At 34.9% G+C, this 72,089-nt stretch overlaps 1 protein-coding gene across 1 annotated transcript; it reads left to right on the forward strand.

The window, feature by feature from the left end:
- Positions 1-40,261: 40,261 nt before the first annotated feature.
- On the forward strand, positions 40,262-40,954 carry LOC120143915 (ethylene-responsive transcription factor 4-like). The gene has a single exon (XM_039158114.1). It carries the CDS (start codon positions 40,311-40,313, stop codon positions 40,839-40,841), a length of 531 nt encoding a protein of 176 aa, XP_039014045.1. The 5' UTR covers positions 40,262-40,310; the 3' UTR covers positions 40,842-40,954.
- The last annotated feature ends 31,135 nt before the right edge of the window (positions 40,955-72,089 follow it).

The following is a 72,089-nucleotide window of genomic DNA, read 5'->3' on the forward strand; positions in this document are numbered from 1 at the left end:
TTGTTCAAACAGTTCCACCACAGCTACATCAATGCACCCTAAAGACTTTGGGAAGATAACCAAACCATAAAGGCCCAACGCGAAAAGATCTATAGCTTGATATGGATCCACTCAATTCCTTCCCGACTACCCTTGTGTCGAATTCGGTCAATTACCCATTTTTCATCTACCCCTACAATCTTTGCCAGTCCGTTCTTGATAGGTTGACTTTTGATGTGCTTGATGTAGACTCGATCCATTCTGATTCCCTTGCAATACAATAATGTGGTATACTCTTCGATCGTGGGTACCATGTCCTCCTGGTTAAAGGTGAAACAACTGTAACCCGGATTCTAGAATTATACCAAGGTTCTGATTAAGGGCTCATCTGTCTTAACATAAAGTAAGAATATGATATCACCATACTGCTGGCTGAACTTTCATTTTCGGTCACTCTTCCAACTGTCTCAAATACTCCGTAGCTCTTGGACATCATTTTGCTTTAGGCTGACCAAGGCATAGCTAACCAGTTCTGACACATAGCTTCCTTAAAGACTGTCTCTCTTTTCTTTTTGAGTCTTTTTGGACCATAGTCGTACCTCAGCATTTTTCACCTATTGCATTACAACCCCTTTGTCCATTAATGCATATTATTTATGTGTAACAAACACCTTTTTATGGATCAATGACTTCTTTTTATGATGCAAATGACAAAAAGACAAACATGAAAGAAATAATAGTTAATAAGATAAAAATAATAATGATGAAAGTAAAAATAAAAAAAAACAAACTGCATGATTAAGGTAAAAACATCCTAGATTTTGAAATGAAGTTTTTGGGAGACTCTAATTCCCTATAGTCTATTGGTTTAGGTTCTAAAGAAAGGTACCCGAGTTCTTCTTGCCAGTGCCCCCTTGGGCTTGCCAGACCCTTAGTCTTAAGCCCATTACAAGCTCATGTGGACTAAGTTAAACTCGAAAGGATACATTCCCTTATGCCCGCACGGAGAATAAATTATCACGAAGGCGTCACTTTCACCCCCACTTAAAAAAGGTTCGGAGCTCGAGTATAGATCCTTAGATGAAAAAGCTTAATAAGCTGAAATCATTGAAAGAAAACGTCAGTAAAACTATTTATTTGAAAAGATAATCAAATGTAAGTAATAAGGATCAAAAAATTAACTTAAAATTTAAACTTACACTTTTCACTTATGAAGACAACTGAAAATTAACCTTAGCCTGACTCACTTACCGGTCCCAAACGGAGTTGCCAAGCTGTCGCAACCGTCTTTTGGGTGGGCCCGAAATTGGGCTTCGACTTAAAGGAGTGTGTTAGAGTCGCCATCGATCTTTTATTTTTTTTAAACGGGTTGATTGGATACCTCGATTTCTTACATGATCTGCATCTTACCAAAGATATGTCAGATTCAGGAGTCGGTTACAGTCAAAGAAGGATTAGCACCATTGAACTGCCATTTCGGTACTTATTAATTTCCTAGTTGTCTTGCTTAAGAAAATTGAAATTTAAATTGAAAGATAAAAGGTCGATCCAAATTATTTACCTTCGATTGATTAAAATACCCCTAAAAGGTCACCAAAATGTTAGATTGCAAAATAAAAATAATTAATTGAGCAAAGGAAAAGAAAATGATCAAATTATGATGCCTTTAAAAAATATATATATGGATGATGAGGAATTAAAAGAAATAAAACAAAACCAAATGCCTATTAAAATTACACATCAAATAAAAATGTCTACTAAATTAAAGGTAAAAAATACTAATTGCGAAATTAAATATAAACAAAGTCACAAAAAATGAAAAAAAAGAAAATAAATATTAAAAAATAGGAATATAATAAAACAAATATATATAGTCAAAAAAGAAATTAATTAAATGGAAAAGAGGAAGAAAAAAAATGAAATAAATAAAATAAATAAAAAGAAACCAAAAAAGTAGCTAAAATGTTAAAAAAATAAAAAAAAAGAAAAAATAAAATAAAATAAATAAAACAATACAAAAAAGAAGAAATATAAATAAAAATAATTTAAAAAATAATAAACGAAGAAAAAGAAATAAAATGATAAGGAAAAAATAAGATTAAAAACAATTAAAAGGAAGAAAAATAAATTAAATTAAAAAGAATTAAAATTAAATTAAATTAAATTAAAAAACCATTTAATTAAAACGCAAATTAAATAAACATGACTAAATTGAAAGGAAAAACAAAGTAGGTGGTAAAATTAAAAAGCAAATCGGGGTAAAAGTTTAATTTAGGGGACAAAATGGGATTTAAAAATAAGTGAGGGACTGCGATTGCAATTATCCCTTTTCCCAAGCAAAACACGCAGATCCTAGGGGGAGTTGGATCGGGTCACGGGTCAACCTGCGGGTAAACGGGTCACTATAAATACCAACAATTAACAACATATTTCCATTCTTTCATTTTTCAAACCGATCAAACCTCCTCCCCCATTCTATTTTCTCTCAAGTGTTCTTCAAGTTGAAGAACACGGTCGCCTGGGTTCTTAGAGAACCTAGAATCCGGCCGCTGTTTATCGGCGACGAAATAAAAAAAAACTTTGGTTTTTCGAAAGCCTTTTCCACCCCCGTTTTAAAAATCGAGTTGGATTTTGTAAAATAGCCTTGGGAAGGGCTAGATCTGAGAAAAAAGATCTCAACTGCCCTCCCCCGATCATCGGTCTTTCCCCTTCCGAGGGTTTTTTCGAGTTAAAAAGGAAAACAAAGTCAATCAAACAGCATGCACGAGCCAAGACCGAAATAGGTAGGAAAAAGAATACCTTTCTATTGATTTCTTTTTCAAGTTACAAGCGTTGTTTTTTGCTTCGGTTTCTTGCGTATTTTTCTCGTATTTTCTATATATTTATTGTGATTTTTACATGTATTTATAGTCCTAGGTATTCTATTTTTAGTTCGGTTTTTCTAGAGTTTCACTTGGACTGAAATACTTGTTTTCTTGTTTGTTGGTGAGTCTCATGATATCATGTCACCGAGTTCGTTGTTGTACCGAAAAAATGGATGGTTGATTGCGGCTAGAACGAGGGGTCTTCGAACTCTTCTCAACCGACAGATGATGCAGCATCGAAGGAAAAGAAGTGCAAGTTTAGGATTTCAAAATCCTAACTAATTCGGGTTTGAAGACTGGGCCAATTCGGGTCGGGTTTCGGATCTAGGTCTACAAGGATTATGGGTTACTGGGTTTATTGGTATTGGGTCACCATTTGTAATGGGCCTCGGTATTATGTTTGGGCCTGAAAATAAAATGAAACCACATTGATAAATATCATGTATATATAAAAAAATATATAATATCGCACAATACTATATATTATAAATACGAACACAATGTATATAATATAATAATGTATGCACACCATATGAGTCATAACTATGCCATGTGTATTCACCATATAGTATATCATATAAAATAAGTCAAATAATAAATATGAATATATTATATAATGAAATACAAGGTCGGACGAAAATGTGTGGCTACATAAGGTTTAACCATTCATATTATAATAACATATTACAAATCCAGTTGTATTATAATAACATATTACAAATCCAGTTGTAAGGGTGACGTACTAGGTTACGCCTTGTTTTTTCTTTTTTTGATCTGATTAAGTTATAAGGTTTAAACCGTTTATATTATAATAACATATAAGAAATCTAGTTGCAACGGCAACGTAATAGGTTGTACCTTGATTTCCTTAACCGGTTAATTTATAAGGCTTTAATCATTTGTATTATAATAACATATTACAAATCCCGTTGCAAGGATGACGTAATAGGTTGTGTATAGTTTTTTAAACCGGTTAAGTTAAAAGACTTTAACCGTTTAAATTAGAGTAACTTATTACAAATTCGGTTGTGAGGGTAACGTAATAGGTTGTGTCTGTAACTAATAAGTTTGCTTCAAATACATGAAAAAAAGAAGATCCAGCAGATATGTCCGACGCATGTCGGAGTCTAAGATGGGATTAGATCAGTGGGATGTGCAATTTGAGAAATGTAATTGGACATTACCGTGATCGAGGCATTGTATTAATATCCATTTTGGTTTTGCCTGTGGAGAGAGGCCCATATATGGTAAGAAAACATAGTGTGACAGCTGAAAAATTTTAGGTTATCTAATTAGATTACGTCGAGTTTGGGGTCATTCTGGCTTCTTGTAGGTACACTGTATTGACATCTAAATGTTAACTGGCGGTTGTTTCCACTTCATTATATTCTTGCACTGAATATGCTGGGTTACACAACAAAGGACATTTCTAGGGTGAGATGGTAAGCCCATTGACCCAAATAATTATCCTATCGGTAAAACAAAATCTGCTTCATAAATATTTTCCTTCTCATTCTAAACAAAATCATAACCACCACCTTCATCTCCAGTTAGCAGAATTTCTACATGTTAGCCAACCACCTGAACTCGTTTCTACGTTTTAAAAATCTCTCAAATTTGAATACACCAGATGTTTGTCATAAAATACTCTTATCTTTATAATTTATAAAATATTAATTTGTCTCTCTCATGTTTGGATAACACATATTAACTTAAAGTTTAATATAAAAATAATTGCTCAATTTATATTATTTTTCTAATTTAATTGCCTATATTATTTTCGGTCAATCTAGGTGTCTAATATTACAACCGTTATCATTTTAAGTTTCTCTATCATAATTGTTGTTAAAAATTTTCATTAGATGACACATGTTGCATTCAAATAATTTTTAAATTTTTTATTTTAAAAAATTTAAAAATAATGTTATAATTTTTTTAAAAAACTTAACTTTTATAAAATTACAAAAAAAACTCAAATCCTTGAAACCCCTAAATCAACACCAAAATCTCAAACCCTAACATTACAACCATGATCGTCGTTGTTGCCCTTGTCATTTCACTGTTAGTTTTCGCTTTTCTAACCATTAATCGTGTCATTTGCAAAAGTCGTGATTTTTCAAAAAAAAATTAAAAATAAGGTCGTGTGGGTGCCATTGGTTTATAAGTTTTGGGTTGTCGAGGTTTTGTCTTCCGGTGGAAGTTCGGTCGATGAAAATGATGACAAATGATGGCTGGTGACGTGAGTATAGGATTAGAATTAGGATTTTCAAAATTTTGGGAGTTATTTTAAGATTTGAGAAAATTTAGTGTTATTTTTATTAAAAAATATATAGCTTTATGTTTAAAAAAAATTAAAATAACCCGAACAAGATAAGTGTCAATTAATGGAATTTTTCAACACCATTACAGTCAAGACACTTAAAATGATTACATTTGTAACGTCATGTACCTGGATTAAAAGAAAAAAAATTAAACACCTAAATGAAAAATGTATAATTTGAGCACTTATTTTTGTATGAAGTTTTAATTTAAACCTATTAAATGGCATCAATGAAGCATATGCACCGTACCGTCATGTCATGTTGAGCTGTTATTGCTCATCTCAAGTCCAAATCTTTGGTTTTCCGATTGGAATTTCTGTGATTCTCATTAGCAGACAGTGCGATGCTTGTGTATTAGGGCTAGACGTGAGAGTAATTGTAACACTTATTTTATTTTCTATTTCGGTTAGAAACATTTGCTGAAAGGTTCGAGGCTAGGAAACAATGAGTATGAATCTTATGTTTACTCGGACTTGGAGGAGACTGTCAGATATAGGCATATATCCGAGACAAGTATACTCGATTTGTTCGAAGTTCTTCCATATATTTGGAGGATTATTCCTATATAATCCTATCCAAATATGAACTGAACTTAGGTATCCGCCATGGATTATACTTCCAATCTATACCTATAAATCTCACTTGTCACTTACCAGGGAAAAAGATGGTTTCTGTTTTTTTGGCCTTTTGCATTCTTGTTTCTTTCCCTGCTTTATTGTCATCTTTTGTTACCTAAATAGACTAATGATCGGTACAATAAAAATTGCTCGAGTTGCTTACTTGGGCGAAGTTCAGATTGAATAGCTTTTGTTTTGGGGGTACAAAGGAAGCTGCAGATGCTTAGATCGAATCCCAAATCTGTCAGATACCACCTCGTAAAGGTTGTTGCATGAACCTGTGGATTAAGCTCGTGATCGGATTAGATCTGTTTTGTAACATGTTCTAAGATGATTCATGATGTTAAATGGAGTGCCTAATAGCTTTTCTTGTCCCCCCAACAAGGTTTTGGATGCATTGGATATGTTGAGTGTCGTAACCGGTTTTTGCCCGAGTACGGATTTTCTACTTGGCGAGAAAAATAAATGATTTTGATTTAAAAAATAGTTTAGGAGTCGTCATTGACTTTTTTGGGTTAGTTAGGTCAAATACCTAAAACAATCTTTTAAAATAGTTTTCAAGAAAACATAATTTAAAAGATAAACTGATCTGCGTATAACCAAAAAATTTTAATAAAGAAGGGATTCGTGGTCGATTACGTTTAGGTATGATTAGAACCCGTATAACGCCCAAAATTGGTACTCATTAATTATAAATTGTCTCTATTATTAGAAATTTAAAAATTCGAAGATATATTTAATTTATAATCCTGTTATTTCGAATTTATTACTATAATTTTAAGAAAATCTATTAATTTATATATATATTAATAAGATATTTATTTATTTAGAAATATCATAAAAGGGCTTCTAGGTGTTTTAAGACAGTCATTTTCTTAATATTAAAAAATAAATATTAATAAAACATTTATCTAAAAATAATTAAAAATAGATTAATAAAAGTAAAATATTTATTTATTTAAAAATATCAGAAAATAGACATCCAGTTACTTTAAGACTGTCATTTCTTAATGTTTAAAAATAAATAAATATTATTAATTTACAAAATTAATCAAATAATATATATTAATATGATTAAAATTAAAGAAATATGAAATGAAGAAAAAATATAATAATATGAATAAAATCACATATATGTATATATTTGTTTTTATAAATACAATATGTAATTAAATATATTTATATAACTAAAATAATAATTAAATAATAATTAAATTACTAATTTAAACATATTGTAATTTAAAAGATAATAAATTGCAATTAAATAATGACTGAAATAAATGAAATTAAAATAACAGGAATAAAATGTTAAATATTAAAAATTAAGAGCCTGATTTCGAATTATCACAAAAATCTAAGTATTAACAGTGATTTAACCAATATTAATTTATTTGGGTTTAAAATAAAAGTTAATTAAATTAAAGGGACTAAATAGATATTTACCCTAAAGTATGTAATTATACTGGAAAGGACTAAAACATAATTAAATAAAATTATAAGACCGAATTGAAATGATTATAAAGTGACTTTAGTGACCAACTCGTAAAGTTACAAAATTGTAGGTATGGTAGAAAGGGTTTACTCCTGCACGTAAATTACACAAACACCCCTCCCCAGAACGACGTCGTTCAGGGAGGGGTATTTAAATTGCAAAGTCGGCCATAAATCCTCTCACCTCTCTCATTTTTTTCATTTCTTCTCTCTCTCTCTAAATGAGAGAATCAGAGTTCTCTGTCTTCTCTCTAGATTTCCCTCGTCGGAGGGAAATCGATCGCCGATCGGCAGTCATATGCCGCCGTCGACACCGCTGCCGGCCACCACCACCTGTGGCCGGAAAATATCAACTTATCTTAAAATGAAGATCGTAACGCCCTAAGGTTGATTCCAATATCTTTTTCCCTTAAATATCCTTAAAATTGCCTAGATCTACAAAAATACCTTCCGGTATTTCGAATCTTTGTTTGGCTTGTGGATGTTCGTACTTTCTCCGGTGAGTTTCTTCTTTTCTTTTTCTTTTCGTTTGTTGTTTTGTTGCTGTGGGTTCCCTATTGTTCTCTGTTTTTTTTGTGTTTACTGTCGTCGTGGTTGTGGCTGTCGTTCTCCTTTCTCTCTGTTGCTGCCTTTTTTTTTATTTCGTAGGTATGGTGGCTTTTATAGCCACCACCGAGGTTCTGCTCGGACCGGTCACAAGGTTGATTGCCTAGGTGAGTCACCATAGCTATGGTGGTGACTCACCATAGAGCTCGACGTGGGCTGTCATCTGGTGTTCTGGAGTCTTCGGCGGCGAGGTGGCGTAGCAAAAGCAGCGTCGGCAGCGATTGGTTGGTCCATCTGGCAATGGAGGCGTCGACAGAGACGGCTGTTGGGAGCTCCTGGATAAGGTGACGGCTAGGAGCTAGGGTTTAGAAACCTTAGCTGAAACGATTTAGAAACCCTAATTGAAACCCTAAATATTTAAGGTTTCTATATGGTCTGGGCCAGTTCTAGTTGGGCTTGGGATTTGTAAGACGTGCTTCAGGGATCTGGGCCTTGTAATATTTATTTAATAATACTAATAATAATGTATAATAATAATAATAATAATAATAATAATAATAATAATAATAATAAAAGCAAACTGAAAAAAGTAGTGTCTACAACTGCCCCTATTTGCTCATTCTTGTGTTAACAAGATTATAGCAAAGACGAAAAAGACAATAATTTTTCATTTGGATTTTTTTTAGTATGATGGAAATGTTGAAAACATCATGCACTGAAGTCTTCTGAATGGCCCTGAGGTCTTATTATCTTGCACTGTAGGTCTTACAGATGACCTTGAGGCTTTAAGATTAAAAAGCTCCCGAAGGCTTTTTGAAAACATCATGCACTGTAGGTCTTACAGATGACCCTAAGGCTTTAAGATCAAAAAGCTCCCAAAGGCTTTTTGAAAACATCATGAACTGTATGTCTTATAGATGACCCTGAGGCTTTAAAATCAAAAAAGCTCCCTAAGGCTTTTTGAAAACATCATGCACTGTAGGACTTATGATGTTGGAAATAGTTTACTAAGTAAAAAACTATGGAAATCGTTTTCTTACTTTTCAACAATTTCATTTTTAGAAAATATTAAATGAGAAACTTTGGAAAGCATTTTTCTCATTGAAATAACTTGTTGATTGGGTAACATGCCCCAAAATAATACTTCTTTTGTAAATTGCTTCCATCTATTCTTCAGATGTTTGTGTGATTCCCGTATTTGAGGTTTTGAATTCTACCTTCTTCTTGTAAGGTATTGTTTATCATGAATCTTCTTTTTCATATGAAAATCTGCAAAACCTTATGTTTGAATCCGATTAAATGTAGCAATGTAATGCATTTTCTGTTATGCAAATGATGTTCTTATGAATGCATGAATGTTTATGCAATCTTCATTTGACTTCAAAGCGGTGAACTTGGTCTTCCTTCACTTGATCATTTATTGCCAGGGTTACCTTCGGATATCAGTGTAGCAATTTATGTTATATTTCTGAAGAAATATTTGATCAACTTGTATCTTTGTGTCTTCTTTGTCTCGTGAAAGTACAAGAAGAAATGTTTCATTTATGGAACTCTTGCCGTAATCAGAATTACAATCTTGATGCCCCATTTTTGTCTTTGTTAACATCGGCTTTCTTTGCTTGGACTTGTGTAGAAATCCAATAAAGCTTTCATCTTTGAAAAGAGAATCTATCATCTTTGAAGAGGGTAGATGTGGATATGACTGACTTAGCAAATTAATTAAGATATCAGCGTCTGTTCTGATTTGACTCTTGAAACACATCATAAGGAGGAGTTATCCTAATTCATTTCATGTCTCCACATCTAATTGGATATTGAACAAGACAACTTGGACCATATCATGTCGAGATGCTTAACAACAACCTGTCATTCAACCTTAGTTGGATCTACTAGTTTCTTGTTGTTAAAATTTTTGTTTCCCTTATATGGAAAGAAATCTTCATCATATCTCATTTCTAACTTGGGTGTCGAAGAAGACAGACTTCATCTTGGATCCATAAATGAAAATACCATATGGTTGCAACATTGGTTCAGCACCAGAATAACTGGTTCATAAATCATTTGGCAACACATTCATCCTTTCCTGTGGCTTCTACCCAGATTTCTGGTTAGGGAAGCTCTTTCATAGTGTTTAGAACTTTTGTATGATGTCAAAAGACCACTTGAGAACCAAAACTTAGTGGGAATACAAATGGGATGCTGGTGTGTTTCATTACCAAAAAGTTGGTCAAATTCACAAAATGTGCTAATGACGAATTGAATAAGAGATACTAACTGATCTTGATATCATCTCGGGCAAGGGCCAGTGTGATACTGATCACGTTTTCTTCCATAACAAATGTTGTAGGAATTAGAATCACGTTAGCTATAGGAACCATGTACAGAAAAAGGTGCATGGGATTCTTGTTGATGTAGATGAAACACACATGATGAACCAAATAGATGAAAACTCAGTTCATCTTGGCTTGCAATGATAACCCCCGTAACAACGGGAAAGAACAATATGCGTAAGCTGAGTCTCTTTATTCAATATCATCCAGTAAACCAAACCTTATGTGAAAAACAACTTCATAACCCCAACAGTATGGTTGAAACTAACTGCCAGGAATCTCAAAGAAATATTTCCAATCATCATTGGCACACAAAAGACCAAATTTAAAGCCGAGATCTTGAGGAACTAAACCCTGGATCGAATGGTCTGCATAGGGACCATCGTTATCCATGCAATTGTGATGTAGCTTAACAAAGAACACACTATCATGTCACATATGTTTAAGATGATTAGGTATTTGAAACCTTACTTGCTGAGTAGATATTTGTTCAACAACAAGACCTTGATGCTGCCTGATGAACGAAGCAATTATGTATAGTCAGCTCGACTGTCACTGCTTCATTTTCATTCTTCATACTTTTCTGCCTCATCAGAAGTATTTGCTCAAATCAATGATATTTAACACAGAATATTTGGTATTTGAAACCCTACTTGCTGAGTAGATATTTGTTCAACAACAAGACCTTGATACTGCTTGATGAACGAAGCAATTATGTATAGTCAGCTCGATTGTCACTGCTTCATTTTCATTCTTCATACTTTTCTGCCTCATCGGAAGTATTTGCTCAAATCCATGATATTTAACACATGATGATGTGGGCCTTCAGCATGCCCCTATATTTGTTGATATGAACATTCAAAATACATCAACATTCCTGATTCTGATTGAAATGGGCTTTCAGTATATCCCAACATTTGCTGATACAAACGTTCAAAATGCGTCAACATTCTTCTTTCTGATTGAAATGGGGTTTCAGCATGCTACAACATTTGCTTCTTGTTGATGTGAGCTTTCAAAATACCCAATTATTCATATTGACGTGGGCCTTCAGAATACCCCACATAGATCATTTCTGTATGAAATGAGCTTTCGAGATGCCCCAATATTCTATTTCTGGTTCACTCTCAACGTCTGTTTGACTTGAATATCATGATCCCCACGAGGTCCAGTTTTGACAATGCACTGTTGTGGGTATTTGTGGCTTTATTCGTGCCCTAAATCTATTTATCTTGAATACTTTTATTCTGATGTCACTAAACAACAGTTCTTAAGTAACTTGAGGAATTCTCTTCATGTTGTCACAAATTTAAGAAGTAATCAATCATTCAGACAGAAATGTCTGAAATATGTGTCTCTTCTGAATGAGGTGACCATTTTCTGGATCTGGAGGGATCTAGTCGGACAGAGTAGTATAAATCGCTTGGTAATTCATTACAGACTGACACATTGAACCTTGTTTTCAGTTAAGGCTATTTCTGGAATATACTTTTCTCTGATTATGAAGTGATCTTTCATGATGATTTCACAGATATTGATAGTTCTTCTGATACTGAGGAAATCCTGAATTCTGATTCTGATTAGGAGAATAAATTGTTATACTTAACGAAAATGGGGTACTCAGAGGATGAGGCTTCAATAGTCATAGAGAGATGTGGTCCAGATTTATCAATTGCAGAGTTGACAGATTTATATGTGTTGTTCAAATGGCTAAGGCTGCAGATGCACTTCTTCAGGTAGAAGATAGGAAGCCATTATGAAATGACCCCAATTACAAGAAAATACGAGACTCGGGCTATGATTTTTGGAAAAGGAAGAAGCAGAGGAAGCTTGAAAATAAGCTTCTTAATGAAGACGATCATGTAGTTCATCATCCAAATCTAATGATTGGTTTTAGGGTTCTTACCGAATCAGATTAGATAACTCAAAGAACACTTCCAGAAGATGCTATTGGGCCTCCTTATTTCTACTACGAGAATGTGGCACTTGCTCCAATTGGTCTTAGACCAAAATGTCACGGTACTTATACAATGTAGAGACAAAATTTTTATATTCGAAGTATTTTTGTACTGCTTCACGGAAAAGGGGCTATATTCATAATCTGCCAATTGAGAACAGATTTCCTCTTATTCCGCTTCCTCCACGCACTGTACATGATGCTTTTCCATTGACGAAAACAAATGGTGGCTTTCCTTCGAATGTCTAGAAGTATGTTCTTGATGAGTGCCGAAAATGGAATCTGGTATGGGTTGGAAGGAATAAAGTTGTTCCACTTGAACCTGATGAGGTAGAAATGCTTCTAGGTTTCCCTAAAAACCATACACAAAGAGGAGGATCTGCTAGAGACATGTTCCCCGGTGGTATCAATGTTCTGTCTCTTTTCTCTGGGATCAGTGGTACAAAGATTTCCTTCTACTATCTTGGCATATCTTTGAAAGCAAATGTGCAAGAACTGAATGGTGATCAGTTGGAGCAATCGATGAGTAGATTTGGCGAATTCGACCTTGTTGTCGGTGGCATCCAGTGTAACAACCTTACCGGAAGAAATAAACATCATCAGGATGAATTAGAAGATTTTTGTTGGTGTATTTCCTTGCAATAACTACTACAGTGAGTGTCTCTTCTGCTGCTTCAAGATAGACATCTCCATATCCCACTTTTCCAAGACTTGACCTAGTATCAAGATATAACCAAAGTGCAAGTGGATAAGTGAAAGACTTATGACTCTGTGATTAGAGAATCTACTAGAGACATGGATTGATGGCTGGGGAAAATAATTTGTCTGGTGATGATTATCGCCCTCAGCATGAGATAAGTGATAATCTTTCTTGATGGATTGCTAATGATGTCACAGGAGAGCGTCACAAGTTCAATTCTCCGGATTTTCTGGACTCTCAGACCCCTTGCCTTCAAGAATGTGAAATACTTCATCTTTTTGGCATCACTTTCTTTTTCTACAATAGAAGTAGAATAGACAACAATTTACTTTAAGGACCTTCCTCATTTGAGACTATCCTGTTTGAAAATCTTTTTTTCTCCTTTCTTTATTGAAGAATGATAGAATTTTGTAAAGTATTTCCCTTTACAGGTTCACAATAGAATTAAATCATAAGATATGAAATTAATGAATATCAAATGAATTAACTACTCTTTTAAATCATTCAAAAATCATAGTCCTATGGCAAGTGTCAAAATTATTGACTGATTTAAAGTGTAGGTTGATTCTGGTAAAGTAAGGTCTCTCAGGTTAATCCAACATATATGTCTTTTTGGGTTTCCATTAACTTGAAAAAATGATAGTTATGCTCATCTTGTAGAGATACTTCTCGTTGTTATGCTCATCTCGTAGAGATACTTCTTATTTCCAGACTTTCAGGAACGTCTTTGGGATGTGTGGTGCTTCATTAAGAGCTTAAGATCATCTCTTATATCATTGTTGCACCATTTAATATTCGAGCCACCTTTTCAGGTTTTCAACTCGAATCCTCCTTTGGTTTCAAGATGTTATTCAAAATTTACATCTTGAACTCCCCTTTTATCATTTTTCATATCATGCATTAAAGATTTTAAAAACCAATTTTTGCAAATAAAAATCAATCTTGAGAGGCGAAATGAATTCTGAAGATATTCTATTTTAATTAGATGCCTTCAATCTTGCTTCGCTTGACTTGGATCTGCTTTGCTGGGGATTTTTCCATAAGACATCTCCAGTATTTCTTGCGCTTCTTGTTGAATATGAATCTTTGAACTAATTGTACTTGATCAATCTTGTAACTTGAGGCTCCATGAGTCACTCATATTGGTTCAATTTTTCCTTTTTTCCTTTTTTTCTTTTTTTCCTCCTTTTCTTTAAAGTATAATATTTCTTGACAGAATCTGAGTTTATTTGGTTTCTCATAACTTTCCCATCCATTTCTGCCAAAATCAATGCTCCTCTGGAAAATGCCATTTTTTACAACATATGACCCTTCCTAATTAGGCATCTATTTTACTCGTAAATCTTTATGTATAGGCAAGATCTCTTTTAAAAACTAGATCACCCTCTTGGAACTCTCTCGGATGTACTTTCTTGTTGTGATCCTTCATCATCAGTTTCTGATGCATTTACCCATGGTAAATAGCTTTCAATCTCTTCTTATCAATAAGGTTTAATTGATCAAATCGAGCTTGGATCCCTTCAACCTCTTTCAAGATACAAAATGGCGGGATCTCAACTTAAATCGGTAAAACTGAACAATAAGGTATTGCCCCAGTGATGTTCGAACAGTATTTCAATATGCATATAAGGCAAAAGGTAGCTTCTTGTGTCAATCCTTGTAAGTTTCAGTGGTCTTGGAAATGATCCTCTTAATGTTCTTATTTGCTTCTTCAACTGCCCCATTCATCTTTGGGCGATATGTCAATAAGCTTGCATGCTTAAACTGTACACAAAGTTCAGTCATCTCCTACATAGAAGTCTTTGTAAAAAGAGGTATCTCCAGGGGGATGAATATTCAAGATTAACTTTCATTTACATGAAAACAATGTAATTAATGCATGATATATTTATTTAAATCAATCCCTTTTTTCTTCTTTGAGTATGCCCCAATCACTTAAAATTATCTTCAATAAATTGATCCATGATGCCTCATCTTGTCTCTTCTTGCAGGAAAATTCACGGATAATTGCAAGTTTGGTTCTTTAGAGGTCATTTGGTTTATGATGGTTTTGTATTTGGAATGACAAAAGTGTGACTTTTGAAGTCGTGTATGTGGTGGAAGGTAGTATCATAAACCAATCAACTCTACCCAAGAAGGTAAACATCTAGAGTTGGTGTCTTAAAAACAGGTAGAGACATTTCTTCAGAATCTCAGATAAATGTAGTGTCAGGATTTGGTTTTGTAAGGATCAAGTAATTGGTGTTAGATGAGATATGGAAAGATATAATTTTATCACTTTCCAAAGATCTATAACTCTTGAAACATTAAAAGAATATTTAATCTACTTGATACTAAAAAATTTCAAGATTAAAATTTGATTCCTTGCTCATAACCATAAAAGCAACACAAATTTATTTATTGCACAAAAACAGAGAAAGGAACAAAAAACAAGTTCAAACAAGATGCTGAAAATGAAAGGTACTACAGTGGTAGATAACAACTTCCACTTGTTTATTTATCATTACTCCTCTAATGTTGGGTGTGTGCTTGGTCCGGGATATTCATCCTTATTTGCCCCCCATTTCTTGATCATTTCTTGTGTCAAGACTCCTTTTTCAACAAGCATATTTATTTCTTTTAACAATAGCCTACAATTGCCCGTGGAATGGCCAAATACCCCCAAGTGGAAATCACAAACACTACCTTTACCATAGCTATGAGCAGAAGGGTTTGGTGGCATTTTCATTGGTCTTGGTGTGATGTATTGACCCTTAATCAAATGAGGGTATAAGTCTGAAATGGAAGTTTGGAACACTTCCAAAGTATTTCTTGATCGTGTGACTTTCTTTGGTCGATCCGAACAACTACTTGCTTTTTTTCTTTTGTAGTTGTGGGAACTCTGGATGTTACACTCATTTACATCATCAGCTCTCGCTTTTTGATCCGTCAGGCTCTTGGATGTGACTTTTTAGTTTTCTTCGCTGATTACATTCTCAATTAATTCTCTACTTGTCACAAGATTCTCGAATTCCTTCGTCGGATTTGCCTACATTAACTCGAAGAAAGGAGCGGGAAGGGAATCACGAAACATACGTGATATCTCTTTTTCTAACATGGGAGGTTGAACTTGTGCTGCCACTCCTCTCCATCTTAAGGCATATTCTTGAAACCTTTCATTGGCTTTCTTCTTTACTCCTTGAAGATTCATACGTGTTGGAGCTAAGCCTTTAACATACCGATATTGTCCCAAAAATGCTTCAGCTAAATCAACCCATCTCTTGGTCTATTCTTGGGTCAACTGATTATACCATACTACTGCTGGTCCAACGAGGCTATCATGGAAAGAGTGAATTAACAGACCATTAGAATTTAAATATCCTTCCATTTTTCTGTAAAACATTCTCAAGTGAATTAGGGGACAACTGGTGCCACCATATTTCTCAAAATCAGGCATTTTGAATTCATGGGGAATAACCAAATCTAGAACCAAGCTGAGCTCTCTTGCTTTTAGTTCTTTATGGGAGGCATTAACACCTTTCATATTTCTGATTGCTTCATCAATCCTCTTGCATCTTTCCTCATATTGTGAATAATTAATGAGGCTATTCTTTGGGTTCGAGTGGGATGTCCCAGGGTTTGTTATCATTCTTGACTTTTCAATATGACATCATGGTTGCTTTTTATCAGTTATCTCTTCTTTATCAGATGACATCCTCTGAATAATTTGATTTGATCTACCTTGTGAATCTGATGCTTCTTTCCCTGTATCTTGAGGTAACCCTACCAATTGTGCTAGCCACTGATCTTGTAGTCCCTCATAAGATTGCTCCATTGTTTTCATGATGATGGTACAGTAAAATGAATGATCTTGGTTTTACTGTTACAAAACCTTTCATGAATTATTTACATGTTTTTATAATTAATGTATATACCAATACTTGAACAAATAAAAAATGTAATGTAAAAGCAAAAATGCATAAATACAAAATAAGAATGCAAATTGTGCAATGCAAAAGAAAACATAACAGTATGAATACAAAATGAAAATGCAAAAATATGAAATGCAAATGAATGCATGAAAAGGTGTTACTCAAGAGTGATCATCTTATAACAGATTTCATTGAACACAAAAGTTTTCGTGCATCAAACAAAACTTTTACATATAGGGGACAACTTTTAACTTTAACAAAACTTTACATATAGGGGATAAATTTTCCTCTTAACTTCTCTAAAGCCAAGTTAGTATATCAACTTATGGGTCATATTGCTTGTCTGGACTGTAGCTTTTTCCATGACATTATGGTGTTCCTTCATCTCCTGTGTCAATTCTTGGAGTTTCTCATTTTCCTTGTAAGAGAAACTTTGTGTTCAAGAAACTCTTGAACAGGATCTTCATACATGTTGCAGTTTTTTTTCAGTTTGGTAACCCCTGTTATCCACTCTTCTGGGGTGTTTCCTATGCCAGCATCTTGAAAGGCTTGATTGACCTTCTAAAAATCTTCCTGCATGGTTTCCATTTTGGTGCTCAATTTATCGTTTTCAATCTTTAAATGACGTATTTGAGCCTCGGACCTCAACAAATCTTTTCCCTTCTGGACGCCCCTACTGATACTCTTACCTTTGAATACTTTTGGTACCTTCAGTTACCAACCTAGGTTGATCATTTATCATAAATTGTAAGGTTCCATAATCCAAAAGACTTTGGACTTGACGTTTGAAGGCAAGACAATTCTTGATGGTATGTCCTTGTGCTCTGGCATGATATTCACAATAAACGTTGATGTCATACCAATTCGGATACGGAGGTTGGAACGGTTTTATGTAGTAGGGAGCCACTTCTCGTGCTTTAAGTAGCTTATCATATAACTCTTTATATGATATAGGGATAGCATCAAAATGAGAATCGTCTTTTGTTTTGGATTGAACATGAGTTTTAGACATCGGGATCAATCTAAACTTTGACGATTTAAGATTATATGATCTCTTCTCATCTCTGGGAACTTTTACAGTTATCACCATTTCTTTGGTATCTCCAGACAATTTGTGAATACGAATGATGACTGATTGTAATTTCTCAAATTGGTTAAGATCCAAAGTTCCTTGTATATCTGAGATTTTCGGGTTATGTTCTTTGACCTCTCTCTCTTTTTATGCAGGGGTCTCTTTTCCTTTGGCCAAAACAGATATTCTACCCATCATCTTGGACATCTGCTCTCTTATTTCTTGTATCTCCTTTTTCTCTTCAATGGGCATACGATGTTTGGGTGCATAGCTCTCCTCTATCCTCGGAGTTCCCTTAGGATGCTATTTCATGGTTGCGTCAGGTTTTGTTCGATCATAATACTTTTTGTCCATTTATGAAGTCTTTCCAATTTGATGAACAGTCTTTCAAGTCAACATCTTTTGTTTATGCCATGATCATGCAATGCAGACAAAAGAAATCAATACAAACAAGTTAGAGCAGAATAAAATGTATAAAAATGAGAAAGGAAAAATAAATTGGTTAGTACCAAGAAAATATCTATGTATAAATCCTAACCTCATACTTTCTAGTTCCATGCTTTGTTTGGAAAAATTAACCTAACTGCATGTTTACTAGTTCTCATGCATTTATTCAGAAAAAAGAAAAAAAGCAAATAAATTAAAAAGACAAAAGTTAGAACTTATTTCTCCTTTGTGTACACCTACGGACAGAGGTTCAGTACAGTCTTAGATCAGGAGAATTTTTAGGGTTTATTATATGCAAGGTTTTAGTTCTAGGAGTAAAGGTACCTGAATTGTCCTTGTTAGTGCACCTTTGGGCTACTAACCCTCCCGAAAGCTACTTGCTAGGTCTGATATGGAGAATAAATTCTCACGAAGACGTCGCTTTCACTCCCACTTAAAAGGAATAAGCTTGATTATAAAGCTTATGTTATGCAATGCAGGTGTTGTGTGTGAGGAGAAATATTCAAACATCTGACAGACAAATAAAGAAATAAATAAATGAAATTTAATATCTGAAAATAAAATAAATACATAATTAATAAAGAAGAATATATAATAAATAATATTATGAAAACCATAAGTATTAAAAAATTTTGAAAGAAAGAATTATAAATTAAATATATATGAATTTTTAATTTCTAATTGATAGAGACAAATTATAATTAATTTTAAAAGCTTGACTAGGTTCTTAGCGGAGTCGCCAAGCTGTCGTAACCGGTTTTTTCCCGGGCACAGATTTTCTACTTGGCGGGAAAAATAAATGATTTTGATTTAAAAAATATTTTGGGAGTCGCCATTGATTTTTTTGGGTTAGGTAGGTCAAATACCTAAAACAATTTTTTAAAATAGTTTTCAAGAAAACATAATTTAAAAGATAAATTGATCTGCGTATAACCAAAAAAAATTTAATAAAGAAGGGATTCGTGGTCGATTACGTTTATATAAAGGATTAGCACCCCTATAACGCCCAAAATTGGTACTCATTAATTATAAATTGTCTCTATTATTAGAAATTTAAAAATTCAAAGATATATTTAATTTATAATCCTGTTATTTCAAATTTATTACTGTAATTTTAAGAAAATCTATTAATTTCTATATATATTAATAAGATATTTATTTATTTAAAAATATCAGAAAAGGGCTTCTAGGTGCTTTAAGACAGTCATTTTCTTAATATTAAAAAATAAATATTAATAAAACATTTATCTAAAAATAATTAAAAATAGATTAATAAAAGTAAAATATTTATTTATTTAAAAATATCAGAAAATGGACATCCATTTGTTTTAAGACTGTCATTTCTTAATGTTTAAAAATAAATAAATATTATTAATTTACAAAATTAATCAAATAATATATATTAATATGATTAAAATTAAAGAAATATGAAATGAAGAAAAAATATAATAATATGAATAAAATCACATATATGTATATATTTGTTTTTATAAATACAATATGTAATTAAATATACTTATATAACTAAAATAATAATTAAATTACTAATTTAAACATATTGTAATTTAAAAGATAATAAATTGCAATTAAATAATGAATGAAATAAATGAAATTAAAATAACAGGAATAAAATGTTAAATATTAAAAATTAAGAGCCTGATTTTGAATTATCACAAATATCTAAGTATTAACAGTGATTTAACCAATATTAATTTATTCTGGTTTAAAATAAAAGTTAATTAAATTAAAGGGACTAAATAGATATTTACCCTAAAGTATGTAATTATACTGGAAAGGACTAAAACATAATTAAATAAAATTATAAGACCGAATTGAAATGATTATAAAGTGACTTAGTGACCAACTCGTAAAGTTACAAAATTACAGGTATGGCAGAAAGGGTTTACTCCTGCACGTAAATTACACAAACATCCCTCCCCAAAACGACGTCGTTCAGGGAGGGGTATTTAAATTCCAAAGTCGGCCCTAAATCCTCTCATTTTATTCATTTATTCTTTCTCTCTCTAAACGAGAGAATCAGAGTTCTCTACCTTCTCTCTAGATTTCCCTCGTCGGAGGGAAATCGGTCGCCGGTCGGCAGCCATACGCCGCCGTCGACACCGCTGACGGCCACCACCACCTGTGGCCGGAAAATATCAACTTATCTTAAAATGAAGATCGTAACGCCCTAAAGTTGATTCCAGTATCTTTTTCCCTTAAATATCCTTAAAATTGCCTAGATCTACAAAAATACCTTCGGGTATTTCGAATCTTTGTGTGGCTCGTGGATGTTCGTGGTTTCTCTGGTGAGTTTCTTCTTTCCTTTTTCTTTTCGTTTGTTGTTTTGTTGCTGTGGGTTCCCTATTGTTCTCTGTTTTTTGTGTGTTTGCTGTCGTCGTGGTTGTGGTTGTCGTTCTCCTTTCTCTCTATTGCTGCCCTTTTTTATTTCGCAGGTATGGTGGCTTTTATAGCCACCACCGAGGTTATGCTCGGACCGGTCACAAGGTTGATTGCCTAGGTGAGTCACCATAGCTATGGTGGTGACTCACCATAGAGCTCGACATGGGCTACCATCTGGTGTTCTGGAGTCTTTGACGACGAGGTGGCGTAGCAAAATCAGCATCGGCAGCGATTGGTTGGTCCATCTGGCAATGGAGGCGTCGGTAGAGACGGCTGCTGGGAGCTCCTGGATAAGGAGACGGCTAGGAGCTAGGGTTTAGAAACTCTAGCTGAAACCCCAAATATTTAGGGTTTCTATCTGGTCTGGGCCGGTTCTAGTTGGGCTGGGATTTGTAAGACGGGCCTCAGGGATCTGGGCCTTGTAATATTTATTTAATAATACTAATAATAATGTATAATAATAATAATAATAATAAAATAAATAATAAAATAATAAAAGCAAACTGAAAAAATTAGTGTCTACACCGAGGAAGAAAACTGAAGCAGAAGCCGAAGAAATCTTCCCGATAGAGAAACTGATAGCGGAGGCGTATTCGGTGATTGATAAAGCAGTGAAGGTGGGAACACTGCATAGGAACACCGGAGCACGTAGAAAGTCACGGCTTGCTCAGAGAAAGAAGGCCGTAGCGATCCAGTGATCCACCATGGGTGGTATACCCCTGCACCAGCAGAAAATGCAGCGTAGAAGATTATTATTATCATCATTTTGAGAAATCACTGTTTTTGTTGTTGTCTTAGGCAGACAGAACCTACACTGTTACTCGTTGCATTGAAAAATGAACAAATTCCATTATTATATTTGTCGAAAATTAGTTAAAATTTGGATTATAAAGTCATTCTAAATTTGGGATAAAAAGGATTGCAATATTATGCGACATAAATTTGGCCGTCTTTTTTATTGACATAAAATTCCAATATTATGTTATATTCGAGAACGCTAGTAGATTTAATTTGATATGTGAAAATGGGTAAATTGTCATATCAGATAAGTTTAAATGTTTTATCTAATATTGATAATAAATTACGTGCTAATCCATTATTAAAAATAATAATTTCTGAACTTTTTATAAGATAATGAAATGAGCTATTGGTTTATTTCAATTATGAGTACAATTGATACGATATACTATGTGTTTCTATGAAGAATAGGAATGTTAATTATTATTGTATTGTATCAATATTTTATGAAGAGATAAGCTATAAATATTTATAGACTATTAATAAATTATCATATTAAATTTAATAAAATTATATTAAATATTGTTATGATTACGTAATTTTGTATATTAAAATATTATGAAATATTTTTTAATAATGTATAACGTAATATATGTTCATAATTATTTTTAATTATTGATACGCAACCGCTTAAGCTTAAAACCTTTTAAATAATATAACATTCTCTTTTATTATTACTTCACTTGCTTTGTTATATTCAAATGTATGTTATGTTTAATTTTTGTAATATTATTATGTTTTAATTAAGTTTGATATTTCATGCTTTGTAATGAATATAAGAATCTAAAAGTATCATTTTGATACCAATTGAGGTCGTCAGAATAAGATTGAAACTTTTGAAAAAATCATTTATATGAAATTTTCTTTAAATTTGACGATAAGTGGGTATTTTCAAACCATAAATGGGTATGATTATATAGGTTAAAATCATATTTTTAGTTTTACATAATAAAATATTTCAATTTGTTGTTAATATTAATATTCTTTATATATTTAAAAATTTCAATAAAATAATAATTTATTAAATTATTAAGTTAATATTTTATTTTTAGTTTTAAAACAACTTTTACTGTAAGAATAATTTAATAAAAATAAAATTATACAGGATAAAATAAATAATAAAAAAATTGAATTTGAATATTTTATAACATCGGATATATACAACTCCAAGAACAGGCATGTGTAAAAATAGCAGCATGACACGTGTCAAAATCATATCCAGATAACCAAAATCTTTTACAACCGTTGGATCACATTGACCACTTCAAAGCCGACCCGACAGTTCCTTCCAAACGAGTTTCCAGAAAATTACGAGATCCGCCTTACGCGGCATGCGATACATTAAACATACTCCAAATATTTTTTTTTATTTAAAGAAAAAAAAAATCGCCGTCGCCATGAGTAACTTTGCCGTTAGTCCTTACAGACACCAAATAAAGCAACGGCAAAATCGCCGTTAACAAACCATACTGACACGTAGGTTCCTAAAGCTTTATACCAAGTGGGCCCACTATGTCTTTTTTTGTTGCGGCAGAGGTGGTTACATGTTGGGGTTTATTTAATCATATTTAATTAATTGCTTTATTTACTTAATACTTGGGTTGCGGATTAGGGCAGTCGAAGACTTGGCTGACCAAGTCAGTGGGATCAACTGCAACCGATAGTACATTAATTATTCGACAATCTCCTGATTTCTCACACGTATATATGCAAAATAAATTTTATATTAAAAATCTCATATAAATAATTATATAAAAAATAGGACATTCCAGAAATTATCTGAAATAATAACCCCAAATCATCCACGTCAAACAACCTCATGACCTGTAAATAACGTGTTAAATCCTCGCACCATCCAACACGTGAGATGCACTTGACGTGCGCGCATTTTCTAGGTAATCCGATAAAACAATTGGATAAAATGACTTCGCGCATTGCAATCCAAAATATCGCGAGATTTATAGGAGATCTCGCGGCTTACAAAGCACGATAATAATAGATTCTCTGCCCTCCCTTTAGTATATATAACCTTGTTCAGATACTATTTTCGAGTAGAAAATTGATTTTTTTAAAATTTTAATTATAAACGCGTAGTGTTACAATTTATCTTTAAGGTGACTATAATATCATCATATATAAGACATTTTAATAGGGGTAAACATGACATTGAAAATGGTTAGAAATCATGGTTTTGTGAAGGAAGAAGAAAAAAAATAGTTTGATAGACATATTGGAGTGTTATTTCTTGCTTGTAAATATGAGTGATTTCAGAATTTATATGCTTAAAGGTATAGTATTGCAACTTATATTTATGTTAAAGCTAATTTGGCCATATACGAGATATTTTAACGGGGGTAAAAATCGTGTTGGAAAATATTGGAATACATGATTTGGTGCATGAAGAAATCAAAAGAAATTGAGAACTAAGTAATATGTGTTTGTTGAAAACATTTTAATATTTCAATATAACAAATTAAGATAAATGAATTTTAAGATTTTCAATTAAGGTTTTCTAAGTATATTCGATACAATTATTCGAATAACAAAATATTACTCCAAATCTTTCAAATGTTATTTTTTTAATACTTACTCAAGTGTAAAATTAAGTTTTAATCTTAAAATAATTTCAAAATGATTTTACAAAATATTTCGAACCATCTCAAAGCCAAAAATTCCAGATTGCTCAGAGGGAACCGATTCCCCCTGAATGGTTTGGCTCCGAGAATTCCAGTATGCTCGGAGGGAACCGATTCCCCCCAGGGGGTACCGATTCCCCCCACCGTTCAACGGTCGAAATATTTGAATTTTACACTTAGGGAACCGATTCTCCCTATGGGGTACCGATTCCCCCACGCTCCAATTTGTTTTATTAATTGATTTCACACTAAAACGGCTATATTATCTTCATTAATGATCCCCAACGTTCATAAGTGATTCAAGGTGTATTTAAGCAAGCTTAGAAGCCATTGATCAATAACAAGAAACATCAAGCAACTAGAATCAAGAGATAATCAAAGAGAAAGCATCAAACCTCAAGTTTGAGCATTTCAAGCCTATTTTTCATTCAATATTCATTTTGCTTTCAAGAACACTTATTGTGCTCAATTGTATTCAATTTTTGAGTGTTCTTTTCTTTTTTCTAGAATTGTGCAAACAATCTACCTTGTGAGGATTTCATTGTAAGTTTGCAGATTTGTATTGTTCTCTTTGGGAGAGAGTGTTCTCAAGAATTTGGGGTATAATTCTTGAGGGTTTGTAAGGTTACTCTTTGTCCTCAAAAGAAAGACAAATTAGTGAATTTGTGGAAAATCCTTAGTGTGGATATCTAAGGTAGTGGACGTAGACTTTGGTTGAGAAAGTCGAACCACTCTAATTTGCTGTGTAAATTTCTTTCAATTTTCTGCGAAAGCTTCCACTAAAATTTTAATTACCAATTCACCCCCTCTTGGCCATATTCGTCAATCGATTAACTCAACAATTGGTATCAGAGCCTAACTCATTTGAATGTTTAATCGCCTCTTGAGTCGATTCAGGAAGAGTTATATCGATAATCAAAGTCATCAATGGTCTCTACTTCAAACTTCGACTCCGGTCTCGATTCGATGCCCGTCAACAAGCCTCCTTTCTTCAATGGGGCTAATTATGCCTATTGGAAAAAATATGATGATGTACTTCATTCAAGCAAGTTACATGGGAGCATGGAATGTTGTAGAAGAATGATACTTCAAGCCTCTCACTCAACCAGGATTATGGAGTGAATGAGAGACAAAAATGTTCCAACTCAACTCCAAAGCCATCCATATCATATTTTGTGCTCTTGGACCAGATGAATACGGAAGAGTTTCATCTTGTACAACCGCCAAAGAAATATGGGACAAACTTCAAGTCACTCATGAAGGTACCGATGAGGTAAAGAAATCTAAAATTAGTATTCTAACACATAGCTATGAAAATTTCAGGATGAAACCAAATGAAGATATCAAAGCTATGACGGATAGATTCTCAACGATTGTCAATGGTCTCAAATCATATGGAGAGATCATGTCAAATGAAAACCTTGTGAGGAAGTTAGTCTACTCCCTCCCAAAATCGTGGCAATCAAAGAAGACGGGAATCATCGAGTCTAAGGATCTAACGTCCTTAACTCTAGAAAAGCTAATCGGTTCACTTCTCACTCATGAAATGATGCTTGAAGATGAGGTGGACCATGATAAGATTGAAGAGACACCAAAGGAGAAGGAGAAGAAGAAAAACATTGGAGTTGCTCTCAAATCCACAAAAAATGAGAATGATTCGGATGAAGATGAAGATGACGAGGAAATGGCATTGTTTGCCAAACGGTTCAGAAAAATGATGAGACCTTACCGAGGAAGAAAATTCAAACGAAATGAAGGCCTAAAAAATGAACCAAAAGAGAATGACCCAATTATTTGCTATGAATGCAAAAGGCCGGGGCATGTCAAATATGACTGCCCACAATTGAAGAAAAAGGGCCAATCAAAGAATAATCACAAGGCTCATGTGGTTACATGGAGCGATGAAGAAGGTTTCGATGAAGAGGAACAAGAAGTAGCAAACTTGTGCTTGATGGTATTCGGGGAAGATTCTAAGGTAACCTCTAACTCATCTGATTTTGATGATTTATCATATGATGAGTTATTAGTGGAATATAATGGGTTGGCTTCGAATTATGAGAAATTGTTTTTAAAATATAAAAATGATGTTTCAAAATTGAAAAATGAAAATAAACTCATATCCAAAACCAACAACGATCTTGAAAGTAAAATCAAAGATTTGCAAATCAAACTAGAAGAGTTTGAAAAGAAAAATTTGGATTTGTAAAATTTACTTTCAAAGGTCAATGATGATCATCAAAAGAAAATTAATGATCTTAAAACTTCTTTTGATAAAGTTGGAACAAAAAGTTTTGAAAATGGAGAAAATTCAAAATCCAACTTTGTTAGAAAAAGTTTTAAAAACTACAATCATAGAGGTCTCCAAAGAACCTCTAATGGAAAAATCATTAGAAGTATATGGGTTCCTAGAGAGCTCATTACTACTAAAGATAAGGATATCCTACACAAATGAATACCTAAGGGGACTAGGATTTTGGAAACTAATGAATATGGACCTAAAAGAATTTGGGTACCAAAAATTAGAAATTAATTTATGTTTGTAGGAAAAGGAGCATTGCTACAAGGCACGGGAAACAAATCCAAATTCATGGTACCTTGATAGTAGATGCTCAAGACACATGACCGGAGACAAACCGATTCATTGAGCTTAACGCCAAAAATGGAGGAGAAGTGACTTTTGGTGATGATTCAAAAGGTCACATTGAAGGTATTGGTACTATTGGTAATAACTCTTCCATACAAATTAAGAATGTTTTATATGTGAATGGATTAAAGCATAATCTATTGAGTATTAGTCAATTTTGTGATAAGGGATTCAATGTCATGTTTGATATTAATGGTTGTAAAGTCATTGACATTGCATCTAATCGGATTATGCTTGTTGGTCATATAATAGGAAATATATACATGGTGCATTTATATTCTATTGATATGACTAATTTGTGCCTAGTTGCTAAAGATGAACATGACAGTTGGTTATGGCATAGGAGACTAGGACATGCTAATATGAGTGTTTTGCAACGGCTAACTCAAGGTGATTTAGTTCAAGGGTTGCCTAAGCTTAAATTTGATAATGATAAAATCTGTGATGCTTGTGCTAAAGGAAAACAAAAGCGAGTTTCTTTTAAATCCATTAATGACGTATCAACTAGTAGAGTATTACAATTGATCTATATAGATCTTTTTGGGCCAACTAGGACTACTAGCTTGGGTGGAAAACAATATGCATTTATCTTGGTAGATGACTATTCTAGATATACTTGGGTTCTATTCTTAAGTACTAAAGATGAAGAATTAGAAAAATTCATCATGTTTTCAAAAGTAATCCAAAACGATAAAGGTTACTCTATAACTAATGTTAGGAGTGATCATGGCACTGAATTTGAAAATCTTGGATTTACTGAGTTTTTAATTCTAATGGTATTAGTCACAATTTTTCAGCACCTAGAACCCCTCAACAAAATGGAGTTGTTGAGAGAAAAAAATCAAACTTTAGAAGAAATGGCTAGAACCATGCTTTGTGAAAATAATTTGTCAAAATATTTTTGGGCGGAAGCCACAAATACCGCTTGTTATGTTGTAAATCGAGTAATAATTAGGCCTATTTTAAAGAAAAATCCATATGAATTTTTTAAAAATAAAAAGCCTAACATTAGCTATTTTCATCCTTTTGGATGTAAATGTTTTGTTTTAAACAACGGTAAAGAAAACCTTGGCAAATTTGATGCTAAAAGTGATGAAGGAATTTTTATGGGTTATTCCTTAAATTCTAAAGTTTATCGAGTATTTAATAAAAGAACTTTAGTTGTAGAAGAGTCTATACATGTTTTTTTCGATGATAATCCCCTTCCGAGGAAGGATTCTTGTGTGAATGATGATGTAGGTATTATAAATATAAATGACGTTAGAAATGGCGTTGGAGAACCATCATCAAAGGAAGAAACAAAAAATGAGGAAACTCATGATCCTCTTGAAAATCCAACCATTGAAGAAAGGGAAGTATCTTATCCAAGAGAGTACAACTATGTTAAGGATAGTGAGATTATAGGTGATCAATCCAAAGGGGTAACAACTCGATCTTCTCTTAGAAATATTTGTAATTATGTTGCATTTATTTCATGCTTAGAGCCTAAGAATATTAAATAAGCATTAAAAGCTGAACATTTGATTATGGCTATGCAAGAAGAATTAAATCAATCTGAGAGAAGTAAAGTATGGACATTAGTTGAAAGGCCTAGTAATAAATCTATTGTAGGTACTAGATGGGTATTTAGGAATAAGCTTGATGAAAGTGGTAATATAGTGAGAAACAAGGCTAGACTTGTTGCTCAATGGTATACTCAAGAAGAGGGCATAGACTATGATGAAACATACGCTCCCGTAGCTAGGATGGAAGCAATTAGAATGTTATTAGCATTTGCATGTTTTCATGAATTTAAATTATATCAAATGGATGTTAAAAGTGCATTTTTAAATGGTTTTATAAAAGAAGAAGTGTATGTGGAACAACCTCCAGGTTTTGAAAATTCAAAATTTTCGGATCATGTTCTTAAATTGACAAAAGCACTTTATGGTTTAAAACAAGCTCCAAGAGCTTGGTATGAAAGATTGTCAAACTTTTTAATTGAAAAAGGTTTTTCAAAAGGGAAGGTTGACACTACATTGTTTTTAAAGCATAAAGGTAAATATTTATTAGTAGTTCAAATTTATGTTGATGATATAATATTTGGTTCTACTAATGATGTTCTTTGCCAAGAATTTTCTAAGCTAATGAAAAGTGAATTCGAAATGAGCATGATAGGGGAGCTCTCATTTTTCTTGGGACTCCAAATCAAGCAAAGAAAAGATGGCATCTTCATCAATCAAGCTAAGTACGTCAAAGATATGCTCAAGAAGTTTGGACTGGAAAATGGCAATCCTCATAACACTCCAATGAGCTCTTCAACAAAGCTTGACTTAGATGAAGGAGGTAAATGTGTAGATGTTAAATTATATAGGTAAATGATTGGATCTCTACTTTATCTAACTGCAAGTAGACCGGACATTATGTTTAGTGTTTGCTTATGTGCTAGATTTCAATCATGCCCTAAGGAATCACATTTACTAGCTGTTAAGAGAATCTTTAGATACCTTAAGAACACACCTAGTTTAGGACTTTGGTATCATAGAGACTCTAGCTTTAGCTTGCATGCTTTTTCTGATGCGGATTATGGAGGATGAAAATTAGATAGGAAAAGCACCTCCGGTACTTGCCAATTCCTTGGAAATATACTGATTTCTTGGTTTTCAAAGAAACAAAATTGTGTTGCATTATCTACCACTGAAGCCGAATACATTTCAGCTGGTAGTTGTTTTGCACAAGTTTTATGGATGAAACAACAACTTTTTGATTATGGAATTGAAGTTGGTACCATTCCTATCAAGTGTGACAATACTAGTGCTATTTGTCTCACTAAAAATCCCATCCAACACTCTAGAACTAAGCACATTGAAATAAGACATCACTTCATTAGAGACTATGTCACTAAGGAAGATGTAGTTCTAGAATTTGTTGATACTTTGCACCAATTAGCAGATATATTTACAAAACCTTTAGACAAAGAAAGATTTTGGACACTTAGGAGAGAATTAGGTTTGACCAACCTATCTTCACTTAGTGTTTAAAATAATTTTAGCACTTTTAAGACTAAATGAAAAATACTAATTTTTGATTGCATTCATTGCTATTAGTTAGGGGGAGTTTATTATTCTTGAGGAAAAATTAATTTTATGTTCAAATATCGTTTAAAGATTAATTTGATTGTTTGAACATAATTAATTTTCAATATATGAGTTGCCAATACCACTAGAGAAAGTTAATTTAGCATTTTGTGTGTTTAAAATCGGATTTTAGCATTTTGGTGCAGAGGGAATCGATACCCTCATGAAGGAACCGATTCCCCCTTTGAAGGGGAACCGATTCCCCCTAGGGGAATCGATAGCCCCTGGGGTTCTGGAATTTAACACGGGCAGAACACCCAAAAATCCTAAAACCCTCTTCTTTTTCTCATTGCCGTCGTTCTTCCCCTCTACTCTCTCAAATCTCCATTTTGCCTCAAATCAACGTTTTTAATCGAAATTCACTTCAAATATCATCTTCTAAACCTGCTAGCATCATTAAAATCGTGCAAACAACATCAAAATCCACTCAATCTCATCTTTCAAGGTAATTTTTTCTAAACTCTCTATTTCATTGATTTTGAACATAGAACTAGTTTTAATTAGTTCTAGATAGAAATAGTGATCGTGCATTGATTGTTTAGTGATTAGAAACTAGATATTACAACTAATTTCATCAAAAACACAAGAATTTTCCAAAAAAATTTAGAAATTTTTGAAATAAAAAAATGTTTTTTTTAAATTATTGTGTTTTAATTGAATTATGTTGTTATGAAAACTATACATATATTGTTTTTCAAAATCTTATTTTTCAATATTTTTCAAAAACTTTGCCCATTAGGATTGATTTAGAGAACCTTGAAATATTGAGGACTCAATTGAGTTTTGGGATTGATTGAATTGCATACATGTGTTTTCTAAATTGCAGGTTATCCATTCTATTATGATTTCCTAAACCATGTCCAATCCTAAACGTGCTAGGCCATCATCTAGTCGCTCACACCGTCAACCAAATCCACCTCCAAATCCTCCTCCTATTCCTGAAATTCCAATTCCTAATCCTAATCCAGTTGATCCCAATTTAACTATTCAAAATTCATGCTTCAATCATCCTGGTCCTAGAAATCATCGTTTTTGGTATTATCAATATTTCGTCTCTTACAAAATTAGAGAAGAACATATCCCTTCTTGTCAAGCCATGTTAGATATTAATTTTAAATATCTTCCTCTTTTACAAGAGTGGAAATTCTATAAACTTTGTGACCTTGAACCTATAGTTTACCATCAACTTGTTCAAATCTTTTATTCTAATGCCGTTTGTGTCAAAAACTGAGCTCAAACTGAGACCATAGAAGTTCATTCTTACCTCCTAGGACAATTCTTACATATTAACTCGCTTACATAGCCAAGGCATTAGGATTAGATAACGATGGTATTTCAAATGAAAAACAAATTTTAGGTTCTCGTTATAAAAGAAGGGATAGTGCGAGTGTCTTAGACCTTCATGAACGTTTTCTTCATCTAATGATTTCTTGGTGGTTTCGACCATCCGGAGGTCGTTATTCTACTCTTAGAGCCTTGGATCTTTGGTGGTTATATTGTTTTGAAAACAGTATTAAAATAAACCTACCTCAGATCATTTTTGCTAAAATTGTTGAAACCGTAAATCTTGTTCCTAATAAGAAACTTTGTTCATCTCTAGTTTACGGTTTCATTTTGAGTAATTTGTTTTCTAAAGCCGGTTTTAGAGTAGGTCTAGATGCCTCCTTTCCTCTAAAAAACAAATTAATCTTCTTTCCTTAATGAGAGCGGGATGGATAAAGGATAAAGAAACTGGTGAATGGGTTCAATCTTCTGAAAATACTCCGGGAGCTAGTTCTTCACGAGCTCAACCAGAAGCTGACGACGATCCCGAGCTTGAACAATTAATACGAGACATCGATGAAGCCGAAGATGAGCCTGAACAGCCCGAGGAGCAAGCACAACAAACGCATCAAATGCCTCCATATTTTCAAACTTTTATGGAGACATTCGATTTCTGATATGCCACCATGGATTCGCACTTTACTTCTATAGAGTCCCATTTATCCACAATGTGAGCTTAACAATTAGAAATCCTCGAGAGATGTGCATAAACAACGCTTCGATGAATGAACGTATTGATGCACTCTCACATGAGATGGCCGCTATGAGAGCTCGTTTTCCTTCTCCCGATCCGGATGTTTGATTATGTGTTTAACTTTAGAACTTTGAACTAAAAGATTATTGTTTCAACTTTTTGAATATTTTGGAATGTTTGATTTTGAGGATTGTTAGACTTTGGATTTGTTTGGATGTTTGAATTTATATATTTGGTTTAGTTAAATTTATTGCATCATTTACATCATGCTAGATATATGACCAATTTTTCCATGTCACATTGTTTATGAATATTGATTATGAAACTAATGGCTAACGTTTCTCTTGATTGTGATCTTAGCAGCTTAAACTATATATAATCAATTGGCTAAATGATTTCGAAAACCTTGTTTAAAATCTTTTACGAGTCTTTTTGATTTAACAAAAAGGGGGGAGAAGTGTTAAATGTTTTAAATGGGAGAAGTGTTAAAGTAAGAGGGAGTAATTTTTCAAAAACGTCGTTTTTGATTTCAAAATCTTAAAATTACTAAAATGTTTTTTTATATCAAAAAGGGGGAGATTGTTGAAAACATTTTGATATTTCGATATAACAAATTAAGATAAATGAATTTTAAGATTTTCAATTAAGGTTTTCTAAGTATATTCGATACAATTATTCGAATAACAAAATATTACTCCAAATCTTTCAAAGGTTATTTTTTAATCCTTACTCAAGTGTAAGATTAAGTTTTAATCTTAAAATAATTTCAAAATGATTTTACAAAATATTTCGAACCATCTCAAAGGCAAAAATTCCAGATTGCTCAAAGGGAACCGATTCCCCCCCAAGGGGGTACCGATTCCCCTGGATGGTTTGGCTCCGAGAATTCCAGTATGCTCGGAGGGAACCGATTCCCCCTAGGGGGTACCGATTCCCCCCACTGTTCAACGGTCGAAATATTTGAATTTTACACTTAGGGAACTGATTCCCCCTATGGGGTACCGATTCCTCCCACGCTCCAAGCTGTTTTATTAATTGATTTCACACTAAAACAACTATATTATCTTCATTAATGATCCCTAACGTTCAAAAGTGATTCAAGGTGTATTTAAGCAAGCTTAGAAGCCATTGATCAATAACAAGAAACATCAAGCAACTATAATCAAGAGAAAATCAAAGAGAAAGCATCAAACCTCAAGTTTGAGAATTTCAAGCCTATTTTTCATTCAATATTCATTTTGCTTTCAAGAACACTTATTGTGCTCAATTGTATTCAATTTTTTAGTGTTCTTTTCTTTGTTCTAGAATTGTGCAAACAATCTACCTTGTGAGGATTTCCTTGTAAGTTTGCAAATTTGTATTGTACTCTTTGGGAGAGAGTGTTCTCAAGAATTTGAGATATAATTCTCGAGGGTTTGTAAGGTTACTCTTTGTCCTCAAAAGAAAGACAAATTAGTGAATTTGTGGAAAATCCTTAGCGTGGATAGCTAAGGTAGTAGACATAGACTTTGGTTGAGAAAGTCGAACCACTCTAAATTGCTGTGCAAATGTTTTTCAATTTTCTGCAAAAGCTTCCACCAAAATTTTAATTGCCAATTCACCCCCTCTTGGCCATATTCGTCAATCGATTAACTCAACAGTGTTGTTGATTAAAAAAGAAATAATGCAAAAAGCCCATTTAATTGATACGTGGGCCTAAGCGATTGGGAAATTTGTTCTTCGTGTGTCTGGGATTCCTACATATAGAGCATAATTTTGGTTGTCCGATTCTTTCTTGATGTTGACCAAATCCTCGTCACAAAAAATCCGGGTTGACCGTGAATGACCAATTTTTTTTCTTCGTAGTGCATAATCTGGCCGTACTGTAGGTTCATCATCAGCTTCATCCGATTCCCATTCATTTCCAATGGGAGGGAACTCATATTTATAAACATTGAATATAGTTTCAAGTAAGTAAACATGATCAACGAATCTCATGTAGGGTATCCGAACAGAAGAAACAATAGCAATGGTGTACGCACACGGGTATTTGAAAGTTTGAAAAAAAATCCTCACTAGCAAATTAACCACGTATGCGTTATGTTGTATACCTTTCAATGGCCTCGTAAATTTTGATACACAGAATAATGGAATTTTGCGAGAGAATCATATGGAACTCATTGGTTTGGAATGTTTACAATTTTTTGAGGATGTTTGGATGGATTTGGTGGCCACCTACCATCCAGTCAGTTGCTTGCCTTTCTAAGGTTATAAAAAGGGGTTGCTAGTCAATAATATGACAACTTGACAACGGAGGTAATAGGCAAATGAAACATTCCTTTTAGTAGTGAATTTATTGCCTCAGTCAAGTTCGTTGTCATGTGACCATATTGTTTACCCCCACCAAATTATCAAAGTCATTTCTCCATTAGGATTCTAGTAAGGTAGTTTAAGCCCTCAAAATTCATGTGTCTCATTTCCTGCATCAAGTCCTCAAACTCACGTACGGACTGTGTGTAACCTATCAATAAAAAATGGAACAATTAAATTTGAAATAATTTTTGTAAATATATCGTTAACCGAAAAGGGTAAAAGACGTACCCATTCGAAGCACCATTAGACGCTCATATTCACTCTTGAACTTCTATAAATAGTTTGCGACAATATGTCGTAAATAGTACCGGAGATAAATATTGGGGGGTTAGAAATACAAGATCATACGCTGGAATGCATATTTGATACCAGTGCCTCTATCAGAAATAAGACAAATCTCATCATCTCTATCATGCATCACATGTGATAGAACATATGTTTGTAAATTCATAAGGAAGAATTCCCAATAGTTGATATCTTCCTTTTTAACAATTGTGAAGGTGATGTGAATAGTTTTTTTTGTTGTCATCTTGTGCAACCGTCAATAACATTATTTGAGTATATCGGCTATATAACCAAGTTTCATCAATTTCAACAATCGACTTACAGTGTCAGAATACATTAATGCATTGTGGAAAAGTCCAAAAGAGCTAGTAGAATTGGCAGCTACCTTGTACAACATGATCACTTTCCTACGTCGAGATTGTTTCTAATTTCACAACTGTTCTCGGAATGTGTTTCTGTATCAGTTTAATCAATGGCCACAATTCATTGTATGATTCCTCTCATTGGCCGAACAATTTTTATTGGACCTGATACCTTGCATAACATCCTTTGTGGTAGTCAACTGTGTACCCATATATCGATGTAACTGAAGTAATACAATTCATAATCGTAACACGTGGATTTGATTTGAGCAACGAAATGACAGCTTCAGAAAGTATGTGCACATCCAAGTTACGATGATCTTAATTTAAGATGTTGCAATGCATGTATGTGGTTGGACATATTTTGTGAGTTTCCAAAGGTTGTTCATCGTCTTCAACTATGATGCACGAACCCTCCAATTACATCACTACTTCTTGTGGAGACATTCAGCGATGTACTTATCCGCATCAGTTTTTTTCACAGTTGACGTGATGGAGCGACGTATGTTGTAGTTCTTGATTGTAGCAACATCTTTTTTTTGTCCTAAAACTCATCCGTAAAAAGAGTAAATAAAATTTTCAACTTACCAATAACAAATTAAAATAAATAATGAAAACTTAAAACATTATATTAACCTGAAAACCATTCCAACATAGAGATCACCATCACTACGTTGATTGTATTGCTCAATGTATGGGAATTGGAAAAATTTCGGAGCGTTGAATTATTCAATATCAATTCTTGTAAAGTGAGAATGTGGTTGGTAATAAGAAATAGACATTGCGGCATATGGAACCGTTGTACCCGCATCGTATTATTCGTTGTCTTCAGCTTCTGGTGGCATATCAAGGTCTTCTGGTTCTTTATAGAATGAGTCTAACTCATCACCATCAGGGTCGGGCTCCCTTATTGGTTCTTTGTCAAAATGATACCCTCAAAATGGAATAGTGCAACCTCGTTTAAATTAAAGTTAGTCGCTACTATAGGTGTTCGTCGATCACAAGACCACTCACTAACCAATTCCCCAAGATCAACGTCACGTACATCAGTAAAAGAATATCTCCCTATATGTATTGAGACATTATTCACAGAAGGGATATACATTTAATATCATCCAGATGAGAAATCATCGAATGGATTAAACGTGGATTGTTGCATTTATGGCATGTTCAAGTCAAACTCGAATCTAGAAACGCAATAATGCCTTGACATCGAAGACGATGATGCACCCAAATCGTTCTATGTACCGTGTGTGCTTAACAAATTGAAGTTCTTTATAATATCTTCCGTCAGAATGTCAATAGTTGGATCAAAGTCAAACTCCACTCATCTTTAACTTGGCACACTGGTACCATCATTAGTATCATAAAATAATGCAAACAACTCCGTCGGCCCTCTAAATGAATATTGCAAGTGAGCTTTAACTAACATATGCACATCACAATTGTCCTCAATGGTGTATATCGTGTACATTACTGGTTTTAACGACGTCGGTAGTCGATACTTAAAGGGTAACAATTTTGTACCATGGTCATGTGGGGTATTTTTCTTCATTTCATTCATCAACTTGTTATAATTTAACTTCGTTGGTAGCGTTATTGTTACAGTGTGAATAGACTAAAACACAACACCGAGAGATGCATCACCGATTATTTGGCCATCGAAACATACCAAAGTAGTAAGGATTTCTTTCATCGACATTTTAGTTAAGTTGTTGCCCTATAATAATGAATTACGGTTGTTTTATTGGCGTTCAAGAACCTCACGGGTTAAAGACGCGATTTCCAAATAACGCGGGTTGCAGGGTACGAGATCTTGGTATCTCGCATTTTGCAATATGTATGATTCTACTAACGTACTATAGATATCGCGGGATGCAGGGTGTAATTTTCACTGAAAATATTTTGATTAACTCAAAATAAAATATTTTAGTACAAATATTTTAGTTTTCAATGACGAAATAAATAACAACTAATAATGGCTATGTCCACCAGTTCCGCATCGTGGTGGACGATGAGTTTGACGCGGATGTAATTGTGGTTCCTCTTCCTCTTTAGCAATCATTATCAAGACCGACATCTGTATATGAAATCGATCTACCACTAGCATTTGAACCAAGACAAGTGTAAAATATACATTACGACAGCGTCTACTCAACAATACCAGATCCAAAGTTAGTCGTTAATTTTATCAGTGGTGAATATAACTAGTTAAAGACGTCGATGAGAAAGCCTTTTGAGAACTGCCCATTTGTTGAAATGTTGATTGAGTCGAGTGGGTGAAGACAGGGTCAAGGTGTGTCAACGATGTCTAAAGAGCTCCCTGTGTTGTTGCCGATGAGGATGATGCACTTTATTGTCTTCTTATTCTCTGCCTTGAGTCCCCCACGTTACGTCCCCATCCGTGGGTGAGTCTGTAGAGGAACATATAATTCTCATACTCGCTCCTCATTGGTCAATATATGTGGCATCCCAAATTCTTGGTACTATCGCATATAATCGTATGTCACGCTGTGGTCGAAGATGGGTTGAGTCATGGGCGTCCTCTCGAATCTTCGAACCCACTCGTTCAAATACATCATATTATGGTCCGTCCAATTAATTTTTGTCTTTTCTTGTCACGTCAATTGATGCAACTCATCCAAGCAATGTGGATGTGGCGGAATTGATTGGACACAGTTAAATTATCGAAAGATGCGCTCGGTAAGATACCACTCGACTATCTTATACAATATCAAAAGGACTGACACGATGTACACGGGCATATTAGTCACCCAAATCTCATGTGGTATATAATCAGTAATAGCAACATCGCAGTAAGGCATCCACAGGAACTATAAAATTAAAATTACACAACTTTGTTAGCTAAAAACCTCAAATAAATTAAATTATTCTAAAGTTATAAGATAAAAATCGAAGGAAAATATTTTATTACCTGATGTCCAAACTTATCGATCAAGAGTCTGAAGTCTCGTTGATGTGTTGGTAAGTAGGCGTGAAAGGTTTCATCAGCCCACCTATCATTAATACAATAGAATTGTATTATGTGTTAGTAATATTATAACAATAGGTAAAAAATATTTTTTTACCTATTAAGTAACAGAAATTCATATGGGACATGTGTTTTAAGGATCGAACATAAAAATGACATTCGGATCCATGCCCATTATTGCAACAACAATAAACACCCTCAAATGAAATTTTTCGTCTAATTTACGGCTCTACAAAACTGCTAGAACAAAAATTTCAAAATTGTTAACCCCCAATTTATATTTCTTGAATCACTCAAAATTTGCAAATGATTCAACCACATTAAATGCACCTTATTTCGGTATTTTTCTAGCATTAAAATCCCCCAATAACTCGTAATATATGTGCACGAGTAAATCACTTCAAAAAATTAATAAAATAATATAACTACTTAATTTCCAAAAAAATAAATAAATTGAAATATTAATAAATATTCATAGATAAAAAATTATATTTACATCATTCACTTCATGCTCCACATTCTAGGGTAGGTTCGTAAAATTTTCATTCAAAAATTTAATTTTTATTTTTCCACCATCGCGTGCATCATCAGGAGGATCAATTCCGAGCAATACCTCACATATATTTCTAGGGGCACCAACAACACCAGTAATGGCTACTCCATCAATAGGCAGTCTCAGATGAAATGCAATATCTTGTAGGGTAATAGTTGTCTCCCCACACAATAAATGAAACGTGTGCATTTTCGTTCTCCATCTTTCCACCAACGCATCTATAAGTGAAGGATGCAACTTCACACCGTCACCATTTATACTACTGATATATCCAAAACCGACTAAATGTAAATATTCAATAATATATGTATTGGGAGTTGTCACACGATTTATATGACACTCTAATACACGTTCATATCCGTATGAAATATAAATATTAAAAAATATTTAAATAACAAAACAAATAAACTAAATCAATCAATAAATAAATAATAAAAATACAAAATAATACTAATTAATTTACCTCATCATTTCACCTCCAATAATCGAATATGTGATTTCGATCATGTCTTAATAGACTCACCGCCGTGATATGAAATCTTTAAATATATGAAAGGGATGGGTGTGGTGCCTGGGGAAGTGTAGCTTTAAATGTGACTCGCGTCCTGCGAGTTACGTTGAAAACACGTATAATTTATTCCGTTCGTAATACCTCACGGTTTGTAAGATGGGAGATTGTTACCCGCTTTTATCTTTTAAATTTCAAAATATATTATAATTATTTTTTTTTATAAAATATATATTTTAATTGCTATATTTATATATTTTAATTATTTATTATATTTAATAAATTAATATTATTAATTATTATTATATTCATTTAATTTCTACGTTTCAAATTAGGTTGCTATACGAAATTCAAAAGAACTTTGCGCTTTGTAAGCAACGAGGTCTCTCACAAAATCTCGCGATATTTTGAATCATAAAGACTATCTCACATTTCGTAATGCTCACGGTCATTTTTATCCAATTGTTTTATTGACTTATCTGAAAAGTGAGCCCATGTCGGATTTATCTCGCGTGTTGAAGAGTGCGAGGATTCAACACGCGGTTTGCAGGCCGCAAGATTATCCGATATGGACGATTTAGGAGTTATTCTTTTAAGTAATTTATGTAATGCCCTATTTATTTAAATAATTATTTATTTATGGTTTTTAATATAAAATTACCTAGATGCCCTAATGCTAATTGAGCTTGTGGGCCCAATAATTTTTATCCCCTTTGACGAACGGCAACGCGGTTTTGTGTTACATCAAAGTGTTTTTCTTGGAAGAACCCGTTTCAACTTAATTTCCTATTTGCGTTTATGTATAGATCTGTCAAAAAATAAATAAATTTAAACCTCTTATTATAGTCTAAAAGCATACAATACATCTAGGCCAATAAAACCACTAAATAAGTCAAATAAGTAAATTTTAGCATATTTTAAATAAAATAACTTATTCAAATATAAACAAATGATAGACTTCTATCATTTTCAATATTTATTTGAGTTGAAACAAAACATTTATTTTATGAAAATAAAATTTTCAATTAAAATAAAAATTATTTCAATAAAGCTTATTTTTGTTCAAAGAAGAAAATAAAATTGTAATAAAAAAATATAAAAGAATTTAAGACATTTTTAATGTTTAGCAAATGTAATTACGTAATACTGGATAGTAAGGAGAAACGTGGCAAAACACGATTAGACGGCGGTAATGAACTAAAGTGGCTCGTGGAACAGAAAACGAACTCCCACAAATCCTGCTTTGACTGCACTCAACAAAGCGCCGAACCGGTGCGTTTTATACCTCACCCTCCTCGATATAAACCAACACCTCTCGGAGCCATTTTCCTTAACCCATTTTTGCTTAACCAACCTTCATTTCACAAACATAAAAAGAAGTTATATATTTAAAGAAAGAAGAAGAAAAAACTATGGCTCCCAGATCAACGCCCACTCCGATTAACCCGATCTCTGACCCGAATGCAAAGGAGATCCGCTACCGTGGTGTTAGGAAGCGCCCATGGGGCCGTTACGCAGCCGAGATCCGAGACCCCAGAAAGAAGATCCGAGTCTGGCTCGGCACCTTCGACACGGCTGAGGAAGCAGCGCGTGCTTACGACGCGGCGGCGCGGGAGTTCCGTGGCGCTAAGGCTAAAACAAATTTCGCTGATAATAACGTTAACGATATCACGCGCAGCCCCAGCCAGAGCAGCACCGTGGAGTCTTCTTCTCCGCCGCCGTTGGATCTCACTCTCGCCAGCGCGTGCTCTTCGTTCCCTGTGACGGCGCATCGTCCGGTTGACTTCTTTGATGCCTTTGCTTCCTCCGGGAAGGGTTGCCCCACAACTGGTGGCGCTCAGAGCGACTCCGATTCGTCGACATCGGTTGTAGATTTTGAAGGCGGAGTGCGGCGGAGAGTGTTTGATCTTGATCTTAATCAGTTGCCCGCTGAGATGGATTGATTTGTGTCTCTTTCTCTTCCAGATGTCGTTTTGAGCTTCAATCCTCTGCGTTTTGGGCTTTCCTTTCGTCTTATTTTTTGAGTTCAAATTTAAAAAACTGACAGGTTAATGTATTATGTATGTAAAAAAAACATGTAACTCAGTTATTATCTCTATTTTTGACAGCTTGAGAAAATTTTCTCAACGGTGTTTCTACTTTATTATAATTAAAAAATTAATAGCGAAATTAAATATTTTCTTATATTTGGAAATTTGCCTAAATTTACTGATTTTAATATCTTTGGTCAAAAAATTAATTTTATTTTATCCATGGCTACGTATGGAATTCAAGAAGACAATGAAGCGACACGTCAATGTCAATTTAGTATGCTTAGCGGGAGATTTGGCGGATGTTAGAAACTCTGTTTGATGACGGCTCTCGTGGGCCCTTTAAAATAAAGTAAAATGAAATCAGCTGCTTCCGCTAAAAAATATCTATTGCTACTCGAGTGATCGAGACCGTTGTTTAAATCTGAGCGAACATCGAAGGGTCAGGATAAGGGGGAAGTGAGGGAACGTGGAAGTTCTGGAATACTCGTAAGAGGGAATGGAGGGCGCAAAGTGAGAGGCGGGAATCATGAATTCGTCGTTGGGCCCATGAGGTAATTCCGTGTTGACGAGGTTGATGTAGTGGCAACTGGCAAAGATGGCATTTAATTTGAGTTTCTTTTTAAAGGGAAATTTGCAGTAGTGGCTATCATTGCTCCTATATTTGGAGGCACATCATACCAATTATTTATCCTTTACCTAACTTAACCAAAATAATAATAATAATAATAATTTATTCAAAAATCACCAAAACTTTTTAATAAAAACTATTATGACACTTTTTTTTTTAATATTTATCAAACTAACATCTTTTTTTAAATCGACATAAGGAGACATGTTTGGGGTAACACACTTTGCACATGTGATAAAAATGTGTATTTTTAAGGGGAGTGCCTTCGCTGTGGTGGCACGACACATGAAAAACACGTCCCATGGAGTGAGCTTTTCTCAAATTTTCATAAAGTATTTTTGGTATTATATAATTATAATTTATATTATTTTTTATTACATATGTTACACATAGGCCCAAGACCAAGTGACCCAGGCCCAACATATACAGCAGGCTAGGGTTTTCAAAATCCTAGCGTCCCAAGCGACGCCACAACAGTCAACCCAGGTTCCCCCACGCTGCACGCCGCCAACTTCGATTCTTTCGACGCAAGGAGAGCACGAAGATCCCTCAGTAATAACCCACAATCGATCATCTCGGTTCAACAGTAAACAAATAGCAAATGTTAGTTTTTAACTAGGGATCAAATACCCAAAAATAGGGTTGCTTGAATATTATAAGTAGCATGTAATCCCTACTGTAATTTTCACTATTTTCATACAAAATACAAGCAAACTTTTGCACAAAAAATTCCACAAAAATACGAGCAGTGATATTCGAAGTATTTTACGATTTTTCAAAAGAAACAAAGGTAAAGGTCGAACCTTTTCTCGGATTTATTCTTGCATGCGTCATTCATGGTTGCTCTTGATTCGAAAAACACCAAATAAAATGATTTTTTGACTATGAACAGGGGCATTTTTCGGGATCTATTTTCATAGATCTAGCCTCCAAGGCTTATTTTCTTGAGAAAATACTTGGATTTTCGGAATGTGTGTGAAAAGGGGTTTTGAATGGTAAATTTTTTTTGGGTTTTGCCGCTGAGGACTGACGACGGCGAGGCGACGTGTGGCCGTGTTCTGGAAAGCACGGCGGCGTGTTCATCCGCCTTATGAACACGCAAGAAAAGGCGAGAGGATTTGTGGGATCTGTTTTTGATCCAAATTAAGGGTGATTTTAATTATGAAATGTGTTTCTGTTTTTTGAGTTATATAGTGAGCCCGTAAGTCGACCCACGACCTGACCCATATACTTACAACCCGAGTGTTTTTGTTTCAAAAGGGGTAAACCGTGCTTTTGGTCCCTCCGATTTGAAAAGGCTTTTGTTTTGATCCCAAATATGAATCTAAACCCCGATTTTCTTCTGAATTTGGCTCCCAATATGGTTTTTATTTCAAATTGACGCCATTATCATTATACATATATTTTCATATTTTTATTTTATTCTTTATTTTTACTATTTTATTTTTGTTTATTATTATATCTTATTTTGTATTATTTTATTTCTCTATTATTATTGTATTTTTCCATATAGTATTTAATTATATATATGTATATATATATATATATATATATATATATATATATTTCCATTTATTTATTTTATTTAAATATCATATTGTATTATTTTACACATATAGGTTTTGTTTTCTCTCTTTATTTTTTTTATTAATATTAATATTAGTATATATATATATATTATGGTTTTGTTTACTTTATATCTATTTTTTATTTATCTAATTTTATTTTCACCTCGCTTTATTTATTTATTATACATATATATTTTTTATTATTTTTTCTGATGTAAATCAATTCGTTAGATATACATAGAAGCACCACACATCCTGACCGAAAATGAAACATAATTATTAATAGCATGGGACCCTTAAAACCTATTAGCTAAAGGCATATTTTTTTTTGACAAAAACAAGCAAACATGCGGTCCTCACATCCTTTTTTATTATTCTTTAAATTTTATTGCCTTTACCCTTTTTAATTGTTTTAACCTTACTTTATTATCATTTTTTATTTCTTTTTTTACTTTATTTCCATTTTTTATTTTTTTATTTTATTATTTTCTTGATGTTCATTTTATTACTTTCCTTCTTGTTTTTATTTGTTGATTTTATATAGATTTTTACTATGTTATCTATTGTTTCATTTTTTTGTTTTTATTATTTTCTTCATGTTGAATTCCTTATTTCCTTTTTCTCTCTCAATTGTATTTGTTTTCATTTTTTTTCTCTAACATATTTCTTGACTTTTGTAAGGGTACACTTTTAAAACTGTCAGCGGTAAGTAACTTGGATCATTATTTTACCTTTTAATTTAGACTTATAATTTTCTTAATTTAAGACAACTGGAAATTGCGTAGTACCGAAAGGGCAGTTCAAGGGTGCTAACCCTTCCTTGACTGTAACCGACTCCCGAATCCGACACATCTTTGGTAAGGCGCAGATTTGGTAAGAAATAAGGTATCCGATCAACCTATTTTATTCTTAAAATAAATGATCGGTGGGAACTCCAAATCGTTTAATCCAAGTCGAAACCCAATTTCGGGCCCACCCGAAAGACGGTTCCGACAGCTTGGCGACTCTGTTGGGGACACAAGTAAGTGAGTTAGGCTAAGGTAATTTCCATTTGTTTTTTAACGAAAATGATAAGTTTAAATTTTAAGGTAACTCTTCGATCCATATTGCTTACTTTTGGTTATATTTTCAAGTAAATAGCTGTACTAATCGTTTTCTAATGATTTCAGTCTTCAAAGCTTCTTTTTCACTTAAGGCTCTAAACCTGAGCTCCGAACCCTATTTTAAGTAGGGGTAAAAACGACACCTTCGTGTGAGTTTATTCACCACACAGGCCTAGCAAGTAGCATTCGGGATTCATATACCTTATTTCTTCATGTGAATTTATTCACCGCATAGACATAAGGGAATGTGTCCTCTCGAGTTTAACTTAGTCCACACAAGCTTGTGATTGGTTTAGGACTAAGGGTCTGGTAAGCCCAAGGGGGCGCCGGCAAGGAGAACTCAGGTACCATTTTTTAGAACCTAAATCGGGAGAATATGGAGATTTAGAGCCTACCCCAAAACCAAATTCCAAAACCCAATATTTTTTTACTCTAACCATGTTTTTTTCTTTTACTTTTCATTCTTTCTTTCATCATTTTTTTACTTTTATTATTTTACTAACTTTTTACCTTTGTGTTTGTTTTATAGCATTTGTATCATAACAAGAGGCCATTGATCCCTAAAAAGGTGTTTATTACACACAAAATAATATGAATTAATGGATAAAGGTGTTGTAATACAAGAGATTGAAAACCCTGAGGTACGACTATGGTCCGAGAAGACCTAGAAGGAAAAAGGAGACAGTATTCAAGGAAGCTATATGTCAGAGCTGGTTAGCTACTCTCTTATTAGCCTGAAGCAGAATAATGCTCAAGAGCTTTGAGACATATAGGACAGTTGGAAGAATAATCAGAAATAGAAGTTCAGCCAACGGTACGGTGACATTGCACTTTTGCTTCATGTTAAGACTGATGAGCCCTTGATCAGAGCCTTGGTTCAATTCTGGAACCCAGGATACAATTGCTTCACTTTTAATCGGGAGGACATGGTGCCCACCATTGAAGAGTACAATACACTGATGCACTCTGAAAGCATCAAACTAGAGCGAGCTTACATTACACACATCAAAAGTTAGCCTTTCAAGAATGCACTGGCCAAGGTTACCGGGGTTGACGAAAAATGGGTAACTGACCGGGCTCGATGTAAGGGCAATGGGGAAGGAATTGCTTGGCTTCATATCAAGCAACTGATGAAGAACCATCCCGATGAGTGGAAGGTAATAGACCTGTTTGCACTGGGTCTGTATGGTCTGATTATATTTCCAAAGACTTTGGGATACATTGATGCTGCTGTGGTAGAGCTGTTTGAACAACTTCCATGACGAGTCAACCCAGCACCTGTCATATTAGCCGAGACCTTTCGATATCTTAATCATTACAAAAGAGCTGGTGGAGGAAGGTTCATTGGGTGTGTTCAGCTCCTTCAAGTCTGGATTCACAACCACTTTTGGAAGACTAACGGGGTTTCCTACCACTGATTTAGCACTATCTATTCACCTTTGGGAGAGTTCATCACAATGAAATGGCATGAAGGTACTTCAAAGGAAAAGTGGATGAAAGTCTTTACACATATTCAGGATCGGTATATTACCTGGAGAGCCCCCTGGTTGTTCCTCGGTGACGTTCTTTTCCGGTGTGGGGATTCTGATACTATGACCTTACTTGGACTTTGGGGTGCAGTTGGGTATGCTCTGTTGTTAGCACTTAGATAGTATGGGGCACGTCAGTTTATCCCAGCAACAAGCAGACTAGCTAGATCAGAGTTTGTGTATCACGGTGACAGCTATAAGAAAATGATCAAGGAAGCAGCCGATTAATGGAAGAAAGTATTCTGGATGGATGTTGTAGCTGCTAGAGACATGCTTACTCCGGATTATGTGGAGTGGCGAAGATTGAGAAAAAATGACAACATCCCAGTGCCAGATTGTGAGGACACCCGGACCATGGAGAAACATCTCAGGCCCGTCCTTTCTGAACTTGAGATAGCCAAAACAGAGTTTGAAGCTGTGAATAACGAGCTTAAATAGAGGGTAAAGAAACTTGAAGCTGAACGCTATCAGTGGAAGCTAGATGCTGAATCTCAGAAAGATCGAGTAGACAAACTGGAAAGAGAACATAAAAGAGTCTGTTTTAAGCTCGAAGACTTGAGAAAGGGGTATCAAGATAAAGTAAAGGATAACTCCAAGTTGAAAGTGACCTCTGAATACTGGAAAGATGAAGCTCACAGCCTAAAAAAGAAGTTCGAGAGGCCTGACGAAAGAGCTTGGAAGGAACAGTTGAAAACTGCTTAGAGACACTTAGCAGATAGTCAACATCAGAACCAATGCTTGAGAATCCAGGTGGCTGATATAGAGAAACAACATGAGAAAGATGGCAAGACAATAGCTGAGTTAGAAGCCATTGTAGATGGGTTCAAGAAGCAAGCGAGTGGACTTCAGATAGTGCCCTTTGACGGAGGTTTACAATGGCGTTTCTGTTGGGAGCAAGCACAACAAAGGGTGAAGTCCAGAGACGCAGTCATCCGAGACTTCCTGGAGCAAGTACAGAAGGCAACCTGTCATCTTCACGACCTGGCAAGGGAAGCTGGAGTGGTTTGACAAGGCATTCAACCAGTGACAGATAAAGACAGAAGACTTGTCAATCTACTAGCAGCTGTTCGGGGTCTAGAGGATTTAGTCCGGATGTACCTTTGATTGTTTTTATGTCTCTTAAAAGATAAAACATTTTTGTCTAAATAAGGATTATTTATAATAATATACACTTTTTTTTATCAATGCCTCTAAATTGCACACACCATGCATTGCATTCCTTGTATTTTATATTTCATGTTTATTTTTATATTTTTCATGTTTTTACATTCATATTAACTAACAGAACATGTCTCAGAAAGGGAAAGAGAAAACACCAAGTTTATCACCGCAAGCATTAGATACACATCATCCGCATAACACTCGAGCAAAAAAGAGACAAATGGAAACCAGAATCGAGAAGATTGAGGAAACCATGGCAAAACTGCAGAAAGAGTTGGAGGAAAAAATGACCCAGAACAGTAAAAGTACCTTGGAGTCCATAACGAAAGCCAGGAATCCTTAGTCGATCAAATCGTGGCTAAGTTATCTGGCTTACAACAACAAGCAAGTGCACCAAGAGTAGGTGCGTCTGAGGGGGTAACTATACCACCGACCCCACAGGTGGTTATTTCATCCGGACTGTAAGGGGACTCATCTTCTACCAAAGGAAAAGTTGTATTGGGTGTAAATATACAAACTTCTGCAACTAATCTTGATATTCATCCGGACGACTGCCCTATCTCGAATTTTGACCAAGAGGATAAGGCAAAGAAGTTGGAAGAAAAGATCAGAGTATTGGAAGACCAGATGAAGATGGTCAAAGGAGACCACAACTATTATGGGATGGATGCACTGGAATTGAGCTTGGTTCCCGATTTGGTTCTTCCTCCAAAATTCAAAGTCTAGAAGTTTGAGAAGTTCGAAGGGAACAGCTGGCCTTCAGCCCATATCACCATGTTCTGTCGGAAGATGATAGGATATGGGGGAAATGACCAACTCCTGATCCACTGCTTCGAGGAGAGCCTATTCGGTTCAGTTATCTAGTGGTACAACCAACTCAGCCGAACTCATATCAAGACGTGGAAAGACTTAGCCAAGTCTTTCTAAGAGCAGTACAAACATATCAATTATATGAGACCAGACCAAGTTATGCTACAGAGCCTGGAGAAGAAGCATAACGAGAGTTTCTGATAGTACGCACAGAGATTGAGGGATTTATCTGTGCAAGTTCATCCACCCTTGGATGAAAAAGAAACTAGAAAGTTGTTCGTACAGACCCTGAAGACACCTTACTTTGGGCACCTGGTGGCAATTACATCAGAAACTTTCTAAGATCTAGTTATGGCTGGTGAGATGGTGGAGCTAGCTATAAAACAAGGAAAAATTGAGGGAGGGGACTCCAATAAGAGGCCTCCCATGAAGAACAAGGACCGAGAGATCAACAATGTCAACACCTACAACGCTAACAAAGGTGTTACGATCTCAAGTTCAAAAACCACTCCAGATGTACCATCCGGTACTTCTAACCAAACTCAGAAAGAACCAAGGAAAGAAAGGGAAAGGGAGCAGTTCGATCCCATTCCCATGACGTATAAAGAGTTATATCAATAACTCTTCGACACTCACGCGGTATCACCCTACCCAATGGATCTGATAAAGCCCCCATATCTGAGATGGTTTGATGAAAATGCCTACTGCGAATATCATGGTGGTGTGCAGGGGCATTCAATTGAAAATTATCTCGCATTCAAGAGGCTTGTATAATGAATGCGGAATAAGAATTGGATCCATTTCAACTCCGGAATACCGAACATTGCTCAAAATCCCTTGCCTAATCATCTGGATACTGGAATCAACGCAGTCAGCACCGAGAATGGCAATAGAATCAAAACTTGTGTTTCGGAAGTTAAAGCTCCTTTGTCTTGGGTCTAGAGCCAAATGGTAAAGGCGGGGCTTCTTGCACCACAATCACGTGCAACAAGGATTGAAGGTGGTAACCATTGTTGTTACTACAACGAAGAGGGGCATGAAGTGCAAGAGTGCCCAGAATTCATATCATTAGTCCAACTCATGATGGACCAGAAAGAGCTAGAATTTTACGAAGAGATTCAGGATTCCCCAGAAGCAGATGTTTGTGCTATCGGAGAATCATCCGATAAGAAATACGGCAGGGGTAGTCCTTTGATAATTACCCCTAAAGAGAAGACGACAATAACACAAGCTAAGGTAGTGATCACAGCACCTCGGCCTTTTCAATATAAAGACAATCGACAAGTGCCATGGAAGTACGAATGCCAGGTGAGTACTTCCAAAGGATGCGATAACAATGTGGGGCAAAGACCACTAGAGCCTTTCAAAGAAGATGTGATGGCTATAAACGAACCTATAAAAGAGGAAGAAGCTAAAGAGTTCCTCAAGATCTTGAAGCACAACTAGTAAAAAATTATAGAACAACTCCACAGCTTACCTATACGTACTTCAATGCTAGCACTATTTTTGAACTCAGAGGCACACCGGGAGGCCTTGTTGAATGTTCTTAATCAAACGTTCGTGCCACAAGACATACCAGTCAGCAAGATAGATCGACTGGTGAATAATATTCAAGCTGATAATCTCGTCTCATTCTCCGATGATGAGATTCCATCCGGAGGAAGAGGCCGAACAAAGGCGTTACACATTACTACCCACTGTAAGGGCCACGCTTTACCAAGTATCTTAATCGACAACGACCCAGCCCTGAACGTAATGCCTTTAGTCACATTAAAAAGGCTGCCAATAGATACCTCATATATGAGAACCTGCCAGAACGTGGTCCGAGCAAAAGTCGATACAAACAGAATGACTAACCAAAGTACGTTCAGTTTCATCACCTGGGCCGGACCGACAGCGGAAGCCTACCAAGAGAGAGGTTATTGGCAAGATCGAGGTGTCGTTGACCATCGAACCTGCCACTTATGATGTTGAATTCCTAGTGATGGATATCATGATATCCTATAACTGCTTTTTGGGAAGACCATGGATTCATCAAGCAGGTGCAGTGCCATCCACACTGCATCAAAAAGTTAAATTTGTTATTGACGAGACCTTAGTAATTATTAATGCTGAGGAAGATATCGTGACAAGTGTGACCACGAAGGCCCTATACATTGAAGTAGATGAGGAAGCGGTGGAGTGCTCATTCTGCTTCTTAGAGTTTATGAATGCCACATTCGTGGAAGAAGAAAGAAAAATCCCTAAACCCTAACTTTCTAAGTGTACCAGAATAGAGATCATGCAGACTTTGGGAAGGGGTGCCAGGACCGGGAGATGTTCTGGGAAATATTTGCAAGGAAGGATTAATCATGTCCTTCTTATTTCAAAACTCAATCAATTTGTGCTCGGTTTTTAGCCCAGTTATCAAGAAAAGATGAACTAAGTCCAGAAGAACCGTGACAGAGGGATAGCCAGGTTGACTGGAAATAAACTTCAATGGAAGCCTAAGATATTCCCGCCTCTTTACCATACATTCAAGTCAGGTGGTTATGTGTTTGAGACTACCTCATCCGATGTAGAAGCGGCTCTGGAACATCTGAACATTAATGTTGTGACCACAGAAGATGTTGACAACGAAGATAGATCTGAGATATGCCTTCTGCCGCCCGGGTTCGTGCCTAGCAGTTGGTCGGTGGAAGAACTACATGTGGTTTACAAGAGTCTTTCAGAGTAATATTCGAACTATCACTATTTGCCTATACCCAGGGCAATAGTTGATCTTTTGTAAGGGTGAATAAACATTTTGTTTAAGTTCAATAAAAGATGCATTTTTCCCTTTCCATGGCAAACAAGTTTTTTTTTATTTTTGAATTCATTTTCTTCATTCTAGTACTCTATTATATTTTCTTTCAAATTCAATTCTTTGACTGCTTCGTGTGGGATATTTCATCTCACACAAACATATATTCTTTGTTCCTTCAGGACCCCAGATAACGATAATGCAGGCACTGATGATCATTATCCGGAGGTGGATTTTGAATCGGTCATTTGTCTCGGGGAATTTGATGAATGCGACAATGAAGAGGAGTGCAACTTACCAATAGAATTGTTGAGAATGGTAGAAAGAGAAGAAAAGCAAATATTGTCACATGAGGAGGCGATCGAAATCTTGAATCTAGGCACTGAAGATGACAGAAATGAGGTTAAAATCGGCACAACTCTCTCGGCTGAAGCAAGACAAAACCTGATAGTCTTACTTCAGGAGTACAGAGATGTGTTCACCTGGTCCTATCAAGACATGCCGGGACTAGACATAGATATGGTAGTTCATAAACTGCCAATTAATCCAGAGTGCAAACCCGTGCAACAAAAACTGAGAATGATGCGACCTGAGATGCTCCTTAAAATTAAAGAAGAAGTCAAGAAGCAATTCGATGCTGGTTTCCTTCAAGTGGCCAAGTATCCGGAGTTGGTGGCCAACATAGTTCTAGTTCCAAAGAAAGATGGGAAGGTTCACATGTGCGTCGATTACCGGGACCTTAATAGGGCGCGCCCTAAAGACAACTTTCCTCTGCCTCACATTGACACGTTGGTAGACAATACAGCCGTGAATGCTTTTTTTTTCATTCATGGATGGATTTTCGGGATATAACCAGATCAAGATGCATCCTGAAGACATGGACAATGTGGGGAACTTTCTGCTACAAGGTGATGCCCTTCGGACTGAAGAATGCTGGGGCAACATATCAGAGAGCTATGGTGACCCTGTTCCATGATATGATGCACAAAAAAATTGAGGTTTATATCGACGACATGGTTATCAAGGCATAAACCGAGAACGAACATGTTGAGAACTTGAGAAAGCTCTTCCAGTGATTGAGGAAGTTTCAGCTACGATTGAACCCTAGCAAGTGTACCTTTGGGGTAATATTCAGAAAACTATTAGGCTTCGTGGTCAACAGAAAAGGCATCGAAGTCGATCCCGATAAAGTCAAGGCTATCCAAAATCTGCCTCCCCCATGAATACAGAAAGAGGTTTGAGGTTTTCTGGGTAGATTGAATTATATAGCGCGGTTCATATCTTAGTTAACCGACAAGTGTGATCCAATCTTTCTTCTTCTCGAAAAGAACAACCCAGGAGCATGGGACGGGAACTGTCAAATTGCATTCGAAAGGGTAAAGGAGTATTTGTCTCGTACTCCTATTATGATGTCCCCCATCCCGGGCAAGCCTCTATTCTTGTATCTTTCCATATTCGAAAATTCGATGGGCTGCGTCCTGGGTCAACATGATGAATCCGGGAGTAAGAAAAGAGCCATCTATTATCTGAGCAAGAAGTTCATCGATTGCGAGGTCAGATATCCTCCTATAGAGAAGGTTTGTTGTGCTCTAGTCTGGGCTACAAAGAGACTCAAAGAATACATGATGTATCACACTACTTGGCTGATTTCCAAGTTAGATCCTTTAAAATACGTGATGGGTATACCTGCTCTATCCGGAAGGTTAGCCCTATGACAGATGCTCTTGTTTGAATTTGACATAGAGTATGTGAGCCATAAATCAATCAAAGAAAGTGCCATATTGGAGTTCTTAGCAAGTATAACCGATGAGAATTACCAGCCATTGGACTTCGATTTCCCAGACGATGACCTGATGGCTATCACCTTAGAAGAGGCAAGTACTTCTACCGACAGTTCTTAGAGAATGCATTTCGATGGTACATCAAATGCATTAGGACATGGCATCGAGGCAATCCTGATCTCTCCGGAAGAGAATCACTACCCGTTTACCAGCAAACTGAATTTCGATTGCACCAATAACATGGCAGAGTACGAAGCCTTTGTATTGGGAATCCGAGCACTGAGGCAAAACAGAAAGACCTTGCGGATATACGAAGATTCAATATTAGTAATCTATTAGCTCCACGGAGAATGGGAAACCAAGGATACAAAGCTGATGGAATATCAGAAGCTAATACTGGATCTGTTCGATGAATTCGATGAAGTCACCTTCCACTACGTGCCAAAAGATAAAAATCAAATGACTGACACTTTAACTACCTTGGCAGTCGCATTCAAGGCTGGCGGGGAGTCTGAAATGATGCCAATTGACATGCAGTCGTATGAGTACCCGACTCATTGCTACCAAATTGAAGAAGTGAAAGACACTAAGCCTTGGTACCACGACATTCTACAGTATATCAAGCTTCGAAATTATCCAGAGGTAGCCACCGAAACTGATAAATGAACTATTAGAAGGATGACAGCTGGATACGTCCTTGACGGGGAGGTCTTGTGCAAGAAAAGCCATAACCAAGCCCTGTTAAGGTGCGTCGATGCTGAAGAGGCAAAAATGATAGTGGAGAAAGTACATGACGGAGTTTGTGGATCATATGCAAACAGACATATGATGTCAAGACAAATAATGAGATGCATATATTTTTGGTCCATACTAGAAAGTGATTGCATCAACTACGCTAGAAGATGTCATAAATGTTAAATTTACGGAGACAAGATAAATGTTCCACCCCATCCACTTCATGTAATGACGTCACCATGGTCTTTCTCTATGTGGGGCATGGATGTTATCGGGCAAATCCATCCGAAGGCTTCGAATGGTCACCATTTCATTCTCGTAGCGATTTATTATTTCATGAAATGGGTAGAGACTACGTCGTATGCTAGTGTAACTCAATCCACTATTTGCAAGTTTTTGAAGAAAGAGATCATATGTCGGTATGGTCTACCTGAAAGGATCATTACCGACAATACTACAAACTTGAACAACAAGATGATGAATGCTTGTTGTGAACAGTTCAACATAAAGCATCACAATTCTACTTCTTACAGACCAAAGATGAACGGAGCAGTAGAAGCAGCAAACAAAAACATTAAGAAGATAGTGGAGAAAACAACTGAAACTTACAAAGACTGGCATGAGAAGTTGCCTTTCGCTTTGTTCACTTAACGAACCTCGGTATGAACCTCAGCTGGGGCAACTCCATTTTCACTAGCTTATGGAATGGAAGCAGTGTTGCCCATTGAAGTAGAGATTCAATCACTTCAATTCTTAACAGAAGTCAAATTGGATGATGCAGAATGGGTGCAATCTAGATACGATCAACTGAACCTGATAGATGAAAAAAGACTAAAAGCCATTCATCATGGTCAAATCTATCAAAAACGAATGATCCGAGCATACGAAAAAAAAGGTGCGCCCGAGAATATTATGTGAAGGAGATCTGGTGATAAAGAGAATTTGGCCAGTCTATAAAGACTTCCGAGGAAAATAGACGCCAAATTGGGAATGACCTTATGTCGTGAAAAAGGCCTTTTCTGGAGGAGCCCTTGTCCTGGCTAAAATTGATGGACCTGAATTGCCATATCCCATCAATTCGGATGCAGTCAAGAAATACTTCACCTAGGATAAAAACCCGAAAGGGCGTCCTAAGTCGAAGAAGAAGAGAAAAAAAAACAAAAAAGAGAAAAACGTTTAGGGTGAAAACCCGAAAGGGCGCCCTAAATTGAAAAAAGAAAAAGGAAAAAAGAACAAAAAGAATAAAAGAGAAAAGAAAAATAAGGTGGGTTCAAGATGAAAACTCGCAAAGGGCGTCTTGCAACCAAGGATGGGTCCAAGTTGAAAACCCGAAAGGGTGATTTGGATATTAATAGTGGAAACATCCTGACATCTGAATCTTCTACAAACTCAACGAGTCGGAGAAAGGTTGCACTCTCCAGAACATTGTCGCATTTTGGAAGATCCCTTGGCAAAGGTTGTGTTCAAAGTCACCTAACGGCTTTTTAGCTCAGAAGTACCCACATTATCGAGATTTAAGACATTCATACACACTTCATCATATATTCATTTTCCAAAATGTTTGTCATGTATTATTTTTTCTTTTTCCCCTTATGAATAAAAACAATATTTTCTCTAAATTAATTCTTTTTTAGCGTCTTAAATTGAACTTAAACCTAATGATTTGTTTACTTCTGTAAAAGATAATCACATATTACTGTACAAAGATTCATTGAAAAGTACAGGTACCCAAAAGCCGATCAAGGCTCATGCACATACTTGAGATGGTCAAGAAGCATTTCCCAAATCAAGAAAAAAATAGAATGTGCACATCAGATTTGAATATTTGAAGAATTCAAGATCGGGAATTAGAACTACTAGATTCCAAAATCAAAAGTCAACATGACAGGCAACTGAAGATCGAGATTTCTCTCTAGAGCCCAGAATAACATATGTTACATATACATTTTAGGCATACCTAAGAGCATCGCATCCATAACATAGCATATATGCATATCTTTGTAGGTTTTATCTAGAGCCAATTTTAACTTCGCAGCGAAGGATATTGGACTCAAAATGACACAATTTGCTCGAGAATAGATTTTAACTTCACGAAGAAGGATATCTGACTCGAAGTCAAACTTTACAATGAATGGGTCATCCACGGTTTCAACTTCACGACGAAGGGAATCGTGTCCACTACTTGGATTTCAACTTCACGATGAAGGATATTCAAGTCAAGGCTCAACTTCACGACGAAGGGGCCATCTGTAATTTCAACTCAACGACGGAGGATATCGTACCCATACATCCACGATTTCAACTCCACGACGGAGGATATCATGCCATTTAAGACTCAACTTCACGAAGAAGAGGCTTTCCAATTTTAGAGCTAATTTTAACTTCACAGCGAAGGATATTGGACTCAAGACAACACAAGCTCAACTTCACAACGAAGGGGCGACTGACTGTCAACAAACAACTTTTTCAGTTTCATTTAGAGTCAATTTCAACTTCACAGCGAAGGATATTAGACTCAAGATAGCACAAACTCAACTTCATAGCGAAGGGGCGTCTGGCTGTCAACAAACAATTTCCCAGTTTCAGAGCCAATTTCAATTTCACGGCGGAGGATATTGGACTCGAAACAATACAACTTACTTGGATTTCAACTTCACGATGAAGGATATCCAATTCAGCAGCTCAACTTCACGAAGAAGGGGCCACATGTGGTTTCAACTTCATGACGAAGGGGCCACAAGCAACATCCATCTTTAGATTGGATTTTAACTTCATGACGAAGGATATCCAACTCAAAGAAGGAGTGTCTGTCAATAAACTTTCCAGTTTCAGAGTCAATTTCAACTTCACAACGAAGGATATTGGCCTCGAAACAACGTAACTAACATTGGATTTCAACTTCACGACGAATGATATCCAATTCCAAGGCTCAACTTCACAAACAGATTGACCTAACTTCGAGTCGAAGGAGTTATATGTGACACAACAACACCGAAGTCTTCAGGTCAAGTTTCACCTTTACGACAAAGTATCCTAGGACAGAAGACGATTCAGAGGCCACTTCTTAATACTTTGAGTTTGATTTCAACTTCACGACAAAGGATTTCGTGCTCAGAAGTATCCAGTTCAACTCAACCTCACGACGAGGGAGTCACTTTGGTAAATCAGTTTCAATATCGGATTTCAACACTACGACAGAGGATATTCGATATAGACAAAATTTATGTCTTGTAATCTTTGCTCCATTTTCGTTACACGATAATGAGCAAAGAGGGGAAGCTAAAGACACCAAATTTAATCCTATAGTATAATATAAATTATAATTATATAATTTATATTATTTTTATTGCATATGTTACACACAGGCCCAAGACCAAGTGACCCAGGCCCAACATACACAGTAGGATAGGATTTCCAGAACCCTAGCGACCCAAGCGGCGCCACAACAGTCAACCCAAGTTCCCCCACGCTGCATGCCGCCAACTCTAATTCTTTCGGCGCGAGAAAAGCACGAAGATCCCTCAGTAACAACCCACAACCGATCATCTCGATTCAACAACAAACAAATAGCAAATGTTAGTTTTTAACTAGGGATCAAATCCCCAAAAATAGGGTTACTTGAATATTATAAGTAGCATGTAATCCCTACTGTAGTTTTCGCAGTTTTCATACGAAATACAAGCAAACTTTTGCACAAAAATTTCCACAAAAATACGAGCAGTGATATTCGAAGCATTTTGCGATTTTTCAAAAGAAACAAAGGTAAAGGTCGAACATTTTCTCGGATTTATGCATGCATGCGTCGTTCATGGTTGCTCTTGATTCAAAAACACCAAATAAAATGATTTTTTTCTGATGAACAAGGGCATTTTTCGAGATCTATTTTCATAGATCTAGCCCTCGATGCTTATTTTCTTGAGAAAATACTTGGATTTTTGGAATGTGTGTGAAAAGGGTTTTGAATGGTAATTTTTTTGGGTTTTGCCGACGAGGATTGGTGGCCGGCGCCGATCAACATTGGCGGCGTGTGGCCATGTTATGGAAAGCATGGCGGCGTGTTCATCCGCCTGATGAACACGCAAGATCAAGCGAGAGGATTTGAGGGATATGTTTTTGATCCAAATGAAGGGTGATTTTAATTATGAAATGTGTTTCTATTTTTTGAGTTATATAATGAGCCTGTAAGCCGACCCACGACCCTACCCATATACCTAAAACCCACGTGTTTTTGTTTCAAAAGGGGTAAACCTCACTTTTGGTCCCTCCAATTTAAAAAGGCTTTTGTTTTGATCCCAAATATGAATCCAAACCTCGATTTTCTTCTGAATTTAGCCCCCAATCTGGTTTTTATTTCAAATTGACCCCATTATCATTATACATATATTTTCATATTTTTATTTTATTCTTTATTCTTTATTTTTAATATTTTATTTTATTTTTGTTTATTATTATTATTATATCTTATTTTTTATTATTTTATTTCTCTATTATTATTGTATTTTTCCCTCTAGTATTTAATTATATATATGTATCTATATATTTATTATATATATATATATATATATATATATTTCTATTTATTTATTTTATTTAAATATCATATTGTATACACATAGGTTTTGTTTTCTCTCTTTATTTATTTTATTAATATTAATATTAGTATATATATATATATATTATTATGGTTTTGTTTACTTTATATCTATTTTTTTATTTATCTAATTTTATTTTCACCTCACTTTTATTTATTTATTATATATATATTTTTATTTATTTTTTTGATGTAAATCAATTCGTTAGGTATACATAGAATCACCGTACATCCTGACCGAAAGTGAAACATAATTATTAATAGCATGGGACCCTTAAAACCTATTAGCTAAAGGCGTCTTTTTTTTGACAAAAACAAGCAAACATGCAATCATCACATCCTTTTTTATTATTCTTTAAATTTTTATTGTCTTTACCCTTTTTAATTGTTTTAACCTTACTTTATTATCATTTTTTATTTCTTTTTTTTACTTTATTTCCATTTTATTATTTTATTATTTTATTATTTTATTATTTTTTTATTTTCTTGATTTTCATTTTATTACTTTCCTTCTTGTTTTATTTGTTGATTGTATATAGATTTTTACTATGTTATCTATTGTTTATTTTTTTGTTTTTATTATTTTCTTCATTTTTTTATCTTCATGTTGAATTCCTTATTTCCTTTTTCTCTCTCAATTGTATTTGTTTTCATTTTTTTTCTCTAACATATTTCTTGACTTTTGTAAGGGTACACTTTTAAAACTGTCAGCGGTAAGTAACTTAGATCGTTATTTTACCCTTTAATTTAGACTTATAATTTTCTTAATTTAAGACAACTGGAAATTGCGTAGTACCGAAAGGGCAGTTCAAGGGTGTTAACCCTTCATTGACTGTAACCGACTGTCGAATCCGATACATCTTTGGTAAGGCTCAAATCAGGTAAGAAATAGATCAACCCGTTTTATTCTTAAAATAAATGATCGGTGGCGACTCCAAATCGTTTAATCCAAGTCGAAGCCCAATTTGGGGCCACCCGAAAGACGGTTCCGACAATTTTAAAAAATATACTTTTAATATTTTTAAAAAAAAATAAAATTATAAGCACTGACAATGTAATTTGATACATATTAAATCATTGAGCTTAAGAGTGTAGTGGTGTTTGTTTATATAGGTATAGTGGAGTGCTTATGTTATATTTGCTAACAATGTAGGATAGAGTTCTTCTACCTTTTTCTCATACAATCTTTATTTTTTTTTAGTTTTACTTAATCAATTAAGTTAGTTTTTCTTATTTTCACTATTGAAATATAAATTAGAGTTTATGTTAATTAAGATTAAATATTTTTTTTATGTTAAAATATTTAAATATTTGTTTTTTTAATTATAAGTTAAATTTTATTAAGAAATATTTTGATAGAAAATATTTGTAATCAAAATTAAAACTAATTGAATAAGTTATTCACATAAATGACCAAAGAGTGTCAAAGAACTAGACAATCTATATAATCAAATACAAGTAAATTCATTGATTAGTTACAAATATATTTCATATTTTGGACTGCTAAAATGCATGAGCAATTGTTCACCAACACTACAATTATTCGATGATCAACTATATAACACTCAAAGTAAGATTTCATACTCCCGATTTCAACAAAATTGCATGATTCCTTATTCAACACAAAAGAAAATACATAAACTACATATTTCTATCGAGGAAGACTAAAATCACTACAAGAAACATAGTTCTTTCGGGCAATGAAAACTTACATGCTTAGTTGGCCCTAAATCTCATAAAGTTTGTCACCTACTTCAGTTTGCTTCTTAGTCATATGCATAAGAAAGAGACCTATAAGTGTGTCACTTTCTTTCAAGTAGCATCAATAGAGTTATTTGGGCACACAAAGTGCTCAATTCCATATCCAATTAGTAATTATAACAAACCTAATTTAAATATTTTCAACAAAATATTTCTTAACAAAATTTAACACATAATTGTCGACACACATTTTCGTCCGACTTTTATATATTAATTTATACTATATAGTTAATGTGTTATTATTTATGGTATATGTCGCGGTCATCTTTCAGTTGGCCTCGGAATTAGGCTTCGACTTGAATGAATTGGGTTAGGAGTCGCCATCGACCATTTTAAAATGAATTTAGGTGGGTCAGACACCATCTTACCTGATTTGCGTTGTACCATAAGTGTGTCGGACTCGGGAGTCGGTTACGGTCAAGGAAGGATTAGCACCCTTGAACCGCCCTTTCGATACCAATTAATTTGTCGGTTGTCTTGATTGCGAAGATTAAAAATTTAAATTTAAATTTAAAATTTGATTCGAATAATTACCTTTTAACTTTTGTAATTACCACTGAAATCAAAAAAATTTAGATGGTAAAATAAAGTTGAACACGAAGAAAAAAGAGAAATATATATATATAGTACGAAGGTTAATAAAGATTAATAAAATAACATAAATGACAAAGATAAACAAAAGTTAAATAAAAAAGAAATAAAATAATAATAATATAAAATTAAAAAAATATGAAGGTTAGTTAAAAAAAGATAAATAAAGAAATTAAGTTAATATATATAGTATGAAAAATAATAATAAATAAATAAATAATATATATATATATATAAGTAGTATCAACTAAATAAAAATATATACAAAAAAATATAATAAAACATAAAATGACTTAATTGAAATACTTGATAAAATAGGGGGTGAAATTAAGAAGAATTTGGGATAAGAAATTAAAATTAGGGGTCAAAATGAAACAATTACAAAATAGGGGACCCAAAAACATAATTTACCCTTTTTAACAACAAAACGTGCGGACCCTCTCAATCCCTGGGTCGGGTCGCGGGATGAAATTGGGTTGATATATAAGCCCCATTTTTGGCTTTTAGGCTCCATTCTAACCCTCTCTCTCAAAATGATACCCGCCCCATCCTCTCAACTCTCTCAAAATACCCCTCTCTCGATAAGAAACCGACCACCGCCCAATTGTCATCCCGTCATTCTGGCCGCCGCTCCGGCCGCCGGCGATGGTGGCTGGGAATACTAACCTAGCCTCAAAATGCTCCCCTAGTCGCTGTAAACCTAAAGCCAACCTCTAAATCCCCAAAACATACCCCAGTAAGCGTAGATCTAAAACCAAACCTTCGGCCCCTAACCGTCTCCTGTGACCTTCCGCTTTTCTGGTGGTTTCTTCAGTTGATGCCTCGGCTTTATGCTTTTTGTGTGCGTGTGTTTGGTTGTTTTAGTATTTGTGGTTTGATGGGTTATGGTTCACTGTCGTTGTTTTTTGTTGTTTCGCTGTTGATGTTGTTGTGTGGTTCTTGGTTCAGTTTACTGTGTTTTGCCTCTCGATTATACTTGGTATTTCATTCACTGTTGGTTTGATGTTTACTGGTATGATGCTGGTTCTCCCTTCCTTCCCCCTGTTGCATGGCCTCACCCTCTTTTATAGCTTGGTTGTGGCCGTTTCTAGCCCCGAGATGAATGGGTTATTCTGAGATCTTCGGGAACGCCGTGGGTTGTTGCTTGACCGAGTTCCCTGGTATGGTTCAGTCCCGGGGATGTCAGTTGGAAACTGTTTTGTGCTTTGACCCTTGGTTGCCCCCTTGTGCGACGCCTGTGTTGATTTTATTTTAGGGTTCCCAAACCTTAAATGCAACGGGCTAGATTAGGCCCAAATATGGACCAGACTCGAACAATAGACCCATAAACCAAAAAAAAGAAATGAATTAAGAAAAATAACAGTAATAATAAAAATAAAAATAAATAAAAACAAAAACAAAAAGAACATTTTAAAATTATATACCATATATATGTTTTAAAAAATATTTTTAAAATCATATAATATATTTTCAAATAATATTTTAAAATTATATATATATTTTAAAAAATGTTTTCAAAATCATATACTATATAGTTTTCAAAATGTTTTTAAAAACTATATTCTATAATTATTTCTTCAAACTATTTTTTTAAAAATCATATATTATATATATTTCAAAATGTTTTTTTTAAACTATATAATATATATGTTTTCAAAAATGTTTTCAAAAACTATATATATATTTTCAAAATGCTTTTTTTTAAAAACTATATATATGTTTTCAAAATGCCTTTTTAAACACTATATATTATATATCTATTTCAAAAGCCATTAGCATATATATATATAATAAAAATACGGACGAAAATGAGTGTCTACAGTGGCCCCTGTTTGTCCTTTTTCGTAGAACAAAAAATAGGACAAAGATAAAAAGGACACAAATTTTTGTTCGGTGGAGTTGAAAATTGATTTCGATTAAGAATAACTCCTTGTCGAATTATGTTGTGGATGACTCCTCCTTCGCGAAGTCGGGTCCATCTTGAAATGATCTAGAATTGAATTGGAATGTGGTTTCTCGTTGCCAAATTGTAGTCAACTTCGGTCTTCTTCTCAGTTTAAAGACTTTGGTTAAAAATTCGACTGGAAAGTAGTTTATTGACTACACGGTGTGGTTGATAGGCCCTCGAGCTGAATGAAATTGAACCCGGAAGGTCTTCTTTGACAGATAGCTTTTCTAGACTTAAGCTATGATGCCGAAAAACAGTTTCTTGTCACTAAGGAACGGTTAACCCATGTCTTCTTCTCGACTTGAAAACCTCGATTGTTGCCCGACAATAGTGTGATTGATGTGTCATCGAGCTGAATGGAATCGAACTCGATAACTTTATTGATAAATAGCCCTTCTTGCCTTGAGCTATGATGTAAATGATGTGCCTTGGAGCTAAGCGTAGCCGAACTCGAAGGTCTTTGGTTGGCAGATAGCCCTTCTCGACTTAAGTTATGCTGCAAATTATGTGCCTTGGAGCTGAGCGTAGTCGAACTCGAAGGTCTTTGTTGGCAGATAACCCTTCTAGCCTTGAGTTATGTTGTAAATGATATGCCCTCAAAGCTGAGCGTAATCGAACTCGAGCTTCTTTGGCAGATAACCCTTCTTGACTTAAGCTATGCTATAAATGATATGCCTTGGAGCTGAGCGTAGTCGAACTCGAAGGTCTTTGGTGACAGATAACCCTTCTAGCATTGAGTTATGCTGTAAATGATATGCCCTCGAAGCTGAGTGTAATCGAACTCGAGGGTCTTTGGTAGATAGCCCTTCTCGACTTAAGCTATGCTGCAAATGATGTACCTTAGAGCTGAGCGTAGTCGAACTCGAAGGTCTTTAGTTGGCAGATAACCCTTCTCGACTTAAGTTATGCTGTAAATGATATGCCTTGGAGCTGAGGGTAGTCGAACTCGAAGGCCTTTGGTGACAGATAGCCCTTCTAGGCTTGAGTTATGCTGTAAATGATGTGCCCTCAAAGCTGAGTATAATGAAACTCGAGGGTCTTTGGCAGATAACCCTTCTCGAATTAAGATATGCTGCAAATAATATGCCTTGGAGCTGAGCATAGTCGAACTCGAAGGTCTTTGGTTGGCAGATAACCCTTCTCGACTTAAGTTATGCTGAAAATGATATACCTTGGAGCTAAGCTTAGTCGAACTCGAAGTTCTTTCGGTCACAGATAACCCTTCTAGCCTTGAGTTATGTTGTAAATGATGTTCCTTGGAGCTGAGTGTAGTCAAACTCGAAGGTCTTTGGTTGGCATATAACCCTTCTTGATTTAAGCTATGATGCAAATGATGTGCCTTTGAGCTGAGCGTAGTCGAACTCGAAGGTCTTTTGTTGGCAGATAACCCTTCTAGCCTTGAGTTATGCTGCAAATAGTTTCTTCAAAAAAAATGGCTTCCCTTCACGAGTCTAAGCCGGTCATAATTATTCAGGTGGTTCCCCTGAGCGGGTCTGAACCAAGTAATGTGATTTTTGAATGACTTCCCTTCACAGGGAAGTCCACTGATAAATATCTGGCTTGAAGACATTAACTGGAAACATGCTGCTCATTGTTGAGTTGAGTTGAGTTGCACTGGATTTGTTCTGAATTGGTTCTCGAACCTATCTTAAATTGATTCTGAGATTTGTAGATATGTCAAGTCTGTTGAGGTGTAGCTTCTCACTGTTGAGTTAATCAACCACCATCGTTCTTTAAAGGCATTGCGAATCGAGTATCCTTCATCCTGAAGTCGAAACTTAAGTCTAAAAGTTGTAAAAATCATGTATGCTAAAATAATGAATGTGTTGCACCTAATTATGTCTAAGATGCATGCAACATGAATGGATTATGAGTTATCTCTTGGACGGAGTCTCGTTCTTTGTCTGTCAATCTGGTCCTTGGAATCGATCGTGCCCCATTCTCTTTTCGAGCTTTGGCTTTACAGACCTTTCAAATATGAGACTGTTCTATTTGAAAATGTTTTTCTCCATTTTCTTATTTTAGGAGGGAAAAAATATTATAAAATATTGCTCCTTAATTCATGCTCGCAATTGAATCAAATTATAAACATTAGTTCAAAGTATATCAAAGGAATCAATAGCTTTTTTAATGCTTTCAGAGTTATAGTTCTTTGACAAATGTTCGAATGGATGAGTTGTCTTTGGGTTGGCCTTAAAAAATGTCACTTTTCGGTCATTGATTGACTTGGCATTTTAATTGGACGCGGACAAAATGACGCAACTAGCATGATCAATTACTAGACCTTCTATTTTGGTCCTCTGAAATCTTTCATTTGTTCAAGTTTTGTAAAATTCTTGAGTGCTCGGGTAAAATTGACTATAACAGGTGTTCCTTAATTCCCTTAGTCCACTATTATTGAAAATTTATTAGATAAATTTGATTTTATTTTCCATTGTTTGGCTAGTAGAATCCATAAAGTCAGGCCGTTTAACCAATTGCTTTAGAGGGACAGCTTAATATTATAATCACTTTTATCATATTGACTGAACGGTTCATCTCATCACAGAGTCTTCGGCCTGACAATAGCATTAGAGCAAAAACCGAGTTTCCAAAATATCCGAACAATGTCATAGTTTGAACGCAATTTATTCATAAAGCCAGGGCTTTCGAGTTTCCTCTATAACCAATTGCCTTAGTGGAATAGCTAAGTTTTTACGGGTTTAATTTCTTAAGATTGTCAAGAAGAACTTGTTATAGTCAAGAAGAACCTGTTATAGTCTAGGTGTTTGTTAAAAGTAAAAAATTTCATCTTTAGAATTCAATTTCCAAGCAACTGGCCTAGACTAGATTCACCTGCTCGACTATTCCATATGTAAAGATCATGATCATCATTGAACGTCTTAAACAAAAAGCATAGTAATGTCATATGCAAAAATGATGCCCCATGTTGTTCTTACCTTATGAAAGGAAAATGTTATATTGGTTAATTGTAAGAGCAGGGTACGGTGTTTGAGGGTATATTCTGGGTAAGGTCAAAGTCATTGTTTTAAATCATGTTACTTTGTCAAAGATCTGTAACTTTGAACCATTTATTGAGTTTCTTAATTCAGTTGATATTAAAAAAATTGCAATTTTGCAAATGTGATTCATTGCTCGTCATTATTAAAATAACATAAATTTATTCAAATGTTCTTACAAAAACTTGAGAAAAAAATGAAAAAACAAACTCAAACAGAATGCCTCAAATGATGAAATGACCTTCCTCACTTGGATGCCCCCAAGTTGTTGAAGTAGATCCAGTTTTGGTTACGCATCTTCTGTACGACTCTCTTGAATGCATAACAGTTCTCAATAGTGTGCCCTAGGACACCACCGTGATATTCACAATGAGCATTCTCATCATACCACTTGGGGTATGGGGGCTTCATGGGTTCCACCGGATATGGTGGCACTATGTGGATGTCAATAAATTGTTGATAGAGTTCTTTGTATGTCATCAGAATAAGGTCAAAATGTTCCCTTTCCTTTCTGGAATCTTGTTTAGAAGTACCTGACGGTACAGCTGCAGTTGATTTTGGGCTGGAGATTGTAACACCTTTACTGAGGTGTTTGATATCCGTCCCTCTCCCTCATAATAGGTTTCTTACTGGCCTCTCCATCCTTTATATTGCCTTGCTTTATGGCCGACTTGACCATTTCTCCGGCCATAACCATGTTGGAAAAGCTACCTGATGTGATCGCAACCAGGTGTTTGAAGTATGGAGTCTTCAGGGTTTGTACAAAAAAATTTTGGGTTTCTTTCTCATCCAAGGACGGATGAACTTGTACAACCAAATCCCTCAATTTTTGCGCGTTTTGCCTGAAACTCTCGTTATGCTTCTTTTCCATGCTTTGTAGCATAACTCGATCTGGCCTTATGTCATTGACATGCTTGTATTCTTCCAAAAAAAAACTTGGCCAGGTCCTTACAGGTCTTGATATTTGATCGGCTTAGCTGGTTGTACCACCGGATGACTGAGCCCGACAAACTCTCCTGGAAATAGTGAATCAGGAGTTGGTAGTTTCCTCCATATCCTGTCATCTTTCGGCAGAACATGGTGATGTGAGCGGATGTACAAATTTCCCGTCAAACTTCTCGAATTTCGAGGACTTAAATTTTGGAGGAAGAACCAAGTCCGGGACTAGACTGAGTTTCGCGGCATCGATTTCATGGTAGTCATAGTCTCCTTTGACTACCTTCATTTGGTCTTCCAATTGTTTGATTTTTTCCTCCATCATCTTTGCTTTGTCCTCTTCGTCCAAATCCGGTACATGGTAATAACCCGGATTGTTCTTAGAGTTAAATATAATCGTTTGTATCTCAACAGTAGATGGGGTCTTTGCTTTTACAGCGGATAAGTCCCCTTGAAGTTCCGGTAAGATTCCAGGTGCAATAACCACTTATGGGGTAGGTGACTTAGCTACCCTTTCCGATGAACCTGCCACAGGTGCACTCGCTTGATGTAGACTAGACAACTTGGCCATAATTTGATCGACCAAGGAATCTTGATTTTTCATGATTGTATCCAAAGTAGTCTACTCTGGTTTATCTTGTCTTCCAACTCTCTCTGGAGCTTTAACATGTTCTCCTCGATCTGAGCAATTTTGGCTTTCATTTTCTTCTTTTTCAGGCGGGTGTTATGCGGATGGGGTATGTCTAATGCTTGAGGTGGTGTATCCAGTATGTGCTCCTTATGATGAGTCATTCTTCCGTTAATTAATGTGAATGTAAAGAAAAAAATAACAAAATGAAAAATATGTTTAAATGCATAATGCATGCATGTTCGAGGCATTGATCCTAAAAAATGTGTATGTTATTAGAAATAATCCTTATTGGGGACAAAAGTGTTTTATCTTTTAAGAGATAAAAATATCTTGACAACTTATGATATGTTGACTAGTCTTATGCCTTCGTCTGTCACCGGTTGAATAACCTGTCGAACCGCTCTGACTTCTCTGGATGAACCGTGCAAATGTTGAGTTGCTTTTTGTACTGGCCCAAGAAGCCTCAAATGATTGCATCTCTGGCATTTATCTTTTTTTGAACATGTTCCCAACGAATACGTCATTAGAACCCTCGTTGATAGGAACTATATAAAGTTCATTTTTCTATTTCTTGAATTCGACAGCAATGGTCTCCAATTTCAGCTATCATTTTGCCATTGTTGTCTTTGAAGTCTCCCGAGATTAGTAACCTTCACTTTGCCCCTACAACTTTTGCAGTCAGTTCTTCAAAGATAGACTTTCATTGTGCTTGATGTAGACCCAGTTCATTCTGAGTCCTTTATAATGCAACAGAGTGATATACTCTTCAATTGTGGGCACCACATCTTCTGGATTGAATGTGACACATAGTCAACTTGTAGAATGTCCTCTGTATTTTTATCTTTTATATTACAACCCCTTAGTCCATTAATGCAGATTATTTATGTTTAACAAACACATTTTTGGTGGATCAACACCTCTTTTAAATGATGCAAGTGATGAAAATAAAATAAAAGAAAACAAAAATGAAAAGAGTTAGTGAGGTGAAAATAATAAAAAATAATCATGAAAAATAAAAGTCTACCCCACATGCTTTAATTCCTACCCGGACATGATCTCTATCTCGCATGCTAATTTCAAACAAATCCTAATCGCATATTTGTCTAGTTCGCATGCTTTGAACAGAAAGTAAAGCAGGAAACAAAGCAACCTAGGGTTTGGAAGGAGGTTTTGGGGTGGACTCTAATTCTTTGTACTCTCCCGGTTTAGGTTCTAAAAAGGTACTCGAGTTCTCCTTGCTGGTGGCTCCTTGGGCTTGCCAGACCCTTAGTCCTAAGCCCATTACAAGCTTATGCGGGCTAAGTAAAATTCAAGAGGATACATTCCCTTATGCCTATGCGGTAAATAAATTCACACGAAGACATAAGGTATATGAATCCCGAAGGTTACTTGCTAGGCTTGTGCGGAGAATAAATTCTCACGAAGGCGTTGCTTTCACCCCCACTTAAAAATGGTTCAGAGCTCGGGTATAGAGCCAAAGATAGAAACTTTTTAAAAATCTGAAATCATTGAAAAAAAATGTCAGTGCAACTATTTACTTGAAAAACTAATCAAAGGTAAATCATTGGAATCGAATAAATAAATTTAAATTTAAATTTATTATCTTCGCATAAAAAGTCAACCGAAAATTAATTATGGCCTGACTCACTTACCTGTCCCCAGCGGAGTCGCCAAGCTGTCGCGGTCGTCTTTCGGTTGGGCCCAGAATTAGGCTTCGACTTGAATGAATTGGGTTAGGAGTCGCCACCGACCATTTTAAAATGAATTTAGGTGGGCCGGACACCATCTTACCTGATCTGCGTTGTACCAGAAGTGTGTTAGGCTCGGGAGTCGATTACGGTCAATGAAGGATTAGCACCCTTGAACCAACCTTTCGGTACCAATTAATTTGTCGGTTGTCTTGATTGCAAAGATTAAAAATTTAAATTTAAATTTAAAAATTTGATTCGAATAATTACCTTTGATCAGTTGTAATTACCACTGAAATAGAAAAATGTTAGATGGTAAAATAAAGATAAACACGAAGAAAAAGAGAAATATATATATATTGTACAAAGGTTAATAAAGATTAATAAAATAACATAAATGACAAAGATAAACAAAAGTTAAATAAAAAAGAAATAAAATAATAACAATATAAAATTTTAAAAAATAATATGAAGGTTAGTTAAAAAAAGATAAATAAAGAAATTAAGATAATATATATAGTATGAAAAAAATAATAATAAATAATATATATATATATAAGTAATATCAATTAAATAAAAATATATACAAAAAAATATAATAAAACATAAAACGACTTAATTGAATTACTTGAAAAAATAGGGGCGAAATTAAGAAGAATTCGGGATAAGAAATTAAAATTAGGGGTCAAAATGAAACAATTACAAAATAGGGGACCCAAAAACATAATTTACCCTTTTTAGTAGTAAAACACGCGGACCCTCTCAATCCCTGGGTCGGGTCGCGGGTTGAAAATGGGTTGATATATAAGCCCCATTTTCGGCTTTTAGGCTCCATTCTAATCCTCTCTCTCAAATACCCACCCCATCCTCTCAACTTTCTCAAAACACCCCTCTCTCGATAAGAAACCGACCACTGCCAGTGGTCATCCCGACACTCCGGCCGCCGCTCCGGCCACCGACAGTGGTGGCCGGGAATACTAACCTAGCCTCAAAATGCTCCTCTAGTCGCTGTGAACCCAAAGGCAACCTCTAAATCCCCAAAACACACCACAGTAAGCGTAGATCTAAAACCAAACCTTCGACCCCTAACTTTTTCCGGTGACCTTCTACTTTTCCGGTGATTTCTTCGGTTGATGCCTCGACTTTATGCTTTTTGTGTGCGTGTGTTTGGTTGTTTCGATATTTATGGTTCGATGGGTTATAGTTCACTGTCGTTTCATTGTCGTTGTTTTTTATTATTTCGCTGTTGATGTTGCTGTGTGGTTCTTGGTTCGGTTTACTATGTTTTGTCTCTCGATTATACTTGGTATTTCACTGTTGGTTTGATGTTTACTGGTATGATGCTGGTTCTCCCTTCCTTCCCCCTGTTGCATGGCTTCAATGTCTTTTATAGCTTGGTTCTGGCCGTTTCTAGCCCCGAGATGGATGGGTTGTTTCGAGATCTTCGGGAACGTCATGGGTTGTTGCTTGACCGAGTTCCCCGGGATGGTTCAGTCCCGGGGATGTCGGTCGAAAACTATTTCGTGCTTTAACCATTGATTGCCCCCTTGTGCGACGTCTATATTGATTTTGTTTTAGGGTTCCCAAACCTTAAATTCGACGGATTGGATCAGGTCCAAAGATAGACCAGACTCGAACAGTGGACCCAGAAACGAAAAAAAAGAAATGAATTAAAAAAATAACAATAATAATAATAATAAAAATAAAAAAACATTTTAAAATTATATACCATATATATGTTTTTAAAAAAAATTAAAATCATATAATATATTTTCAAATAATATTTTAAAATTATATATTATATATATATTTTAAAAAATGTTTTCAAAATCATATACTATATAGTTTTCAAAATATTTTTAAAATCTATATATTATAAATATTTCTTCAAACTGTTTTTTTAAAAATCATATATTATATATATTTCAAAATATTTTTAAAAAAACTATATAATATATATGTTTTCAAAAATATTTTCAAAAACTATATATATATTTTCAAAATGCTTTTTTAAAAACACTATATATATGTTTTCAAAATGCCCTGTTGAACACTATATATTATATATCTATTTCAAAAGCCATTAGCATATATATATATATAAAATAAAAATACGGACGAAAATGAATGTCTACAATATATAATGTATGTGTATTATATTATATAATATATACATACTATGTTATATACTATAATTATATAGCATATATTTTATTATTATGTATACATATTAATTTATTTTTTCATTCATTTACAGAATAAGACCAAAGCCCAAATACAAGTGTTACACATTCAAACCCAGCAGCCCAAGTACAAGTAGAGCCCCACAGACCTGGATCCAGAGCCTGACCCGAGACCCGAGTCCATTGAAGTTTGACCCGAAACAGTTAGGTGCCGTTTCAGGCGCAACTCCTTCCTTCAAAGACTCCTCGCTCGTTCCGGCCTCTTCCAACAACCCGAAATTCCCGATACCCACTCAAAGAAGAAAAACAACCAAGTCAGTAATTTCAGTCCTAATGGGAGTCTAAAATTGGATTGAAATCTATCGCTATAAATATTCATGGAAATACACAAGATGAGGGGGAAATCATACGAAGAACAGAGAGATTTAAATTTGAAAAACCAAGGGGAGATTAAAGAAAAGATAGAAAAAAAAGGAAAGAGAGGATCCATCAACAAAAAAAGAGAATCAGAGGATTCGTTTTCAAACAAAAATCAGAGCCAAAAAACCATTTGAAAAAGCCATTCAACAAACAAAAAAGAGGACAAAAGCAAGGATATAACATGAAGAAAAAGGAAGTTCATTTCAAAGGTATTACTCTTTTTTAGTGCAAATTTAGATTTTAAAAAGCAGGGGAGTTAGAGAAGAGTTACCTATTCGAAGGAAACCCGGTGCCGAGGAGAGCCTTCATCGCTTAGTTTCTCGTGTATCTGGTCTCCGTTAAAGAACCCAGGTTGAGCGCTTGGGCTTAGAGGGTCGTTTAGGGTGGTCTGGCGATGCCTCTGTGCTCTCTGGTTCCTTATTCAAAGAGAATTCCAATAGAAGTTATGCTAAGCAACGACATAATGGATGGGTTTTTCAACATTTAGTTTAGGGTTATGTACAGGCTTAGGAATGACATAATTTAGTGGGAGGAGACCCACATACTTTTGTTCTCTTATGTGTCTACCTGGACTTTACCATGGAATACACGTTAATGACTTTTTAATTCTTGGTTAATTGGTTGTGGAATGGTTAATTACTTTTTTTTATGACATATATAGGTAAAGTCAAATTATTAATTAAACTGGGTTAAGTTTGCATACAAAGACGTGTTCTGGTGTTGTGAATTTCCTTTTATATTTTAATTTGATCATGTTATTTTTAATTTTTTAATTTTAGTTATTATTTTATATTTGGTTTAATTATTATTTCAATCTTTTAAAGATTTAATTTTTTTTCTAGTACTTTATTTTTTGTTTTTGATATTTAGTCATTTAACCTTTTGTTTTTTCTATTTTGATCCTTTACATTTTTATTTATTTATTTTTTAATTCTAATATTTTCCTTATTTCTTTTAACATTGTTCTTATATATATATTTTTCGACTTTTTTTACACTCTTTTATTTTTTTTGAGACTGAATATTTTTCTTAGTTTTTTACTTTTATTTTTTTTCTTCTTAACATTTTTATTGTTATTTTCTCAATTTATTTATTTATTTAATTTTTCTTCTATTCGATTTATTTAATATTTATTTTTCAATCTAACATTTTTTGACCTATATTAGGGATAATTTCAATCAATCAAAGGTAATTAATTCGAATTGAATTTTTAAATTTTAATTTTAATTTTAATTTTCGCAATTAAAGGCAGCCAACAAATTAATTGGTACCGAAAAGGCGGTTCAAGGGTGCTAATCCTTCATTGACCGTAA

This window comes from Hibiscus syriacus, unplaced genomic scaffold (assembly GCF_006381635.1).
Source record: "Hibiscus syriacus cultivar Baekdansim isolate YM2019G1 unplaced genomic scaffold, ASM638163v2 tig00110865_pilon, whole genome shotgun sequence".
In the NCBI taxonomy this organism is placed as follows: Eukaryota; Viridiplantae; Streptophyta; class Magnoliopsida; order Malvales; family Malvaceae; genus Hibiscus; species Hibiscus syriacus.

Bases quoted from the DNA above. Each gene is read 5' to 3' on its own strand.
- LOC120143915 (XM_039158114.1), top strand. From the start codon at position 40,311: ATGGCTCCCAGATCAACGCCCACTCCGATTAACCCGATCTCTGACCCG.